At 42.5% G+C, this 60,948-nt stretch overlaps 1 protein-coding gene across 1 annotated transcript; it reads right to left on the minus strand.

Annotated features, from left to right (window-relative positions):
* Window positions 1-35,136: 35,136 nt before the first annotated feature.
* On the minus strand, window positions 35,137-60,141 carry LOC104250524 (solute carrier family 22 member 15-like). Its single transcript, XM_059821270.1, has 12 exons — window positions 60,052-60,141; window positions 58,028-58,174; window positions 54,113-54,245; window positions 53,284-53,448; window positions 51,509-51,638; window positions 49,595-49,816; window positions 47,808-47,948; window positions 45,949-46,034; window positions 41,675-41,783; window positions 37,157-37,229; window positions 36,486-36,649; window positions 35,137-35,534 (listed from the first exon to the last, which is right to left on the minus strand). The coding sequence occupies exons 1-12, from the start codon at window positions 60,139-60,141 to the stop codon at window positions 35,522-35,524; spliced, it is 1,473 nt and encodes a 490-aa protein (XP_059677253.1). The 3' UTR covers window positions 35,137-35,521.
* Window positions 60,142-60,948: the final 807 nt, after the last annotated feature.

The raw sequence follows: 60,948 nt of genomic DNA on the forward strand, positions 1-60,948 counted from the left end.
TTTTTGGCTAAACAAGGATAACAAATGAGTTTCTGTTTTACAGTTTTCACATCTAGTAGAAATGAAAAAGGGAGTAAAAGATTAAGGAATACAGAGTGTGGGTACGTTTATTCTCAGAAAATTGCATAGATAAACCTGTCCTTTTTTCTTCCAACAGACATTCTCTAAATCCCCTTTAAGTTCAACTTTCTGCTGTACTTCTCAGATAAGCATTCAGTAATTCTTGGTTTTAGCTCATGCAATAAATATACATCAGAAAATTGTTACCCTCTAAACGCTAACTAACATTTTCTCTCTTCTCTTCAATGACTTCAGGCTAGAGCAGGTAGTCTTCACACGGGTCACTGTTTGGGGACTTCACAAGGATGAAATCTTTACTATGGACTTTTGTTACTTTACAGTCTTTACTATTGACTTTCGTGTTCCTGTGGCGATATAAAGGCTGTCACTTTGGGGCCAGCCTACAGAAAACTTGAGCTTATTTACAGCAGCCTGAGCTGAGCGTGCCAGCTGACTCGTGCCTTTATTTCTGTGTTTGTGGGAAGGCTCCTTTTCTCAACCAAAAGCACCACCAGCATCACACCAGCCAACACAGCCTGAGGGCAGGCGCAGACCCCAGCAGGGCTGGCATTAGTGTTGGCTCAGCTCCCTAAAGCTAGTGCCAAGTAGACAGCTGGAAGCTGTGAAGTTAAGTCAGAAATTTTGATGGAAATTACCAAAAAGATAACTAAAAGCTGTTGAGGCTTTTCTTACATCAGGGACTCAAGAAGTCCCACTTACAGAAAACTTAGAAGTGAGATGAGCAATTCAGGGAGCCAGAGAATTTGATAATATGGTAGCTGAGTTATTGTGATTGTAACAGCAACTCCATCCCAGGCTGTGACCACTTCACAGGTCATCTCAACTGTTCAGGATGTGTCTGGTCTGGAGAATCTTGTTTAGAAATAGCTGTTAACTCTTTTGGGGAAGATTTCTACAGTAAGCCAGCAAAGTTTGTGACACAACGGTATTAACAAATCTCACTCACACAAAAATCCAGTTAAACAAAGAACTAAATGCACCCTCATTTCCCAAAGTACAGCGTGCATGAAGTCCTCCCCTAATGGATGAGCACTAATGTGGGTGCCTGAATCATTCCAATCACTTTGCAGCACAAAGTATCATTGTATACAGGACTTGGTCACAATTTTCAGTTCAGTACTTGGAAAAAGCAATGACCTGCTTTGAAAGGAAGTCAATCCATTAATTAATAATGGGAGACAAACTAAAATCTGGTAATGTTAAAACAGTATGAGAACAAAGGTGTGACTGAGGTCCTATTCACCTAGACACAGGCAGCTCCCACGCAAGCACAGAATTACACACGCAACAGGCTGGGATGACAGCCATGCAAATGCACCCTTGTCCCATTGCCCAGAGCACTGCACCTCTGCGGGTGCCCCAACGCTGAGCCTCCAGGGGTGCCCACAAGGTATTTCAGACATAGCAAACCCCATATACTTCTCCTGCAGCAATTCAGCATTTCTTTTTCAACCCCAAAACAACTTCACGTTACTCTTGAAGCTATCTAGCTCTCCAGAAGCTCTTAAAAAACAGACGTACCACAAACACAAAAAACCCTCCAGATTTCCTCAGTCACCCACAGCTTCTCCAGTTTGTGACCCAGCCTTACTCATCGTCTAACTTCAGCACATTTTTACAGCTATAATCCATTTAACTACAAAATACGGGTCCAAGCCACTTCCAGTTTTCTCCTCTCGGAGGAAAACCTTCTGATTTAACTCACTGCACGGCTTATCCTTCTAACATAGCCATACTGCTTATCAGAAGGAGCAGAAAAGACAAGGATGAAGAAAAACATAGTCAGAAACAACTCTTTTTTAAAAACAAATGCCTGCATTTCTTCCAGAAATTTCAAATGTTACCATTTTCTTATTGCTAGGCATCCTGCTCACCTCCTCCTCCATGCAAGTGTGACCACCAGCAAGGGTACACGTCTCAGAGGTATTGCACATAGCACTGCTTTTTAGCTGTCGTTTCTGATTAAAAGCTGCATGCGTATCCCACTGGAGCGAGGCTGGATTTCTCTCCAGGACTGTCATCAGTCCACATAAGGCCTCTACATAAAACAAGAAGAAAAAAAACATGAAATGCTGCAGCTCTTGTGTTCATCTGGCTCAGCAATGAACACCTAATTATAAAATGTTTATTGTCACTTAAGGTGAGCTCTTGTGTCCCAAGCCAACGAGTTGGCATCCTGCAAAGCCAGGCATATATTTGCAATTGTTGCCATCCAATAGTTTGCATTATTATGAACAAGATTTAACGGTTACTTTCTGTATCTATTACCTGTTTAAATTACTCTTCCAGCATGTGAATATTAAACACTGGAAGAGTCAGATGAATGCCTGTACAAAACTACAGTAAGAAAAGAAAGATTCAAACGAACGTCATTCTAACAAAATGTTTAATGGCAACAAGTAGCACCGTGACTCCAGCGATGGTTCACTCCTCTCTGCCATAGTTGGGGATGGAAGGGACCTTTAAAGGTCATCTAGTCCAACCCCCCTGAATGAGCAGGGACATCTTCACTAGATGAGGTTGCTCAGAGCCCTGTCCAACCTGACCTTGAATGTTTCCAGGGATGGGGCATCTACCACCTCTCTGGGCAACCTGTGCCAGTGTTTCACCACCCTCATTGTAAAAAATTTCTTCCTTGTATCTAGTCTGAATCTACCGCCTTTTAGTTTAAAACCATTGCCCCTTGTCCTATTGCAACAGGCCCTGCTAAAAAGTCTGTCCCCAGCATGACAGTAAATAAAACATTTCCATCCTTAATATTGTCCTGTTTGACTCTTGATTTACAAGATCTAAATTTTACATGTGAAAGCATTTTTGAGACAATCATACAAATTGGTTCCTTTGATCTAAATGGCAACAGCAAAAAAAAAATTGCATCACCAAGCTGTTTTTGGTAACTTTTTTTCCTATAAAGGGTTTCCTGCAAACCAGGTGGTCTTCCATGTTTATTTTCAAATCTTTCTTCCATCTTTCAAACTTAAGGGAAAAAGATTCAAAATTTTTAAGCATGATTCCAAGTGCCATGAAGAATTATTTCTCTGGGGAGGAAGGAAGACTTTCCCATTTTATTTTTTTTTAATCATCTGGTGCCCAGAACATGGACATCTTTCTATAGACTATTTCTAAAGCTGAATGCTTGGTAAAGTCCTGTCATCAGGATGCTGCAGCAGTGTTCAGATCATTCTGGCACTGGAGAGTCCAACATCACCAAAAACTTCCTGAGAAATTTTGAAGGAAAAAAATCTCCATTTTGAGTTTAAAACACAACAGTCTTGAGAGCAATTAACACTGTCTAATCACTCCTTTTATACCAGGCAATTTAAACTCCCTGTCATAACTGCAAACCAGTCTGTAATTATCCCTCATTTTTCTTATTATCTTCTTTTGCTATAGCTTCTGGGAGGGAAACATCCAGCTGTAGCTCTATCATTTCCTCCTTAGCATGACACCACATTTCTCTGTTGCAGCCAGCTCTAGGAAATCATTTGGCAGCACAGTTCATGTCCAGCCTGTAGAGGACAATTCCAAGTCTCCCTGCCAAGCAACACTATAAGGACATCATGCTGCCATGGTCCATCCCCACCATGCAAGGAAGAAAAACAAGCCAAAAACGTTTTACTATTTGGGATCCCCCTGAAGACAGGAAAGGGGGTCAAGACTGTGCAAAGTTAATTGTGCAAGGGTGCGTGTATAAGGGGTTCCCATACACGAGGGATGACAGCCCCTTGGTACAAGCCCTGGGCACAAACGTCTTTCATAGCACTGGGGTGGGAGGGAACAGTCATCAGTCAAACACATCTCTCTGTGGATCCTTCAGACTGTACCCCTGATTCCTCCTATGTACCTGAACTGCTCATCTGCATTTCTACAGCAGCTATTTACACCCTTCCTTGGCCTTCCCCCAGCCGAGCTCCCCAGCTCTGCAGGGGTGGCTGGCAAAAAGTGCCACAGGACCTCCTGCCATTTTCCAAAGCAGTAATCCCCATAAAATGTAATGGATCCCTGAGGTGTGGTGTGGGGGCAGGAGGAAGCAAACAAAAAACAAAACCAAAAAACCAAGAACTTTCCAGCATGAACAACTGAAGAAAGATCCTTTGAATCACCAGATCTCCTCTGCCTCCCTTAGTCAGTTCTCCTAAACTACCCTAAAAAAAACCCAACCAAACCAAGGCAAAACAAAAGTAAAAAGAAACTAACAAACACCCAGTGAACAAAGATCCTCACATTCAGCCTCTGGTAAGGGCAGGGAATGAATTATGGGATGGCAGATCCTTCACAGACGAAGGCTGCCTGCTCTCTGCTCTCATTTTACTGTGCAGCATCCGCCTGCTGCTCCTGGCCCAGCTGCGCCGCTACCTGTCCTCGGAGAAGGGCGGCAGTCTCTCGTAGAGCTTGGAGGGACAGTCTGACACATAATGACAGTAATTCCCTTTCTCAGATACTAACTGAAGTTGGTATTGCAATTTTCCTCTCAGACCTCTGGATACTTGCAGCACAAGCATTACTGTAAAAATCTCACAGCATTGTAGTCTGACCATTACAGGCTCTTATTTCACATAATCTGTTCCCAGTGCGGCCCACTGACAGTCTTCCTGATGCAGCAAAGACATCTGTGGCAGCAGATCCTCCCCCAGGTTAACAGAGAAGCCAGGGAGTGGATCAGTCTGGTCTGGTGAGAGCCACTACTAAATTTTGTTAAATGCTTCTCCTCCCCGTCCCTCCGCTCCTGCTTTCAGGGGTGCTGTGGTCCCAGGAAACCATCAGGCAACATGGCTCACAAACCCTGGCCCCCACCCTCCCCAGGACATGCTGGCTGTGGCGCTGTCCTAGACTTGTGGGAACACCCCAAATAAATACATGTGTGTGCACATGCCATCCTCAGGCACTGGGGCTGCCGAGGTCCCCAAACACCATGCGGCTCCCTCTTGGACACCATGTAAAAGGCAGAGACGGACTCTTCTCCAAGGTAGTCCTGTAGCTCTGACTTCGCTTACCCACCCCTTTAGCTGCAGGTTAGGTTTTTCTCCTGCAAGTTTTTATTCCTGTGGTGGGTTGACCCAGGCCAGACGCCAGGTGCCCACCAAAGCTGCTCTATCACTCCCCTTCCTCAGCTGGACAGGGGAGAGAAAAATACGACAAAAGGCTCATGGGTCAAGATAAGGACAGGGAGATCACTCACCAATTACCATCACGGGCAAAACAGACTCAACGTGGGGAAAAAAAGGAATTTAATTTATTACCAATCAAATCAGACTAGGACAATGAGAATTAAAACCAAATCTTAAAAACACCTTCCCCCCCACCCCTCCCTTCTTCCCAGGCTCAACTTCACTCCTGATTTTCTCTACCTCCTCCCCACCAGCCATGCAGGTGGATGAGGAATGGGGGTTGCGGTCAGTTCATCACACGCTGTTTCTGCTGCTCCTTCCTCCTCACACTCTTCCCCTGCTCCAGCGTGGGGTCCCTCCTACAAGAGACAGTGCTTCACAAGCTGCTCCAACGTTAGTCCTTCCCACAGGCTGCAGTTCTTCACGAACTGCTCCAGCATGGGTCCTTTCGACAGGGTGCACTCCTTCAGGAACAGACCGCTCCAGTGTGGAACCCCTGCGGGGCCACAAGTCCTGCCAGAAAACCTGCTCCAGCGTGGGCTCCTCTCTCCACAGGACCACGGGTCCTACCAGGAGCCTGCTCCAGCACGGGCTTCCCACAAGGTCACAGCCTCCTTGGGGCATCCACCTGCTCCAGCGTGGGGTCCTCCACGGGCTGCAGGTGGATATCTGCTCCACCGTGGACCTCCACGGGCTGCAGGGGCACAGCCTGCCTCACCATGGTCCTCACCATGGGCTGCGGAGGAATCTCTGCTCCAACGCCTGCAGCACCTCCTCCCCCTCCTTCTTCACTGACCTTGGTGTCTGCAGAGTTGTTTCGCTCACATATTCTCACTCCCCGCTCCAGCTGCAATTGCTGTTGTGCAGGTTTTTCCCCCTGCTTCTTAACTATGTTAACCCAGAGGCGCTACCACCGTTGCTGATGGGTTCGGCCTTGGCCAGTGGCAGATCCATCTTGGAGCCAGCTGGCATTGGCTCTATTGGACACAGGGGAAGCTTCCGGCAGCTTCTCAAGAAGCCACCCCTGTAGCCCCCCCTCGCCCCCCCCGGCTACCAAAACCTTGCCATGCAAAGCCAAAATAGTTCCCTACATTTTGCTTTGCTATGCAGGACCTGCTGCAGTGATGCAGCTTCTCCGTGGCTCCGTGTGTCACCTCGTTCTCAGAATTAAGGTCATAGATACTAAACAATAGCACTTGTGATCTGAAAATCCATTATTTTTCTGGGATTTCACTCAGCTTTAGTTTCCTAAGCAGTTAACAGCAGTACCAGTAAAACATGACACCAGGCAAATAAACCAAAACAACAGCAGGGTCCTTCTCAGTAAGCCACAACGAAAGCAAAGGCTGCAGGCACGTTCTGCTCCCAAACCCATTTGCACAGCTCCTCCTTCAACGTGTTGGCATCCTTTGGCAGGGGAGAAGGCATTACACATAAACCACCAAATTTAATTAGCGAATTTTACAGGAGTTGCTAAAATTTCAGAATTCCTGCCCAAACCCCAAAATAACTACTTTGCAACCAATCCTGTCTTGAAAGGAGAACACAAAGTTGCTCAGTCAACAATGAGGGTCAGAAAAGAGTGTTTTAAGCAGATTCCAGCGAGCCCTGCATGAAGGAAACAGCCCAGAAAATGTCTTAAACATTTATGTAAATACCATCAACCACAGAGAAGGGGTGCATAGGTATATACAGAGAGATTTTCACCTTCAGCTTTTCAAAAAGAAACAAAACAAACACCAAAACCAAACAAAACCCACCCCAAACAATTAGCTGAGGGGTGAGCTTTCAACTCCTCTGATTTGACACCACCTAAAAATAATGTACAACCATCATACCCTAATGATCATCATGAAGAAAAATTTTATTTAAGGCCTCCCCAGTAATAAGTTCCAATCAGATAGTTCAGAAACTCAGGTTAAAAATAGATAGAACTCCACTTTTTGTTCTGAAACAAATGCAATCATTTAAACTACTGTTAATAGTATGTCATTGCCAGGTAGTCGGCCTCACAAGATATCTGACACCTAATCTATTACCATCAGCTTATATTCAACTAAAAATGAGATGCAACAGCATTTAAAGCTGTACAGAGCTCTTCCAGCTGGATAAAAAAGCGTGAATGAAAAGCAAATATGCATTTTCTTAGCTTATCTCTCAGTCTGATGCATACCCTCAAGGTCTGCATAGGTTGCAGAGGGTGATTTCTAAATTCCTACAGTCTTCTCAGAGTTTAAAAGTTTAAGTTAACAAGGAAACATAGATTTGAGCTACCAACAGTGCAAGATACCACTGTAATAATAGCATCAACAGTCATGCGATTTTAATCAATGATGTTCCTATTCACTGAAGCACATTTCTGATCTTCAGCCAAATCATGCAAGAGAAAATGGCGTTCACACTCCCTGGTACTGCTCCTTCTCAGTAATCCATTACTGCATTGAAGCAGGTCGAAAACCCTTTCTCAAAGGCATTTCTTCTGTCAGATCTTCAGAGGAGGGGCAGAAGGAGCAAAAAGCAGTACATCTCCAGCCCACAGTCCCACCAAGGATCTTTTACTCATAACTTGGGACACTCACTGACCTCAGGACACCAGCAAAACAGGACAGCAGTGAAACACCCTCCCAAGAAAGAAATCCTCTTGCCTACCCCGAAAAATGAAGCCAGACCTGCCTAAAGCTGAAAACAAGGCTGTGGAAACATTATTCCCTGGCAAACCCCAGAGATCCACTCTCTGCAAAGGGAAAGCTCCCATCTACCCACCCGCACAGGCACACACCTGGGACTGAGAGCAGGAATCACAATTTTGCATCTCAGACAGGGACACAAGAATCCCCTTCCCTGCCTGCTACTGATATTCAGCACGATGCCAAGACGATGAAGAGTCAGGCAATGTCTGAGAGTCTGAATCATCTCTGATAATCAGAAAGTAGCTTTACTTGCAGCCTAGGACCAGCTCCTTCAGCACCTAGGCATTTTGCTGGCAGTGAAAATCTTCATAGTCCTGAGCCTTTACCTCCAATTCAAATACTTCATTTACAAACAGCAAATACATTTAAGTGCTGTTAGTACTGGGCAGGTAAACATCCAGTATCTTTGGAAGAGAGACAATCCACAATCTGAAAGAAATACAGCATGGCTTCTTCTGACTTTTTGTATATTTTATACCTAATACATTATTATCAGCCTACAATATGTGTACAATTTTGGTTCAGTAATTAGGTTTCTTCTCACAGTTGCATCTGGGAAGACAATCTCTTCTGGAAGTTGTCTTTTCTTGTCAGTGAAGAATTAAAGGGGTATTTTTAGCAGGATATTTTTTTCTCCTCTGTCATCTTGGGTTTTGTTTTGGTTTTTTATACCTAAGCTTTTGTTTCCAGCTTTTGTACCCACCTGTATTTGCACTGTGCTTAGTCAACACCGAAGTCCAGGCATCACATATTTATAGTCTTGGCAAGTTTTATGGGTTTTGACAAACATGTAGTTGAATTTCTCACTAATCTTCCAGCAGGACCATAACCCTCAGCACTTCTAAAAGAACTTTTACCCCTAAATTCCTGTGTGCCATGTACATATCGACTGAACAGCAGTCCACAAAGTACTGTTAAATCTTTCAGTTTTCAGGAAATACATACAAATTTTATACCACATTAGAGAAAAGAAAATGAGCTCAGTAGTAGAGACAAAACAGAGAATAATTGGCCAGATGACAGGAGTGATTTAGGGTTACAGCAGATCACTAACTGCACCCAAGTCAAAATCTCAATGCAAACAAAGATAAATCTCTTTTTTGACTTAGTAGCAAGGGTGTCTTCAAAACAGATTTCTCAAACCAAATCCCTAAACCTCAAAAATGTTTGGAGGAAATGTTTGTTTTTCCCCCCCTCTGAATGTTGCTTCTTGCAATTGTGTCTCATTTCTGGCTTCCCCCTTTACCACAGGATCACAAGCCTAAAAGATGCCAATACTCTGACACACTCAGATTTCCCCAGGAGCTGTGGCATGAGCACCAAATGCCACGATGCCAGTAAAGTCATGAGAGTCGGCAGAACTGATAAGCAGTGGAGATCCCTTAAAATTACCTTTTCCTGGCACCCTGAACTCCCTTTCCACACAGACAATGAACCAGGGTTACTGCAGAAGCTTTCACATTTCTCTCAAAAATAGGAGCAGTGTTGTACGGGGGAGTGGTGGAAGAACGATGCTCCCTGGAGGTGTTTCCAGGTCTCAGAAATTCACTGTGGTGCTGCAGTGCTGTACCTGCTTTAAATCCAGGTTTCTTAGGCCACATGCGTAAAAGACAATCTCAGCCTTATTTAGAACTAGATACATCTCTGGAACCTCTGATCCATAAAGAGCCTGAAAACACTGGAAATATGCACTTGCCAGTTCTCAAAGTACATTGGAAAAACTGCATATTACTGTGTGTTTTTTTTCTTGTTTGTTTGGAGTGTTTTTTTAAAGCATTGCTCTACGTTTGCAAAGGTTTAAGGCCAAAGTACTGTACAGAGCACCTCAATTTCATTCTGAAGCAGTAGACCGGTATAAAGAACAGGAGGGAAAACCAAGACCCTGCACTTTGCTGGGCGTGCTGGCAGAGAACCGTGTTCCCAACAGAAAATCAACCCCTATGTCCTACCTTTAAAGCCACTTACACTATGATCAGTCCAGGGAATTAAAATCTCAGTTAAGATATGTTCTTACAGCATGCTTTTGCTTCCAAGATGTCCTAGCTAAGCTCATCCTATGCACCACTCCATACTTATGTAAGCTGTTGGCTGTTACCTGTCATGCCCCATGGATATGTCCTGACTTGTAAGGGACTTGCGCACACATCTGCAGCAAGACGACTGTCCCAGACCCAGCCACACTCATTTAACTTGACAGCTACATCTTCAGCCCTAGGTAAGAGCTCAGCAAGGCTGATGTTTCAGGCAAGAACAGTTCTTTGGCATGTCTTTCCTCTGGAGAAAAGCACTTTTGCTTGGGCTTCTGCTTCCTTGTTTTCCAAAGGCTTATGTCCTCTGCTTAAACCTCTTGTTTTTACGATCATGTTGTTCACTGCCCAAATCTCAATCCTGATGCTCAGGATTGCTGGGACAAGCCCAGCTGCTGGTGGGTGGTCCTGGAGATGACAAACCCCACAGGGGCACACCTGCTCATCCAGGACACACAGCACAGGTTTGCATGGGCTCACACCACCCACACCACCCGTACAAACAGTTTGTTCCACTCTGTTGCATTCTTCTCAAACTGCTGTAAGTTTAAACAGCTGTAAGACGCTTTTAGCCATCAAATAATAGAGGCTGTGGGCTCCTCGCTAGCAGCCGCAGCAAGAGGTGTGCCTACTACTTCAAGTCAAATTTCTGTCTTCAGCAGGGGTTCCCCAACTTGCTCTGTGCTGCTGCATCCTTTCCAAATGGCTATAAATTTAGGTTATTGTAAGACACTTAAAGCTTTCAAGTAGCAAAGCTGAGCTCTGCTCCCATCTGACATTCACTCTAACAGCCATACATGTAAGGCAGCTTACTGCAGGTCTTCCCAAACTCACTTTGCTCAGGTACTGTAACGAAACCAGGAAGCACCAGAGCAACTCTTATTGTTAACTTCCTCATGATACAAAAATGCACAGTGGTGTTTCTAATCATCAGAAGTTGCAAAGGCAACAGTTGCCTGACTTACTGCTCTTTGAAATGGAAGAGATGACTGCAGAGCAGTGTCTGCCCTTATCTGTGCTTTAAATAAAGTTGTTATGTGAGCAACCAAATACAGCAGCTGAGTTTATGAGCACTCAGCCCTGTGGTGTAGAGATGGCACATCTGTTCATCTGTTACAGATTCAATTCACTGATACTAAATCTGGGCTATGAAGTGGACTTAAAATGGCCTAAAACACGCACTTGAGTTCAAATTTAATCTGGATGGACAGAGGAGTTTGTGGTTGGTGCAGATACCTCACATGTTACTCAAAGCCTTCCTGTGATACCAGCGCTTGAGCATGCACATCACACACAACATGGGGGAGAGTAGCCATGCTCAGCGTGGGATGCTTAGACCTAAGCATGGACACCAGACGATCACAGAAATCGAGGAAACACAACAGCCACTTCACCACAAGCCAGAGCGTAGAGTCCAACACAGACATGGCTGTGAGAAGAGCAGAGCAGGTGATCCTCCCTCCGTGCTATCAAACCTACATTAGTGCACAGTTTCACCAAGCCTGATGCTGACTTGCTGACAATTTGGGATGGCTAACCAGGCACCTTGCTTGACCTGCAAACAGCCTGCAAAATCCAAAATGTTTCCCCAAACAGCCTTCTTTTAGCATTTCCTAGCTTTTTTATCATGAGTTTGCAACATCAGAATGCGTTTAAATGTATCTGAATGCATCATATATAAAGTGCAGCAATCAGACCACTTTACTTTTATCCTCAGTGATCCACAGAAAGAGTAACAAGGATTGAGGTGCTTTTGAAAAAATGCATTGGCATTGTTCTATTATGCTACAAGAAATAAAAAAACAAAATACAACACTCCTAATCTTCCCCGCAAATCCTTGCCTGATTGCCTGTTGTCTGCATGATCCCAAAGGGAACATAAAAGCAGAACACTAAAGAGGAACAGAGAGAAAGAGATGCTGGTGGGATGAGAGAGGGTTTGCCAGGTCATCCTTGACTCGTTGTACCATTTGCTGATTTTTCAGTTAACAGCTCTTGCGACTGTCCTGTTCAAGTTTTTAACCTTTTTTTTTCCCCTTTGGCTTTTTCAAGCAACCATGGATGTTTCCTTGCCTGGGCCCAGCATCACACCATCAACAACAGGGCTATGCTGCACCCAGTGGCAGGCTGGGAGGATTTAGGTTTGAACAGCAAAACCCTGCAGGGACTTTCCTTTAAGCATTTGTCTTTCAAGGTCTCATTCTCCATGCTACAGCCATCAGCCAGCTGGGAAGCAGTGCCTGATACTCCCCCTCTGCTTTCTCAGCTGTTTTAACTAAGTGGATTACGAGGATGTACTGGTGGTTCCTTCCTAGCCCCTATTAAACCCCAACACAGGGGCATCACAAAGTCCCCGCAGCCCCACTGCCTCTGGTCTACCCACCAGGTCTGCTGTCTGGAAGCCCTTTTACAACAGGAAGCAAGCAGCACAGACAGACACAGACTGCAGACTGAGAAATGTGGCTGTTTTCTCCCCTTTGATTCATATTGGTCTTTATTTTGCTGCCGGAGACCTGGCAAACTCCATCTCCTGTGTAGCAGCTGCCATCTGCAGGTACCCGAGCTCCTCACTAGGGAACAGCCTCTCCCGGGCATGGAAATGGGCATGTGTCTGGCAGAAAGGCTTCTCCTCCCCTTCCACCTTGCTCACTATTTTTCTACCTCCCATCTGTTCATCCCTTCCCCCTTCCTGGCCTCTCTGCTTTCTCCATATTCTTGCACCGCTAACATCTATATTCTTCCTCACCTTCACATATGTCCATCTGCTGATGCAACGGAGTAGCAGTCTAAGCTTTCAGGTACCACCAAGCATAAGAAAGAAATGTAATCCCTCATCCTTCCTTTAGCTCTCACTCACTCTCAACAGCATCAAGGAAACTGGCCGCCAGTGCTGTCTTCTTTATACTTCATTGGGATGCTCCTACTTAGCACAAAACCAGCAGGAAAGATCAAAACCCCCTAAATTAACAGGCAATTCCCTCCTGTCCCCAGTGTTTAGAGCCCCCTTCAAGCCCCATCACTGGCAGCTGCTCCCTAGTGTTGACACCCCAGTCAGAGTCAGGAGCACTGACTTCAAACGGCACTTCACCGGCAGCCTCAAAAGCCTCCGAGACCGTTCCACACCTGAGACCAAACAGGAGGGGACGCCCAGAAATCCAGCTCTCACATCCTGCCTGCCCCCTAAACCGTTCCACATGTTAAAGTTGCATAGCTTTGTCCTCTCATTGCCTTTCTCAAGCAGAGCATTTTTTAAATTATCTACCTACCTTTGGAAGTAAAGTGCCTATTTAACAAGGCACACACACCACGCTACCTTTTATCATCTTGTCAGCAAGCTGAGAGCGGAAACTGCAAAACATGATTCTGTTAGAGGGAAGAGCTTGTTGTTGCAGCCCAAAATGTATTCAATTACTTTCTCTCCCTACCACACAACCCTACTAATGAAACATGCAGACCCCAAAGGGAAAAGCAGGTCCCTTAGCATATCATAAAAGCAAACAGGCAAATACTGGCCCTATTTCACTTCTAACCATCCTCCTTCACAACCGGACACATTTTCTGTGTGTTCGTTACACAACGAGCCTCCCCCTCCCCGAGCAAGCATTAAAGCGCGAGACAGTTCTACAAACCTGCAGTGACAAATATTCTCATTTTCTGCTTCCCCACCACACCATGCACCTCATGACAGCTCATCTCATAATAACTAACCCAGAAACATGGTAGATGGCAATTAAACTCCGTTATCTCAGTTTGCGGATGGGAATGCCTTCGCTCATCTTCTGGCTTTGAACTCCATTAGAGCAAAGACTTTTGAATTAAGAATTGGCAAAGAATAAAAATTAACATCTTTAAGTACTTGTTTTTGACAGATATACCCAAAATATAACCATGACTCGTGTTTTCAGTCCCTCTGTCAACTGCCTAAAAACTGTTGCTTTAGAGGAGGTAACAGAACTACTTGATATTTGTACCAATACCTATTGTGCAGGTTGGAATTGTCCAGGCTACCAAAAAATATTTTAACTCTAGAAAACAAAGTTGTGTGATCTTTGATTACCATGAATATTCAACAGAGGCAATGTAAAACCATGCTCAGCAGTAGCTCTGCTGCTTATACCTCACTCTTTGCATAATTCAAGACTTTCTTTTGATAGTGAATCAAGGCACTGTGTGGGCACTGAAACAAACGTGATATAGCTTGTGAGAGCTAGAAAATCATTACCTAATCTAACACAACAGCAGGCAATATTCCTCTTCATCCTCCATTATCTTAACTATGCAAGGTAAGAGTCATGCTGAACACAACAACCAGGCAAGCAGGGTATCAGAAGAAGTGTGCCCTCCCTACCATGTCCCCCGGAGCATCTCACAGATGAGCACTTCTGCTTACCCACATGAGGATCCAGCAGGGTTTAAAAAAGAAACAGGGAAAACGACAAAAACAGAAAAGATCCCAAAAATCGGCACAGGAAAGGAAGACCCACAGAGCTTCAACACCACCCTCACTGACAGAAACGCACCAGCCATATTAACTGTATGCCTTGCCACTGCACTGGATGCAAGCACCAAGGGGTGGGGGGACTCCCTGCTGGGAAAGAGGGAAAAGAGGAAAAAAAAAATATATATATGTTCCCTTAAAACTTCTTTGCAGTGCGCAGCTTTTAACTTTCCTCCGAATCTGAACACACTCAAATGGTCAAATAGCCTCATCCCTACCAGGAGGCACACACTGCCTGCGTGCTGCGACTCCTTCCTCCTGGGACTCAGAAGCAACTTGGTGAGACACAGGGATGCTGAAAGAGATGGATAAAATCAGTAGAAGTGCGAAGGTTGCTATGAAAGTTTGAATTAAAACTGAAAAGGTACCATATTAAAGAGTCAAGAGAAAAAACGTTTTAAAGCATGTCAAGTTTTGCAAATGGGTGCAGTTTTCTTCCATCATCGTAACACTTGTGCACCCATATCTGAATCCTCCAGAAGGCTTCGTGGCTCCATGGACACCGCTCAAAAACCGCAGGGAAGCCCCGCCAGGAAGGGAGCTAACTCCCACCCTCCTGGAGAAGCACTCACCAAGAGGAAATCTCGTACTTGGATTCCCGCACAAGCTTATCAAGTCCAGCACAATCAAATGTCCTCCTTATTGCAAAAACCCTACCAAATTTAGGCTTGTCAGAGTGCAGTACCTCTCACTTCACAGTCCTCACCATGCAAGTCAACGCAGCCACAGCTGGCAGGAGAGCTCTAGAGACAAGTGTCTTCATACATCCACATCAGGTGAGCCAAGCAGAGCCTGAATTAATACTGAGAAAACTTTAAATAACAGCACTGTACAAAGCTATACTATAGCCAGACCCAGCTGTACCGAGTTCTCACCCAGAAACTTAATCTCTCCCTTTGCGAGCAGGAGACAGGTGCACCTCAGCCCCCAGGTGCAGCTCTCCAACGATGCTGGAGGCCACCAGCCAGCCCCTGACCCCCTGCACCTGCACCCACCATGTCCTCTCTGCTAATGCAGCACCCAGGCACAGCAGCTCACTCACTGCCTGTCCCCAGTGTAGCTGTTATGACAGGTTTATTCCAGCTTAATATTAAAGCCTAGAAGACTATTTGCATAATTAAACATTGATCTGCTCTCCCTCTCTGCATGTGCCTCTCATTCATGTGAAATACATTAATTCAGCATTTGCCTCAGGACAGAGGTCCTGCAGACATGATGTGGTGCCTGTCCCCTATGGAAAATTCTGTCCATCTTTAGAAAAACATGCAAAACTCTTAAAACGTAAAGCCAAGGTGACAGGCCAAGGGCCACTTTCCTTTCTACCAGGGAACAAATGAAAAGAAACAAAGGGACACAGGGATTAGCCTCCAGGCTGGCACGGAAAAGGGGATATAATTGCTAGGCTTTGCTACTGCAATGCTCATAATCTTCAGCTGTGGGTGTGTGGACAAATCAGCATACCCACAATAAGCAACAAAATAAAAATACGAAGCAAGAGATATATTACAGAGCCAGTTTTCAAAACGTATTGCAAGTAACACAGTGGGCATCAATGAACCCACATTTTTGTCAAACAATATTTCAGAAAATGTAATGCTCAAGCTATCCAAAGTCATTTTTTATTATTAAGTATTTTTGAGAAACCAGAGGACCCTGCTTGACAAAAAGGAAAAGATACCCTAAGCCCTATAACACAGATATTGGCCTATGACCGGTCAGCTTGCTGTCCTGCAGCTCGCTGTCCTTCATTGACTGAGCCTCAATGGGAACATCAGGGGGTGAACAGTTGTTTTGTCCCCTGGAAAAGCAAAACAGGCAGTGGTCTGGGAAGATAACCAATAGCACCACGGAAATGCAACTGGTCACAGATGAAGAGTCTGCAAAATCCCAGGGTTAGCCTATATAGCTTTGCATAGCCAGGGATGTGACAGAAGTCAACTGAAGGAAAATCGGCCTGAGTTTTTTCTTTGGCAGAGAAATGACACCAGTGAAATTAGTGACAGAGCAGTTCCAGGTGCTCCTGGTAAAAGGGAAGAAGCAATTACAGCCCACCACAGGTGGTGTGGGGAAAATATTCTAAAAGTAATATTAAGATTAAAATCTATATGATAGTTCTGTTGCTCTGGCAAAATTTTTGCTTTTGTCAGTGTGTTATTAAAGCAATTCAAATGGGGACACACATGCGCAGGATCTGTGCTGAGAGGACTCTGCATTTGATGGAGGGAAATTAATAAAATATATCTCTCTCTCATACATATGGATGCTCAGGGGAGACAAAGCCAAGCAAATCTCCATAACCAAATCAGTTGACAAGGAAGAACTCAGGGGACCACTCGTGGCAATGCTGGCATCTGGGCAAATTTATCCATTCTGAAAGAGAGTCATACCAAAGCTGCCAAAGTTTGCAAATATCCATCCTCAGAGGGGCACTGCTACCTCACTGCAACAGCACCTGGCCTCAGCCCTACTGAACAGCAGCAGCGGTTTCTCCAGCTGCCCGAATTGCCCAAGTTTCACACTCATCCATGGGCAAAGCATATTGCCTTTGGAGCACAAAGTGCCCCAAACTGGGACCGAAGGGGCCGCCAGCTGCTTTCCTTAAGCTTTGCAATAGCATGTGATGGGAAGAGGATTTCTGCTCATGCCAGGAAGGAGCTGGGGCAGCTGCCAGGCAGGACAAGAACGCAGGCTCTCCGTGGGCAACTTCAACAGGCAACGCCAGCAATCCCACTTTGGGGAAATTTCTTCAGTTTATGAGATGTAATTTGGAAATAAGCAATTTCTCTATGTAAATTGCATAAAAGCATCGCACAGAATGCACGAAAATACCTGAGTGCTCAAATTAATTGCTTGCACGGGAGGCAGCCAGTAGATAAATAGCCAACATTAATATTTTGAGTTCCAATTTCTATCTTGTTTTACCATAAATTATTTTCCATGTAAATAACAAACTTGTATTTAAGCTAATCAGGGTTTAACAGTTGAGACACAATTGAAAAATATCAGGAGAATCCTACTTTTGCTGCTAGCACTGATTATTCTGTATTTTCAAAAATTGTAATTGGAGGATTGCAACCCTTTTCCCCCCTAGCTATCAAAGAAGAAAATTGCATTGGGGTTTTTTTTCTTTTAAAGTCACTTTATCTGAAACGTTTACTGGGACCTATCAGAATATCTTTTGTCTGCATCAAGTCTTTTACTTTTCTTATACAAATATGTACTGAGATCGTGGCAAGCAGTTGAGGGTTTTGTTCTGCCTAACATTTGTAAAACTCGTTCTGCCTTTTGTTTTGGTCCTTCCTTAAAGGTCAGCAAGCATCACACCTAATCTGACTTGTAATTAACTCTAGTAAACATGGCTGAATAGATAAATGCCAACACATTTAAACATGTAACATGAAATGCACTGCTTTCTGTTCCTAATGTACTAGATAACAAGAAAAGCAGAACTATAGCACTTTTCTAGTGCTCATTTGTAAGCCAAGATGAAACGGAGTTTGTGTGACTTTCAACTGGCTGGAAAGGCCCTTTTTCCTCCACAAAGTGCTCTGATTACTCCTCCCTGCTCTTCTTCAGGAGCTGCAGAAAGACATAATAAAACAGCTATTCTGTATGAGCAAGGAATTAACCTAAGGTGCAACAGGTCAGCTCATAATGTAATATTCTTCACGTATCAGCTTCAAGGGCCCACTTGAATTTTGGCAGCCATCCATTATATTGATCAGATTACCTGGTGACAGTAAAATCCAAAAGGATGCATATTTCAGAGTCTTCCATGAAGAAAGCCAGGCAGGCCAGTGAAGTAACCAGCATCACATCCAGACAGTGTCACATGCCACTAGAGAGCACAGCCTTGCCCAAGGACAGGGTCATTCCCTCCCAGAGGGGAACAGCAATAAATCCATAAATTTACTTCAATGAGTTAAGATAAATAAACCAAGGAGGAACAGAAGAGCATGTGTGCAGAGAACACGATGAGACCACAGAGAGTTTTCCCCAGCACCAGCACGGGGCTGGGCAGGAAGTGAGAGCCATCACCCAAAACGAAGGGAAAGCCAGTTTGGAGGCTGATGGCACAAAAAGCCCCTACTGGCTTCTGCTTATGAGAAAAGCAGCCCCCAGCAAGCGTCTCGGCCACTTCCCTCCTCATCCTGCTCAGACACGGCCCTCCTGTTGAGTAAGCTGCCGCAGCATCTCTGCTAGTCTGGGTTCAAAAAAATCACATGTTGGCTTCTCCACATTCAGCCCATTCACAGCCTGGTTTTCCCACATCACCCCCAAAATCCCTGTCAGGGCCTGCTGTCCCTGGGGTGCCTACCCCTCTAACTTCGTACAGGGCTGGACCACTACAACCCAGGCCGACAGCAGCTGCAATGCTGCATTTCTCATCCAAGCTTCTGCATGCTCTTTTCTCAGCAGGAGGGCAGTGGAATACCATTTCCATAGTCTAAAAAAAAAAAAAAATCAGGCAAAAAGGAGACAAACTTAACTTCTTCTGTAATGCTTCTTCGCTATCTGTGTCTGTAATAAAAATATAATTTTTCAGTAGCATTTGCATTTCTCCAGTGTGAATGGAGCATAAAAGCAATCCAAAGCCCTAACAAAAGGAACCACAGGTTTCTGTGTAAAAACAAATAGCTCTCATCCCACTGAACCCCACAGCTACTGCAAATCACTTGATACAATATTTAATACAAATACCAGTTTCCAGTCCCTGACTGAGTCAGAATAAAGAGCCTATTTTAAAAAAATAACCACCATATATATCGCCCCACACATCAATATTAAGTGAAATGAAATAACAAAAGAAAATCATAATTTCCCAACCACAACTCTTGTCAGAGCCCAGCCTAAGAAAATTGTCAGCCAGTATTTGACTAATACTCACATTAATTTTATTGAGCCCACTGAAGACTGCTGCGAGACTGTTAATATGCCGCACCACTGCCACATGCCAGGCTAGAAATAGCTAAATCAGATCAAGACTGGTACATTGTAAGAAATGAAAATCTCCTGTCAATCTAGGAAAGAACACAGTACTTTTCCCCATGAATATATCACATACACAAAGCAGGCACAGTAGGACCAGAGGCGCATTAACTTCAACTTTAAATATCTGCTTTCTGTGCTTTCATTTGCGTTGGCATAATACCACCATTCTCCCTGCTGCAGCCATCGTTTGCTCAGTACAGATGCAGAAACAGTACAAACCCTGATGGGCTGTAAGGGGTGGCCAAACTACAGTAGAGGCTACCAGAGTTTGCCACCAGCCCTCAAAGTCTGCCAACAGACCTATTTATGCTACGGAGCCACCATAAGTTACCTTCATAAATTCCTAGATCGCTTTCAAAAAGAAGATTGCAGCTACTGAGGGAGCCTCTGGAAAGCTCCATCCCACCCTGCTTGGGCTGCACGGGTCCTGCTCATGGCTGCTGAGCCCAGAGGCAGCAGAGGAGCAAACCATGATCCACTGCATGCCTCACCCACCTCTCATCGTCTGCAGCACCAGCTGCAGTGGCATTTCACATGGCAATGGCACCTCTCCAATTTCTCTTTTTCCAGCTGAGTTGCACAGTTTGGGATACTTCATAAATACAGACACACTTTGCATTTAATTTACTATATGCAAGAAGTTTTGCCAAAAGGCTGTGTGTTACCAGCGTGTCTCCATACATGACATTGACTGTGATTCTCCACCAAGAGCTTGGTCACGAGGGAAACACACATTAACCTGGGCACCAAAACTGGAATTGTGCAATTTCCTATTCCATTTCCAAACCTGATGTATATCAGTCCCCCATTAAGCATCACTAAAACACATTTACACAGTCTCTATTCAGCTATGTGTGCACTACATCTAACTCATATTTTGTGGTAAGCATGCACATGCCAAATGTGATATTTACACATTATTTAAGTTTTTACATATCCCTAAGAGCTGAACAAATTAATACTTTGATTAATTTAGCCATTTGCTCAGATGTGATTATTTTCTAAAATTAATGCCTTATTTAAATTTATTCAATAAAATACCTTCTGGGGTGTTTCTTCTCTGGGTTGATTATAAGCTCTGAAGATCAAACATTCATAATTTGAGCTGTGTGGCTTTGATTATAATTGTTAAGGTAAATCACAGGGTGCTCCAGCTCTCTCTGGATTGGAGAGGCGCGCTCCTGCACGCATTTGGCACTCAGGCCAGGCAACACAACCTTGACATTTGCTTTCATCAGACATTCAGCCAAATAAATTCAGACAAATGTTTGTAATAAGGGAATAGGAAGGGTCCATGAGCGCAGCTTGAGCTAATTCTCTTTAAACCATGATTGAATATGTGCACAGAACACCTCCCTCCCTCCTGAACCCCCTCCCCAGGATCCTCCCCAACAGCAGCATACTGACAGTAAAACCCTATATGCGCAGTCTGAGATTTCCCATTACTCGGAAACAGTTATTAAAATGCATCGTGTTCTTTGTTTAATTTATAATATGCTCTCTTTTCTACATGGCCTAAATAATTGCTTTTTAATAGGTAATACAGTTCTACATCATACTGTATGTTAGTATTTCCCATCGGGAGACTGGGACGTGCTCTCTACCAGTGCTGGCTCCTGTACGGGAGATTCACCAACGCTCCTGCTCTGACCAGGAGCAAGTGCGCAGATATACGGCTTGTACTCAGCTCTTAGCACCAAGGAAGAAGGCACAAGGGAGAAAACATCATTGGAGTGCTTCGTGCCAGGGAAGGCTTTTAAAACACGGATGAGTCCTTCACAGTCCAAACTATCTGTCGTCTTTCTAGCGTACATCTGAAAAACTACCAACAAAAGCAATTAGCTCTAGAGAAGTATTTAATTCCCAGCAATACATTTAAGTACTTTGCTATTGCTTTTTAATTGGAAAACATGCTACCAAGAACGTTTACTGCAGATTTTGAACTGACCCTGCCAGTATCAGAATGGGTCCCTCTGGGATTTTCACTTACTATGGTACAACTTTATTGGTAACAACAATTAGTACTTTTTCGAAACCGATTCTTCTGTACACAGCCTCATCTCAGAGCTCAGAAATAGCAGCCTTAGGTGTTTTGGAAAGTTTTACCAGCTTAATCAACATCCAGTGCAGCATAACTTAAAAAACACACACACACCCTACCGGCTGATCCCAGCATACATACAGCACATGGGCATGCATCTGTTGATACGATGAGCTGTCTGAACCACACAAGTACACTTTTACTTCAGCACGTTGTCTCTCTCAAGTTCCCCACGGCATGCAATAAACATAAGTACATTCTTTATTCTGACTGAACCAGACAAATATGTGAATAGTAAATAAATAAGAAAGCACTAGATGACAGGTATCTCCTAAGCAAAAATACACAGAGAATGAGGGACAATGGTCTGTTGATTATTTCTTTGCTAAACCTTGAATTAAGGTTTTCTCAGTGACTAGAAACCAAACTGAGATTGATAAAATCTCCTGTATTTAAAATTAACATCTCTTGTTCATTCAGATCTGCTAAAGATTTTTCTGTGTAACACACAGGACTTCAAAGTCCTACAGTTAACATACAGCAAATCACCCATTTCTTAAGTTCAGATGGATATAATTTTGATTGTGGTAAGTGTAAGTAATATACCTCTTGAGTTACTTACCCAGTAAATAAAAGCAGAATTTAATGAGCATTTACAGAGAAGTGCCAATTCTGCAAAGCAACCACCAGAAACCCACCCTGGGGGAAAGCAGTGCAGGCCATCCCAAATGGAGCAGGAAGTGTCATTACAGTTATTGAAAACATTACACTTAAAAGGAACTGACAAGTCCTTCAAAACACAGACCGCTGGCTTTTAGAGAAGACTTCTTGCAGAGATTCAAATTTTTGCCATATGCCAAGCTACTGTGGAGAAAGGAAGTTTAATACATTTTTTCTGTAAAACTTAGCCCCTACTGCCACCTGCAGTTCCCATAAAATGCTCTCTCTGATTAAGTGTTTCCATTTCCAGGCAGAAGCTGCTGTACACCCCTGAGTACAAAACTGGGGTGCCATCTCAAACCGTGCAACAGTAAGGATCATCCTTTCCACAATTACTATTTAACTGCTTTGTGCTTGTTGTACAAGAGCAGGCCATATGCTGCTCTCACGCGCACACACCCCCCCAAAACCTACGAAAATGCCCAGAGACCTGCAGGTTAAAGCTCTGGCCTTGCAGTGTTTGTTGTCCCTTGTTTAAGTGAATTGTGCATATTCAAATATGCAAACAGTGATGGCAAACAGCATCTGTGTGCTTCTTTCTTTCTTTCTTTCTCTGGCCTTACCAGTCTGGCATGAATTTTGGCAAGGCCATCATCTCTTCTGCTGCACCCCCAGGAGCTGCACCGTGTTCTTTGCAGCTCTCCCTGCCAGAGCCACCACAATGCTAGCCCAAAACCACCTGTTGCAAATAAATAAATAAAATTTAAAAGAACCAAAAATACTTTTTAAAAACCAATAATATATATGTAAGTGATCCAGTCATCTCTTCAGGTGAGACAATTTAAGTGTGTATATGGGCTCCTGTATGGTACAAGGTACAATTTGCATTTTGATTCTTCACTCACCTGGAGAACAGTGCCTCAGCAGGCAGCTCCCCGTGACCACATGCATGCTGGAGAGCACAAGAGCTCTCAGCAGAGGTCAGTACCAGAACCTCTTCTAAACCCCACCACAGTTACATTTTAGAGGTCAGTTAAGTATTCCTCTGTGGCAGGTTGACCATGTCTGGCTGCCAGATGCCCACCCAGCTGGTCTCTCACTCCCACCCCTCAGCAAGGCAGGGGAGAAAACACAGTGAAAAAGCTCATGGGTTAAGATACAAAGATAGATACAGATAGGGAGATCCCTTACTGATTACGGTCACAGATGAAACAGATTCAACTTGGGGAAAATTAATTTGACTTCTTACCAATTCAACTAGGTTTGGACAGTAAGAAACAAAGAAAAATTACTCTCCCTTACCCCCTTTTTCCCACCTCACCCTCCCTCCTTTGCTCCCAACTCCTCTGCCTCTCCCCACTCCTGGCGGTGTTTTCCCCCCCTCTCACCTCCGTCCCCCCAAGGTGCCACCTGTGGGGCTGAAGGGCTCAGCGGGGCCCAGCCATGGGACCACTGCGGCCATGCCCAGCCCAGGGCAGCCCCAGCCTCTCCTCACAGAGACCCCCTCAGCCCTGCTGCCACCCCTGAGCGCAGCTACCCCACGCATTCCCAAAGGCAAAAATAGGAAGTAAAGCACACGCGTACAGTCTTCAGATGCTCTCTTGGGCGTGTGATCACACATCTCGTTATTTTAGGAGTAATTATGAAGCAGCGTTGCTTGCGTGCACAGGCAGCACGATCCCCTTTGAGACATCGAGGGCAAAACAACCCTCTGGTTTGGTGCAGAAGAGGACAAGGCCAAATTGCCACGCACCCGCTCCTGCTCACCTTCATCACCTGCTACACTCAGCTGCCTTTTTTTTTTTTCCACCTCCCCTCCCTCTGCATAGCGAAATCTGGCAATAATCACAACTGAAAAAAAAACAGTCTCAAGGTTTTGTTCATTAACCGCATACCTGAAGCGGAGAGCAAGGCTTCACAAATCTGCTCGTGCATAAACACCCGTTTTATGGCAATTTATTTTATGTTCTCAAGTCATTTTCTTTCATCTTACTTTGCCCTTTCCTGAGTCATTAAGTGGCTTCACTGCAGTTTCTTCAGGGTTTTCATGCATTTTATTGTACCTTTTTTTTTTTTTAATCTTTCCCCCCACTGTTTTCGCAGGCTTAGGGCAAGCGTAACCTTGTGCTTCCTCCACCACTAAGCTGGTCCCAGAAACCTGAAGGCAAAGATCTCGCGCCCAGAAGACAGCAGCGAGCACCAGCATCCGCACCTCACCACCAAAGCTTGCCGAAACGCAGAGGCAGCTTCCCCGGGAGGGGGAAAGGAAAGGGCAGGGGATTGCACACTGTAAATCAGCAAGATTAAAAACACTAATCCAGCAGTCACACACAAAGGCATCCGCAAGTTATCGTCACTGTACATCACCAGTCAGGCAAAGCCACAAGCCAGGAACAGAGAAAAAAACAGAGTGAGACAAGAACAGGGATTTCCTTTTGAAAGCAGTAAAACGAAGCTCAAAGATCAAGCCTGTGTCAACAGGAGTCCCTTCAAAAGCCACATTTTGAGACCTTCCTTTTTTTTCCCCCCATCCCATCACACAGTCGTTTCACAGTTTCATTGCGTATAATGCAATTATGGTATTGTGGAAAGCAGAGACCAAAACCGCCAGGGAGATTTATTAATTATAAGCCCAAACAACTGCAGCTCGCCTGTGAAGGCAGCAGCCATGTCCTCTCCGGCGCAGAGGTAAGGCAGCACTGCTGGCACAGCCGGGCTGCTGCCCCGATGGGACCAGCAGCTGAGGGGCATCGCAGAGGCCAGACAGGAAGGTCCCCTCTACCCAGAGCAGACAACTTATTCCGTACTGGATAAACAGTCTCCCTGGATGGATTTTAAGAAATCATGCAGAAGAATGTGTCTGTCTGGAGGAATGTGTTTGTCTGCAGGGTTTTTAGCACAGAAAAACCCTCCAAATGAAAACCATCTAAACCTGCTACCATACACACAGCAATATACGTATATTAACATAAATAGAGAACTTTAATATTGCTTACATCTACAGCTAATAAACTACCTAAATGAAAACAACCACCCTTACGTCTCAGTGTGGTAATATAAAGGGTCATGGCTCACACTCGGGCTGAGGGCCCACCAGAGATGGAGCTCTCATCCATATTACTGCCAGAGAAGAAGAAATCACCAGGCTCTTTTTTCAAAGCCAGCCAAGTTTCCCCACTGTTGTCCCAAAGCCAGAGGCCACCCTTCTCCCTGCCTAGTCCTGCTTTGATGTGGTCAGAGGTGGGCTGCAATACCAGGGGTGGTCTGAAGGTCAGGAGCACTTTTACATCCTTTTTTTTTTTTCCAAGAACAAAGTTTCAGTGATAGATTACTTAAATCATAGGGATTAATTTTGTTTTCCCTTGCAGTTCCATTGAAAGTCTGTGCATTTTAATGCTCTTCAAAGCCTCCAAATTATAGATCCATATTAATAAGCACAAAGAGAAAAACCACCTTTCTGCCTTTTTGCTGTTCTTTCCCCAAGCTCATTCAAATTACCTTAAGTTCTTATGTAACAAATGCAAGATGAAGAGACTATCACCACGCAGCATTAGCCTCCTGAAGCATAAATACATTAGCTAATGGGCTGTTCGCAAGCTGCAACGGTCAATTAAATATACAGAAAACATCATCTGAGTGACAGTACAGCGTCCCATCTTAGTCCCATCAAGGCATACGCAAACAAGCTCATCACAGTTTCCTTCCAGCCCTGCCATTCTCTTAAAGGCAGAAAAGCCAGGTGAACTTTTCTCCAGCCCCTCTGAACCGAAAAGCTAACATTTTTTAGGGCACAAGTGGATTGATTAACTTTCAAAAGCACTTAAATAAAGACCAGACACTTAGTCAATATTATTTTGCTCTTTTAGCCTTCTTGTCAGAGAGAAGTATAAAACTGCCTAAAAGGCACAGTATAAAATTTTATTTTCATCCTCTTTTAGTTCATTGTGATTTATTGCTCATGAAAAGACAAAGGAAGAAAGATTAAACTTTTTAATGCCATTTCCAGACCTTCATGGCTAGTACATCAATAAGCATGTGGCTACCAGGAACCCTGATGGGCAACGTATTGGTTCAGGAGCACATCAGCAGGCGCCAGAGAAGCCCCTACGCTTTGCGCACAGCACGCTCCTGTAGGCACCATCGCAGATACTGCAGGCGTCACAGGCAGCCACCCACACACGCGAACAAACATTCTTCCTGCGCCCAGGCTGACAAAGCCTGCTGGCACCAACTGGAGCTCATCTCAGGGTTGCTCACCAGCCTGAGGACAGACACACATTCAGAAACAGGCTGCAGGGAAATCTGGAATATGTGGCTGTCCCCAGGGCTGGTTTTTTTTGTTTACGTTTTTTTGCTAACAATAACAAAGGTGCCAAGGGAGCATTAACCATCCTCCCATTTTCCCTGTCTCCTCCCATAGCAGCACCAATTCAGGGCTGGCACAGAGCCCACCCTGACACTTTGATCTCCCAGCCATTGCCACATGCATCATTAGTTTCTCTGAGCAACTAACTGTCCATGGAATAACTTATTTAAATAGAAATTATTTCTCTAGCAACCAGTAGGGAAACAGACATGAGCCCTGCAAGGCCAGGGGGCAAAAGCAAAGCCTGCTCCACCCAAGGGCCAGCTCTGGATTATCCACAACATGCAAGGAAAGGTCTTTTCTCCCCAAACAAGAGGCCTCACCAGGCTAGACACTCACCCTGCACAGCTACACTGCTCCTCAATGCTGTTTGACAGCCCAAGCGGTCGTCTTGAGCAGGACAGGAAAATTCAATGCAAAATCCAATTTCAACACAGGACAGGAAAATTAAGGCAAGCTCACATCACACAGTGCTCTCCTGGTTTATGAAAACCCAGGACGGTTATAAATCCATTGCAGTTTTAGTATCTCGAGTATATCCTACTGGCACTAGATGTCTGCACAAAGATAAATTTTAATTAGAGGAGGAACTGTTCTCCCTTTCTGGTATATATTTGTGCACACAAAAAGACACAACAAGAGAGAACACCTGTGTCAGGATAAAATAGACTTTAAAAAAAGTACCATTTAAAGTTATTTAGAAGTATTTATTGGTGTTAATTTGATTTCGTTACTAATGATTAGGCTAATGCTCACTGGTGACAAGGGAGGAAAGGGCATGATTTCTTACCTGAGTTGCCTGATATTACTGTGGATTTCCAATTGTTGCCTGAGAGTATTGTAGATTTCCAATTGCACAGCTGTGAAATTGTATGCAAAGGGAGGAAGGACTGAATATACTCCACCATATTCATATGGGTACCAATGACACGTGCAAAACACATCCTCTGGTAAGCAAGTGTTGTATTCCCATGAACACTCAGACACACAAGAATGAACTCAAAAAAGTTTACCAAAAAATATGTGATCTGCACATCTCATACAGCGATGAGCAAATCCATCAGGACCGAACTGACGATCGTGGTGTGTACATTATCACTGCAAATACAGATGTTTAAGCAGGAAAGATCTCATTTCTCCAATGTGCAAAGCACCTGGTCACGCCAAATTAGAAAGCAGCCTTGATATAGCTATCTCTGTACTACTCATCTACAGTCAGCATTTGCTTGAATGTTTTCTATTCCAGAGCACAGAAAATAAGACCATTTTATCCATTAAATATATAATGTTACGGGGAGTCCTGCAAAATTTAAGTCACCCCTCGTTGCGCCAGGCCCTAGGCAAAGGAGCGCATTGGCGCCTGGGGATGAGGCGCCCGTTCGCAGCCCGGGCCTGCTGACACCGGCCTCGGCGGGGCCCTCCCAGCCCCAGGGGCACGGCGGCCTCCCGCCCGCGGGCACCCGGAGAGGCGGCCACTTCGCAACGCTTCCCCTGTTATGCCATCACAACCCCTCCCGCATGAACGCCCGTTTCCCTTGGTGCCTTTCTCGACGGTTTAAATTGAGCCTTAACACGAATCAGAGATTAAAACAGCCCTATTACAGGTACAGCGCAGCGCACAGCTTTCCTAATGAAGATATTATCTCTAATTAAACGACAGGTGTCCATCAGGACAGGGATTAAATCGTACAGGACTGCCACAGAGACTTCATACGCGACAAAGCTGCCAGGCACTCATCAGAAGGGCAGTAACCCGCAGCGAAAGCAAAACCCGACAGCAAAGACTTCATCCATCCCAGATTTTCTTACGTTATGAGGAAGACAAGTGTTTATACCGCCCCGGGACCACCAACAAGAGGACACTTCAGCAACAGAAAGCGGTGGGAGGCCATGACGGCTGACAGAAGATGCCATTAACGCGCCCTTACCTTCGCCCGGCGCCTCCCGCGAGGCCGCCCCCACCACTGCCCCGGGCGCCATCTTGTGGGCAGGCGGCCCCGCGGGTCACGTGCCGCTCCTCCTGCCGCGGGGCCCGGCCGCAGGCGCCAACCGCGGGCGGGAAGGGGCCGCCGGGGGGGTGCGGCCCTCGGGAAGGCCTGGGCCGAGGCCCCTGCTCAAGCGAGCAAGCGAGGCGGAGGGAGCTTCAGAACCCCTTCTGCGTTACGCACCGCAGTTACGTAATTAAGCGATTCCAGTTTATTTTAGAGCACTGGCTCCAACCACGACATCGGTGTGCGCATTGATAAAGGCTCGGTGACAAGCGGCCAAGGCTTCTCCCCGCCAGCCTGGCTGAGCCTGGCTGAGCCGTGGGTCAGCGCTGCGCGCATCACACCCGCTGCTCCCCGGCAGGCATGCCCACCTCCCATCCCCAGCGCATCCACCACAGGAGCAGGACCGCCAGGAGCGCCCCGGAACCCTCCCGGGAGGCTCTCCATGCACCTGTAGGCACCCCGCTCCCTCACCAGGCATCGCCTCTGAAGCAGCTGCGAAGGACAACCCAGCAACCCGGAGCACCCGCTCCTACTGCGTCAAAAAGTTCCGCTTTAGTAGCAGAAGAATCTAAACAGCGAAGAACTACCCGCTTTTACCAATTCACGCAAGACTTAGGCCATTCAGTTCCAAATTCTAAGCAGGTTTCACTCTCCCACCCAGCCCTTTTTATGTTTCTTAACTGATCTGTTAATTCAATTATTTTGCTACAACTTTTCCGCAGTAGATTTCTCGCTTAAAGCACACAGCAAGCTGTCAATACCTATCTATTAACATCCAAGCATAAGACAGTCTCTTTCAATAAGCAATTTTTAAAAATGGCATGTATCTTATATGATGCATACCATAACCCCACTACAAATGTAATTACATATAATTAGTTGCATGTTTGTAAACCCAACAGTTTAATCATGTTTAATTAACCACATTGTCATTGGAACATTCAATAGTTAAATCGGAACATTTAATACTTAAATGTCATTCTAAACCGATGAACACCTGGAACACACAATTAGTTCCACCACCAATAAATTAACTAAAAATCTGTCATTAGTAATTATTTTCCTTCCTTTCTGGTAGACCACTAGGATCAAAGATAATAAATACCCAATTCAGATCCATAGCAATTTCTTAAGACCATGACTGCAGGAGCCTCCTGCTGCCAATTTTACTTTTCTGTGATACCTTCTTCAGAGATGACTAACTGCTGCATAAGTCACTGTTTTTCCTTGCTTTTTTACTTCCAGACTAATTTTTACCTGTGTTGAATGTGATTTGCTTGGGGGTTTTTTGCTGGGTTTTTGTTGGTTTTTTTTTTTTTGGTGGGGGGGTGGCTTTTCTGGTTTGTTTTTTTTTTTTTAAACAGTGCATTTAATTTTTTTTTTTCCCCTAACAATTATGAGGTCAAATGTAAAAAGTTACCTGCAGGTGAGGAGCAGGGAGAAGTGATCACTCCTTCAAGCAGCCAACTATTTCTGAGACAGAGAAGCTGCTCGTTACACAATTTTTTTGAGCTGGCCCTGCACACACCTGTACCCTGAAGGCCCCGAGGCAGCGCAGTACAGGGCACATGCACATCACTCCAGCAAGGATATTTCCATTTCTACACTCAGAGGATGCTACAACAGCTGGGACAAACTCTGCAAACCGCAGCAGAAGTAACTTTCTCCGGAGCTAAATACCAAGACGTTGCTCAGTAAAAGCGTGATCCCCGGGAAAGCTCAGGAATTTGGCAGAGCAGAGCAAACCAGCAATGACAAAAGATGCCTGGTCAGGCCGGCCTGGCAGGTAGCTGACCCCAGCCCACCACAACCCCCATGCTGGGGAACGGGACCATCCCAAGGGTAGCAGGAGGTGGAGCTGGTTTCCAGCTCTAACCCCCATCATCCAGGTCACTAGACCCACGGGGGAAATCAGTCAGGAAAATCAGTCAGGAAATCTCAGCATAGACAACACCCCTCAAATCCCATCAAAGCAGCTTAGGAACTCGGCACGGAAGAGCCCCCTCTAGATAAAGGGAAGGTTTGGAGTAACTGCATTTTGTGTACACAGATTCTACGTTCCTTAGGTGTGCCAGCAATATGCTGCAGTCTCTTTCTTTTCCTTCACATTGGTACAGAGAGATGGAAATTCAATCAGGCCCTGCATTACTGTGGATGGGATAGTAGGGAAAAAAGCACAGAGGAAGGTAGAAACTGATGTGAGTGAGGCTGTGACAACCAAGAAGTGAGGTGTTGCAGATGCAGAATCTCTCTGAAAAAGAGTTAAAAAAAACCCCAAACATGTAATCACCAGTTTTTCCTGGAGCCTTTCATGACAAGGAAACGTAAGTACAGCCAACTGAATGTTGGCGGTACTCTTACCTGGCAGACAAAAGCCCAGTCTAGAAATTTTCAGCCCAAGCGACTGAAGTTGTTGAAAAAGTTACTTAGAGTCAGCCGGTCTATTCAGCCTTACTGTCATTAGCATGACTAGGTTGCCATTACATGGGAAGATATCACTTATAAAGTGTTTCACACCTTTCTAGGGGAAAAGATGAGAAAAGCCGTCAGCCTGAACAGCTTCACATCTCTTTGGACCACTGTAGGAACCCATACTGTCAAACCGGTCCAGTCAGAGCCATACTGTGTGTTCATAAGCTATCAAAATTGCCGCGACGTTTGTTTTGTAGTTTATTCGTCCCAACACCAGCTTGTTTCCCAAGCCAGGAGACTACCCAGAGGAGCAGAAGTTCATCTAGTATAGAAAGTATTTAATATCAAGTTAAAAGGATCCTGGCATAATACAGGATCATGCCGCAAGCGTGCAGGAGTTGGAAACAGTTTGATTCCCAAACCTCATCTACTTTTCAGCCCCTTTCCCTCACACACATCTCCAGTTCCTGTGGTCCACCACCCTCCGCAGGTGGGCACAAACAGTACTCCCACTGCACGTTACAGCACACACTTTTCTTGACAGATTTGGAAGTCCCGGTAAAAAGAAATTCTGCTACAAGTGAAGATCGTCCCAGATGTACATGTAGTTTGCCTGTAGCTGTACATCTGTCCACTATTTTCACAAATTTAACTCTAATGGAAGGATTACGTCTATCAAAAATCATCTCTAGGAAATTTTACATCTCCTGTAGCAAGTGATACAAAGAAAGATGACCTTTCCAATGAACTACTGATAACTCACCGCATGGAAAAAATTACATCTCTTCCATGCTGTAATACACGATACAGTTATTTGCCTCAAGCAAACTAAAAATTGAATGGCAGAACCAGCTGGTTACAGATGGTAGTGTGAAAAGTTCACCTCTTCCTTTCTCTGCTGCTTAGCTGCAAGAGTATTAGTCAACAAAGCAAAGGATTATTTGTACTTCACTCTGCTCAGATTAAAAAGGATAAATTCTAAAAATGAATCTATAGCCTTCACTTCAAGCAACAACATACAGTGCTCCTAACAAAGGAGGAAACAGCTTTGATGAAACATCAAATGGGGTAATGAAAAAGATCACCGAGATGAGCTTGACATGAATATTGGGCAAAGTTTACTTTCCAGAAGAAGGAACTTAAGCCCTGCCTTTATACCTGACCTGATTTTTAACATGGTGCATGGGTGTGCGGGTGTGTCATCATCGCCTGATGACAAAATACAGCAGAGGATAATGTAGATTCAGACAAACCCTCATTGCTTCTCCATGCCAAGTCGGTCACCAGGAAGGCTGTGGAACGACAAAATGTGAAACAAAGTACAAAAGACAGCATGAACTGGAGGAGCAATGGAAAAATATTTTTTAATATTTACAACTGACATTCTTCCTCTGACAAGGGGAAAACTGGGACTTAAGCAAACCTAACCAAGAATTAAAGGATAAATATTGCCTAATGAGAGGGAAATGGCATTAAAACATAGGCGGCATAAATGAATGTTCAAGCTTTGCCTCTGCTCAGCATTCTTAGCACCCAAGACAGAAAAAAAAAAACCAGCACTCCTTCAGGAAAAATACAGTAAGATTAAAGGTGAAACACAGAAAGGAGTGAAAAAACTGAAATCAGTTCAGACTTGTTTTCTGGACAACCTGTCAGTATCACAAATGTATTTAAGGGCAGTGCAAAGAGGCCAACTCTTACTTCTTTTCTGGTTTTGTGGGGGTTTTGGTTTTTTGGTTTGGTTTTTTTTTAAGCTTTGAGATTTGCAGCTGAAACGTGGTAAAATCCAGAAAGCAGCAGAATTTTTCAAATGCTGAAGTAAAAAGACTTCAAATCAGTTTAAAAACAGATAAAGAAATGAAGGCAATTTCACAAGTAAGTGCTAAAGCACTGAAGACATTGTTCCGACACAGAAACAGATGAACAGTGCAGATGCAACATTATAGTCAAATTTCTACACACAAATAAAGCACAGGGGGAAGAGCTAAAAGTGATACTTAAGGATGGGAGTTGTGACCTAATGTGTATAATTAAACCACTTAAATTAACTCATTTCCCTTTGCTCTTTTTACAGAGAAATGGAAAGCAATAGCTAAGTCCCACACTGAGTAAAGAATTTATTAGGGCATTCCTCCCCAAAACTGCTTTGTCTTCATTAAAAATAATGGGAAAAAGAGTTGCTCTAAGTGAAGAATTTCTAATTCTACAAATCCAAAAGCTTTAAGGGAAGACATCTACTCCAAAAAAGCAGTTATTTGACCAAAAATGCTGCCTTTTCTGATTTGCCATGACACCTACAGTAATGAATGACACAGCTGGTTTCTTAACTTTGGGACCTTATAAGATACAATGCCCTGATCACATTAGTCCAACTGAAAATACTTCTAATAAAGCTGCAAATAATTTCCTTATTTCTAAACATGTAATTGGAAAAACACTTCTTTTATCCAAATAGCATCTTTATCCAGCAATAGCAAAATGCAGCAAGGATGTATAAAGTAAACTTAAAAAGGCAAACAAGGTGCTAAATTGAATTGAAAAATTAAGAAGCAAAAAAGGAAGTCAATGTTTCCATCCATATTCTCTTTTGGATCTTGGAGACAAACTACCAAACCAGCTTCCACACTGGCCTACGCTCATAAAAAGAGCTGCAGGTACCATGAGTCATGCCAGGGCGGCTGAAAAGATCACTAACTTCTTTTTCGGGACACACAGCTTTCTGGTCATCAATCCACCAAATTCACAGAAGTCACCCCAGGTAAAGAATTAATTAACTCCAGGTCAAATAATGCAGAAATAAGCACGTTCAAGATGTAAATGATCTTTGTTTCCTCTTTTTTATATAATGTGGAATAAAAGGCAGAGGAAAAATGCACTGACACAGCCCAGTAAGTGTGGCAGGAGGGAGAAATAGACTCCCACCACATAATGGTACCTTTATGATCCTCCTGTTCAGAGTCTTGTCTCTGCTTTGGGAATACAACTTTATATCATTCTATTTCTTATTAAGTTTTATTTCTTGTAATAAAAAAATTGAAGTCAACAGTAACAAAACTTAGTCTTTACCATATCCCTGCTGACCCAATTATCCTTGGAAGAGGTATAATCAGTCACTATGGTTGTAAGCGTTCACGCAATGGAAGGCATGAATACTATTCAGAATAAAAAAAATAAATCACAAACTCAATTCTAATCCTCATGAAAGTGAAACATCACAAAAAATGATTAATAAATAAATGATCAGAAGGTAAAAGTTTACAGCATATTCCATAGGCTGTTTGTCATTAAGCTTCAGCCCCAGAGGTTAAGTAAACGCACATGCAACCCACCCATATGTCAACGTTGTCTAAATGTTGTTCCGACTGCCAGTTGATTTCCACCTCTTGGGGACCTGATCAGGCTATTTGTAAAGCACGCATGGACACAGCACGGATTTCAGTGAGGCATCCAGGCAGAGCAACCTGCATGTGCTTATGTGTGCATAAGTACACACACACTTGCACGGGTGCGTGTTCATTTGCAGAACTACTATTTAACTATGGAACTTGCTCAAAATAGAGAGGCCTTTCGGTAACTTTTTCCTATCAGATGCATTAGATAAAGGGTCAAAATCAAAATGATAGAAGTATTCTTCAAAAAGCCTGAGTAAACATCCTGGAAGCAGCACTCAAAATACAGATATTAAATAATTTTAATAACAAAATTGCATTGGCCATCAAAAAACTGTAACATTTGTGATGCACCTACTCCAGCGTAAATATATTAACTGTTAACCAAACGCACACACAGGCCCCTCACAGGAAGAATTTCCAATTCATATGTGAAATGTATTGGATTACATATTACTACATATATTACACAATGTATGATTCATGTTCAATAATTTCTAGTTCCACATGTACAGCTAGAACTTAATAACCTTTGTCTAAAAGGTTACTCATCCTCTCCTTTAAATGCACCTCTTAAAGGCCTGACATAATTTTTCCAATACAGTATTATTTTTAACTTTATGCATCTTTTAATGGACAACTGTATTAAAAAATTAGTTACTCCCACAATAAAATCCATTTATTCTCCTTTCAGCTTTCCTGTTCAGGTTTCTTACGCTAGACATACTAAGGCCAACAACCCATAAAAATCTTTGGTCTCTTCACACTGTGAGGTATACCGTAATTTAGAGGCAAAAAACCCTGTAGAGAAAATTAGCATATACAGGATGCTGTTACTTTTCACAATTACAGCTTGCCTGAATATATAAGGCCATCTAAATTTTAAATTATACACATCACTTCAATTACAACATTATAGCTGAAATCTGAAGGTAGCAATTACTTTCTGTGAAATAAATTAATACTTCATTTTAAGAAGCCGTAGAGAAGTCCAAACATCCAAAGTAGGCTTTTGTTAAGTCATTAAATTAATGCACAGATTTGTCACCAATTTTCTCACAAGCTTTGATCAACTTCCTCCATCTTCTCAATTTGCCTCCACATAAAACTGTTCAACATGCTACAAACAGCATTATACATGAGTCCTCCAACATTTCCTGTCAGATACACAGAGCAAGACTCTGCCCTTCAACTGTTACAGCACCTTCTCAACAGAGGCTTCATTTTCGACGACAGACAGACCTCCTAAAACTTTGGTGTCTTCTTCTAACTGTTTTGCCTGTCAGACAGAAGAAAAATTATTATTGAAAAACAGTTTACATGTCTTATTTTTCTTGTCCTATTTTAGAGGTTAATATTAAATGTGAAAAACAGAATTCATTGATTTTTTTAAGAGACAGAAGTGAAATGATATTCAAAAAACTAAAAAAATTTTTTTTTCATTTCAACTGAATGTAATATTACTATGTATTAAGCATAAAACAAAAGCATAATGGTGTGAGTAGAATGATTAAACTGATTAAGTACAGTAACTACCAGATAATTAACAAGCTAACTTATCAAGAAAAACATAGGAAAAACATATATTCTTTCATACCTACACTAAGCCTGCTTCGTTCTAAGCTAACAATTCCTTTCTTACAGGAATTTCCTCCCCCCTTTTAAAACTAGTTCTTCTGGGAAGCCATTCCCAAACTTAGGGGATATACTTCACATTTTCTATTCTATTACCTGTCAAAACAACCAAACTTTCATTTCCCACCTCAAAAGTTTTATTTAGTGCATTATCAACAACAGGAAAACACTTTAAATGGCTCTAACCCAGGAGACTAATGAAGGATAAAACACTTCCTCACATATATATTAATTTTATATTATGTTCCACTACAAAACATGACAAAATAGCACAATCCAATATATGAAAAATATGTCTAGCTGGTTTACTATAAAAGCATAGGAATGTTGCTGAATGTATTGTCCCCGATTATTCGACTGCCTTTCTAAAATTTGTTTTGCTTTTAGGAAACAAAACAGTATTCATTTACATATAATGTAATACATACAGGTGAAAGCTGAAATTTAAATCTCCACTGAATGCGAGAGAAAGATGGCTTTAAAAACTTCATGCACACGTTCATTCATGCCCAATCAAAGCAATACGCACAAAATCACGGCCCGCATAAGATAGAGGGGAAAATAATGCAAAGCTACAGTAAAAAACAAAAATTACTCTGCCTCTTCGTTTTTAAGCACTTGGTATTTGGGACTCTGGAGATCTTCAATGCTCTCAGCAATTGGCTTATTTAGTGTTTCTGGCAGAAGAAGAGTCAGGAATCCTGCTGACAGTCCACTGATTCCAAACACCACGAACGGTACAGAAGGACTAAGAGATTTCTAAAATTAAAAATCCATAGTAAAAATCCAGCATTGTTTCCTGCTCTTAAAATACATGATCCAAATGAACTGCAGTCAAAACCAAAAGACTACTATTATTCACTCCAGCAATTCGTGCAATTATCCATATACTGGTAGAATAAAGAAACCCAATAAATTAAGCTGTTTCTGTGAAATTACATACGAAAACTTTTTTTACGTGCCTAAAAGAACTCAGTATCTGAGTGCGCCTTAGCAGTACCAAATGTATTATACAACAATCATTTCACTAACAGATGAAATATTAATACAACACAGAACATTAGATTATTTCCAAAAAGGATAAAATACTAGGTATTTTTAAACATCTTGTTCGTTACTTCTTGAAATTGAGTGAACGTTACTTAATTTTTCATAAAAACAATTTTTTTTCAAGGAATATAGGCGTATGTTGTAGCAACATCAGCACAGTGCTTTTGAGAGAATTTAATAAATCTGAGTTACATAAAAAGTAGAAAATAATCTTACCATAGATGGCACAAATGGAGCCAAAATGCCCCCAAATCTGCAAGACATGGAACAGACACCCAAGCCAGCATTTCTGTTTCAAACAAAGGATGAAAGATTTGTAGTTTCAGAATACACAACTGAATCATGCATGAACATGTCGTGGCACTGTCAGAAGCAAATTTTAAGTTATCAATAGTCTTTATTTAAAAAAAAAAAAGAAAAAAGTTTTTAAAGACCTCCAGCAGTTACTCCAAAGATTTTCTACAACTAGCTGCTAGGAAGATAAATCACACCCTTTCAAACCCTAGCAAAACCACGTTGTTCTGCAATCCTTCACACAAGTCTGAACAAAGAGAGAGGTTTTCCAGCCTGCCATATAGGGCAATTTAATTGGACATCCCTGTGCTGGATGGGGAACAATTTCAAAATCTGGCAGGAGCTTCAGACAGAAGATCCTGAATACTATCTCCAGCTCAGGCCATCAGCAGCAGCTTCTCTTCTGCCACCTCAGGTTGTGCAGATGAAAAGTCAGTGCTTACCTCCAAACAGAAAATAACTATTTGCCAGTGTGAAGCTTGAAAACATCTGGCCAGATGAGTCACTAGAGGGGCTGCTGAATTCTGCACTCCCTCCAATTTTCAGACAAGTTTAAAACAATCTCATCTAGACTGTGATAATCAAAGCATGGGTTGGAACAGCAGGATCCTCTTCAAAGAAAGTTACAAAAATCCTCAAAGTCTTTCATTTCCTGATCAAATGCAAAAATCCTCCATCTCTGTATCACTCCTAAATACGGTATTCAACAGCCCCTTCAGAGACTGACCCTGGCACCAGGCATCAGTGAGACAGCAAGAACCCGCTCATGGTGGCTGTTCTCCGTATGTCTCTTGGTTGCTTTCTCTCATTCATCATCCTCTTCAGTCACACCACTGAGCCGAGCTGCTCCTGCTCACCCTGTTTCCTCTTCCTCCTCCACAGAGAGGAGGACAGTGACAGGATTAAAGACGACAAGCAGAGGGGTGACATGGGTTACTAGCACACCAAAACCACCCACCTGCGTGTCCCTTCCTAACGGCCATTTGCACAGGTTAAGGGAAACAGATGATGGAAGGAGCTGATGAGAAGCCAGTGACTTTGATGTAAAAACAAAAACACAAAGCAACCTTTTCTCTCATCAGGTCCTCTTGGGAAAAGGAAAATAGCAACCCACACTTCCTCACATTGAGGCAACATCAACCCAAACCCCGCAAGACAAGACCAAGCACCTCCCCTGTCAACAAAATCCCTGGACAGATGAGACACACCAGTCTGTGCGCAAACCATTCACTTAGAAGCATTCTTCCCACAGACCCTAAGCCTGCCCATATCCAGAGGTTTGCTGGCTTCTTTTTCTCCGCTGAGTGGGAGTAGGGCAAAAGGTGATCCTAAATGCAAACTGGGTCATTTCAATTCCAATGCAAAATGAAAGCAGTTGTTGAAAGACTTTGGGATATCTTTAATTCAGAGTTTGGGTTATGCAGAACAACGTTATGGTATCCAAGAGGAAAAATGCATTACCGCCCAAGAACTATTAGTAAGTATTCATGAGGTGCTGCAGTGCCGATAGCTGACCACCCACTGCCCGTCTTACCTTACTGCCACAGTTTTACCACGCTCACCAGAAGACCTACTAAACCTGACTGACTGCACATGCTCCTACCATCCCACGGAGAGCAGCGCTGAGCTAATACCAGCCAAAATAGCTCTACAACCAGGATAATCACACCAGCCCGGGGCTTTGCCCATGCCAATTAGCCCTACTGCAGCTGCCTGGCAAATTTCGTATTCCGCGTGGCACTCCTCTAGCTGCGCTGCGTGCCCAGCCCCGGTGACTGGGGTATGGCCCTGCACAAAGGCAAAAGCTTCTCTGCTGCCGGCACTGCCAGCTCTCAAGTTTCACTAATGCTCACCAAGGATTGTTGTTCAACAGAAAGAATTATGGGGAGCTCCTTGCAAAGAAAGCCAGAGATCAAAAGGGCAAGTATTTTAAAATAGTGCCACCGCTGACATAAATGAAAATATAATAGTTTCCCCAATGTGAAAATAAGCAAATAAGCTTTCCGATGCTATCCTAGACAGTCCAATAGCCCCACTCTAATTCCAGCCATCCCATACAATGATGCCATCGTTTTCCAAACATTTTTTCATTATAAAACCTATGAGTTTGTTTTTACATCTGTATTACTATAGCTATGATTACATTTTATTTCCAAAGACAACCTTGCTTTTTGTCCAAAATGAAACAGTAGTGATATTTTCTATTTTTAACTTTTTGTTCCCCAGCAGGTATTTTAAGGATACATCAAAAAGACAAAAAGTACAAAGTGCGTGTACACACTCTCCAGCTTATAGCACCTCCCCATTTCTAACATGAGGTGTATTTGTCATTCTTCCATGTACCAATTAACTTCAAAAAATATGCCTACCAGTCCTCATGCTTAAAGTACGAAGTAGGTTTAAATAAAGAGCAGTAATACTGAAGACATTTAATTTTTCGGCAAAACATCCCGTTGGAAAAAAAAAAGAAAAAGAAAGAAGTTAATTCCACCTCCTCTCCACTGCCTTGGAATGGTACATGTCTCATCCCACCGCATGCCGAAGCTCCGCTGTCAGAGTAATGCCAGGATCACTACGAAGGTTTGCAAAGACCACGAGATGGTGCTGATGCTTTGCTTTAAATCAAACACTCGCCTATCACTGCTTTTCTTGCATAAACTGTAATATTTGCAATTGAAGTGCCAGAGAGATACCAAACAAATTAAATGTATTGATTGTCACGTGAGGAATTTTCAAATGGTTTAACATAATAGTTGGCCATATTATTAATCACAAGTTGTCTAATAAAGTTCCTAATTTTCTAAACTGTCTTTACTCTTACGTTTTCTCCACTGGTGGACTGTATCTTCGACACATAGTTACTTCTGTGCCAGAATATTAGTGCAGATTCTCAAATGAAGTAGCACTTCACTTGATATATATATATATATATATTTTTTTTTTTTTTAAAATCTTCCTAATCATAAACAGTTTCAAACACACTGAGACACTACTGTAATTCCTGCTAGGTATGAGCTGTCATGTACTTGGCACCAAGCATCAGTGGGACTCCAGAAGACAGGGTAACATGAAACATGAGAACACAGTGAAACAGGGAAAAACTGAGAATTAAAACACTTTCAGATTTAATTCCCTTGATTCTCAACTCCATAAAAGCAGAGGGGACGGGAAAACAAAAAACAAAAAACACTCACTAGACAAAGAGACCTTAAAGAACACAGAAGTTTGGACAGGGAGAATGTAAACAAACCCCCCCATCCAATTTCAGTCAGCATGCTTGGGACCTGTGTATTAAACCTAAACCTTTGCCAAGAAGGTCAGTATCTAGAAACAGTCAATCCACCTCCATCCTCACAAGTTTTATTGTAAAAACCGCATTCACAGTCTAGCTTTTATGCTTCTGTAACATATGGCAAATTGTGCACCTCAAAAAAAAAGAAAAAGCCAATCCACGGAGTCCCCCACATGTTTTTTTTTTCCCCCCAAAGCCCTCAGTGTCCTGGAATCAGGTGATTGATGTCACCATCCTAAATAGCTCTACGGCACTACAGGACACATCTACCAGCCAGGATGTCTTCCTACGTCGTGTCAGCTTTCAACTTTCCTGCTCCCTCAAAGGAGGGCTCAATTTTTGCAGTAGTTTTGTAGTTGCTATTCTTAAGCAACTAGTGCAATGTGGCTCAAATTCTAAACATGTACTTTTGGGCAGCATTCAGAAAACCACATGGAACCAAGATGGGGGGTGAGCAAAGAGGACTGTGTGGTATTCTGTTTTCCTATCTCAGGTTTATCTTGGGACAACAGGAGAGAGAGTAATCTCACAAAGTCTTGGTGAGAACTATGAAAAATAAACTAAGGTTTTAGCCCACTTGTTCATGAATTAAATGGTGTAAAGCAAATTACTATCATACAGAAACTATTAAAATTAGTTGCATTATAAATATTTAATTAAATAACAAAGATCTAGAAAAGCACTTGTCTTTCAGGAGGCAAACACACATAATCATACAGGAGATATAAGTATACAGAAGGACTGTAAATAGTCCTTACTGCATAGTCTGTATTTATAATTACCTTGGCATACACTTCATCACATCATTATGTTTGGTTTTGCAGCCTGTAATTTCACTCCCAACATCAATAGTAGAAATGAGAAATATGGCACCTAGCACTGCAGTGTAAGAAGCTGGTTTTCATATTTTTATTCTGGATTCAGACGTAGTGGAAGTTGCCACAAAGAGCCCAGGAAAGTGCACGGGTGCAAAACATGTGACTAAGAGGAGAAGCCCTTTCAAGCCCTGGCAAGCTGCCTTAATTACAGAAAGGACTCATTGATATTTCAGGTAAAGCCAATTACAGATAAATATTAGAGCACAGCAGCAATCAGTATCACTGTGTGTGAAAAGTATTTTCATTTACCCAGAAGCTCTGTTAAGTTACCTCAGTACTGTTGGGTATAGTTCAGACGTATAAATATACACGATGTTGAAAGCAGCGCTGACCATCATCTTCCCACACAAAGCTAACAAGGTGGGACTGAGGAGCAGACCTTTCAGGAAAGAGAAAATAAGCTGTAAGCATAAGTAGTCTGGTTTCTTACAGTTTTTACACAATGTTGAAAACATCCAGTCCTCTTTAAGAGGCTGTAATGCAAAAACGACATTTCATCTGTATGTTTTCCAATTACAAGCACAAAAGCAATTATCTCAGTTCTTCCCAACCATTCTAAGATTTAGCATAAGAATAGATACATGAAATCATTTAGGACAAAGAAAATCTGCCCCATTTTGGGGGGGAAAGTGTAAAACTATCACAGCTCTAGAAGGAAGGGATAACGCCTCCAGCTCTGCAGTCAGAACACCTTACCAGGTAACTACATCTTTGTTGCCTGACAAACAGACAATACAGCCTCCCTGACTAAATTTATTAGATTAAAACCATAAAACTTGATTCACCTCAACAGCTTATTTACTCCCCAAGGACATCCTGTTGGGACTTAAAATGCAGCAGCTCTGTAATCAGAAAGAACAAATGCTAATGCAGCCCAGTTTACTAATAGACAGACTTTAGTTGGTTAAACTGAGGTGTGGCTCTCAAAGTCCAAAAGAAACCTGACTTTCATTATCCTGATTTCGGATACGGTTATGTTTGCACCATCCATTTTAATAAAAGGTAATTTAATATATTTTTTAAGCATGAAAGAAGAACGAATGCTCTGATGAGCTCTATTTCAGGTTCTCTTCCTCAGCACTGACTTCAGCGTGTTTCAGTCTGGATGAAATGATGTTGATTAAGTAATGGGAAAGTCTGATTGCTTCTGAATTGCTTTTCTTTTAATTTTGCTCTCAAATATTTTCACTTCTATTCATCTGATCAAGTCAGAGTCTATTTCCGCTGAAGCGGAAATCCAGAAACTTGATTTAATTTCTTTTAAGCATGATGCATTTTTGCAGATATTTCTGTAATTCATGCAAAACAGATGCAACATTTTCCTCCAAGTTCTCCTTTTGCTCAGTAAGAACTGGAACATCACATACAGTTGCCAGATGCAAAGGTGTGAACCTGGTCCTCAGAGTCCTGCTGGGTGCCGTCAGGAAGCTGGGACATCCCTTTTCTTCCATCAACCAAACATGAAGCGACTAAGAAGAAATTTGTAATTCTCCAATGTGTTTCAAAATTTGCTGGGTTTCTCCCAGGGAGACTTAAATTGAACATTGTCTACCCATATACTAGAAATTTAGCATTAGTGCACTTGGGTAGTTTTGGTTTTACTATCAAAACAGAAGAAAGAGTCAGTTCAGACAGAGAAATTAGCACTCAGAAGCTTGGGAGTGAATTTAAAGAGCACTGTCTTCTCCAGGTTCCCTCCGTCAGAGGGGCTGAAGGCTGGCCACGTGGGGAATTACCATGGGATTAGAAGGATGCTGGAAATTCACTGCTCATCAGCTTCCTTATGTAAGCAACTCCAGACATAGTCATTATATTTTCCTCGGAGTTTTGGAACATACTTTTAGCAATTCTTGCAGAACAGTCCATTATTTTCTGTACATATATGAAATGTAACACCATTAAGCAGGAATGCACTTTCTCCTATGAGGATTCTGGTGACCATTTATAGGTCATTTGCTAGGTCCAGCCAAGCATGTCCATGCAGCATCTTTAACACTTCTGTTGTATTCTAACACCCTTTCAGCAGAACATCCAGTAGCAGCGGTCTGCACACAATTCTGCCTGAAACAGTACAGTCAGGGCAACTGTTTCAAATTTTGCTAAAAGGCAAAGTTTTAAGTTCTTACTAAATTCATGCATTTGAGTTTTATTGATAAGGAATAATCTTCCATTAATTGATCCTTCGAATTTAGGCAAGTAAAACAGGGGAAAATGGTAACAAACAGTGCTGATGTTTAAGAGCTTCTAGAACAGGAGTGACAAGTTTTGATGCCATCACTGCCATTAAGAGTCTCATTTGCAGTGCTGTTATGCAGATTCACCTTCTGGCTGTCATCTTCATAAGCAAAAGTTCACTTAAACAGTACTTTTGAAACTAAAGGAGTCTTTAAATTTACTTCAGAAAAAATATCCACTAAGAAAGGTTAGTTCTCAAAAAAAGGAAATACCCAACATTAAATCGTCTCAGCTTTTGTTAAAGAACTGCAAATTTTCTTTCCTTCTTCAGTGGAAAACATATCAATGAAAGTCAAGAAGTTATTATGTGTTCAGCACAAGCAGATAAATCTAAATGAAAGTTAAAATCTGATTACCCCTAGACTAAAAGTCTCCTTTGCTGGCTATAGTATAAAGCAGATACAAAATGCAGAAGACTCCTTTGTGCTTTATAGCAGCATTTGAAAGAAAAGAATATTACAGCTCCATTCCCCCTCCGCTGCCACCCTCCCTCACCATCTTCCAATCTGATACTCACACAAATTAACTGATGAGTTCTAAGTGATAACGAAAGAGGGAGCTGAGGGATATATCAGTTTTTACTTAACCATTGAGAGATTTTTAGTCTCAAATTCGGTACACATCTTTAATAATTGAAATGTTCTTGGCTTATTCTGCAGGGGAGATGATTTGGATCAGATTCTCATTCACAAGTTTGCAGAGTTGTTTAGAAATTGAGTGAAGGTTACAGACATGAGAGGCAAGTGCCCAATATCTCATTAAAATCTTAAATCCGTTGTAATAAAAATCAAGGCTCTTCTCAACCACTCCGAAGAATGCAGACTTAGACAAACGTAGGAAGCGTTCTCGTTAGTAACAGGACGGTCAGAGATGCGACAACCCTCATTTCATCCAGCCAAGTGACTCATGTTCATCATGCTTGAAGCCAAATTTCTTTCTACTTAACTGACACAGATTGCTCTGGGCCAAGAACCAGCTTTACTCTCACCACAGTGGAAGTAAGATGTTTTAACGGGATTAAAGTCAACTCAACTGGAAAAAGCAGAAGATATCCTGAAATTTAGCAACTCTTCAGGAATTATTACCCTATCCTGATTAGTCGTTACTTCTTTTCTTTCATTTTGCTTTAAAATATAAAAAAAGAAGCAGAAAGAGCAAACTTGTTGGAACAAAGGAAGACACAGTCTCAATAAAAGGAGCAAAAACGTCTGAGGACTTGAATTAACACAAGCGTGGCAAATAGGATTATGGGATATTTTCTCTCTCAGTTTTTCTTCCCGAGACTTTTCTGAGATCAATTTGAAATGGATGCCAGGCAGCATTTGTAACTGTTAAGGATAAACACAACCTATAGAAGGCTACCTTGTAATCACATTGCTGGTGCTCCTGGGTCAAAACACTCTTAAAAGCTAAAACATTTCTACTGAAGTGATATTAAGAAAAATACAAGCAGAGAGAAGCCACTTCTATTTGTTACTGTCTTACAGACATAAGTTTTTAGTAGCTAAAATAAATATTAGTACAGAAAGACTGCACTTGAAATGGAAAGAAAAGTGAAAATACAAAACCAAACATATGTGAACAACACTAACAACATTAGAAAAAACATCTTTTGAGATGAGAAATATACTTGAGGATACTTCACTGTTACCATGAACTGTCCTCACGCCTGCATAGCGCAGCAATACACAGCATGAGATTGAGAAAGGCAGCAAGCTTCTTGCCATCCCTATGGCTTCCATATAGCAATTCTGACTTCCATTTCTAATTTTCAAGTACAAAATATGTACTTTAGTGGTTTGGGGTTTTTAATGATGAATGAAGCTTCTAATTCAGGAAAATCTCAGTCCCTATTTCTATAAATATTACATGCCACCAAAACAAATGTAAAATTAAGCTTGGCATCTCACACTGTTAAGATCCAGCCAAACTAACATTACACTGCACTGCAGCCTGGCTATTAAATCCAGTATTTTAAGGTAAACTGCTTAAGTGATAAATTAATGGAGCGTCAGTATTTGAGACAGAACGTGATAGCGTGGTCTGACCTTCAAAGTGCCAAGGGCTTGCAGTCAGAAAACCTTAGTCAATCAACGGGGTCAAATTACACCAGCAAGATGTTAAAAGCAGTATAGACAAGACCGTGGCCCCCATGACCAGCCCCGGAAGGAAGAGACGGAGAAAGAGAGATGTATAAATGGATAGGGCTTTAGGCCCTGATATACTCGGTCACAAAATACTCATTAAGTTGTTTTGTCAGCTTTTACCCAAATTAACAAACATCTACTATAGCAGTGGTACATACTTACCAGCATTTGTTGGTAAAAACATGGTAAATATACAGGCAAATCCTGCAGATATCAGAAAAGATGACATAGTTTTACGTCTTCCAGACCTAGAAGGAAAAGAGCAACAAGATAAAGATGGAAACAAAGTCCTTTGGTATTTTTTGAATTTGTCTGCAAAATACCAACTGAAGTACACAGCAGCATTAATAACAGTTATAAATCTATTGTTATCTTGGTAAGTGCTTCAAATCTTGCATTATTTTCCTAGTTCTGTGTACTGAAGTCCTCCCACAAAAGCTTTCCTATTTCTAGCCAAGTTTTGATTTTCAAGCTATTGACTTTGCACCCTTGAGAAGAACCCATCTACTTCAGCAACAAGAACTCCGATGTTTTTCTTCTCTGTACTGAGCAAAGCAATGGGCTCTGTCACCAAAAGAGTATTACAGTGCATATACACAAAGATCAAATTAATATTGGTCGAGAAAAGGTAATTCTAATGCTTCTTAATCTGTATTTCTCTTTTGCAACTTTGCATAAATATATGCAGTTATAACACACAGTAAAACTATTTTGTATGCTTTTCGGTCTAATAGTATACACACAGAAATAAGCAGGTTTTTTCCTACTGCTTAGTGTTTTAAAATAGAAGAGAAGATGACAGGATAGAAAATCACCAGCCCATGTCCACATCTGCCACACTTAAATATTTCATAACTACCTGCAAAGGACCACAAATAAAGATGTTCTTAGTAACGCAGTTTATCGGCATGTAGGAATACTATATACGCTTATTATTTCATGAACTCACAGCTATTTCTAACTACTACCCCATGTGAGTAGAGCTACAGTTTATCTGTAACATACATATAATACTTGTTTTTAAAAACCTTCTACGTCTTTTTGCAACAAAAAAGCTATACTTTAAGGATACTGCTCACTAAAACTGAATGAAAACAGAGCAGCTGGCTTGTCACATTCTGTTTGCACTAAGCACCTAAAACTACAGGTATCTTTACTTCAGGAAACAAAAAGTTGTCAAATGGATTGTAAATTTCAAATTACAACAAAAAAACCCACCACAACACATAGAAGAGGACTTGGGCAGTTTGTGGTTTAAATACATGTCCCTTTGGGCTTAGGGGTGAAGGTTGGTTGGTCATTTTGCTTTATAGCTTGATCGAGCTGACAGCTTCTTGATTACTGCCCCAAAAAACCCACCAGGTGACATCCTCACCTGACTGAAGAAAATGGGATTTTTGCCACTGACCTCAGTGAGACCAAAATATCATTACAAAGATACTCAAACTGAAGGTTACACGAAACCCTGAGCCAGACTGTTTGACCTTTGGAAATAAGTACCCACATAAACGAGAGCTGCCAAAGACACTGAAAAACATGAAAACACCAGACAGTGATCATTCATGCCTTAGTGAAAACTGAACAGCTCTCACTTCAAAGTTTTCTTTGAAAAGTTTAAGAATGAACACTGCTGAAAACTGCTTTCAATTGCAGTTGGTACACAGTACAAAAATAAGTCATTCTGCATAAATATGTAAGAGATACATATAAGCTATAGATACTTAAATAACTAGGCTACTCACATTTTTTCCCCATAAAGACCAAACTTTTTTTAATAACATTAATAATTGAAAAGCTCATCTCTTGAATAATTCAAAAGATGAACAAAACTAAAAAAGATAAGAGATAGAAAATCAGAGTCCCATTTCTGTATCAACTGCAGAAACCCCTGCAGCAGAGTAAATCCCCAAAGAATCAACTGCTTTAGAAGAACAGTGAAGTATCATACTGAGAAAAATGTTAATATTTTTCTAGACTAGCTACAAATATATGCAGAAAACTAGGAAATAAGTTTTTCTTACCAGGATTTCTCAATAAAAAACATGCAGAGAGGAAATGCTGGAACTTCCACAAGACCAGAAAGAGCCACATTTAAATACAGATTTCCTCTTAATTCACCAGCATTTAAAGTTAGTCCATAGTACACAAAGCTGCAGACGTACCTGAAAATAACCATAAAAGTTACATTACTAACATAACTAGTCTTTAGGGCTAAGAAAGTATTTAAAAGGTAAATTATGCCAAGTTACGGATTAGCTATATTGAGTTACATGCTAGGAAGCGACCTCTTATTTCCCCCCCAAAGGGAAACAAGGCAAAGAGAATAGTTCCTATTTTATTAAACAAAGTATCTTCTTGAAAGAAAACAAATGTTTTTATATATATGCACAGCATAACACTCAGAATTTTCTACTACCTTAGGGTTTTTTCTAGGTTATTTAGCAAATCTAACAAGCCTAACTGGAAGCAGATGATACTAAACTGTTGCAAAGCAGTCCTACGAAAGAAAAAGATATGTACATCCACTGCTCAATACAGAGGGTCTTCCCCAAACCTGGGAAAGGCTTCCCCAACAAACCTATTATCACTTCCCTTGGAAGTAACTAAGCCCCCACACCCCCGCCCCACAAAAAACAACACTGGGTTGGAAAGGCCGCCAGATACCACACAGACATTTTGCCTATTCCTTAGTCACTCCCACACTGCCCAAGCAGAGTCTGGGCCAAGTGACGTAGAAAAGGAAAGGAGAGTTTTGCCTGATACGAGAAGTATGTCCTCTGCCAGTCACAGCTGAGGGTGGTGTCTAAAGGCTCCTGAGCAACAGCACAAGGAGCTGGGTGACAACCGCTGCGACACCACTCCAACAGCTCTGTGCGCTGCATCTTAACACGGTTTGAGACAGAGAAAAAACAGTGCTGCAACCTCTTCTTCCAGAAGGTAAGAATGCCTTTGTGTAATTTCTCATCACCATAATCACTTATAGTTACCAACCAGCAACCTAAAAGGTCCTACTTAGCAAAGATGTTCCTGCCGCTTCTCCCCCGTCCTGCACATCTCTGCTTACCCCATGCATCAAACTACTGATTTTTCTCACCTACATCCTGACAATTGTCTCAAATGACAATGAACTTGAAAAAGGAAAATTTGTTCTTGGCATTTTGGGAAAGAGCTGTTCCTCCTACAGATTTTAGCCAATTTGCAACAGCCGCTGCTTTAATGACCAACCCAACACCCTCCCCACCCCAGGGGTTCCCTCTGCACTGCTGTTTATTGCTAATATATTATGTTACATCCTCCTGCGCTTCAGAATGATTTTTTTTGTCCAAATTGTACCACTTTTCAAGACAGTGCCTAATATAGTCCTGTGCAATCTATATTTTATCTTGCCCATGGTTTTCCTCCACTGAACCTGTGTAATGTCCTTTTGGGGTATTCACACTTATTCTTACTCCAGGATCTGTATCATAGTCTAATCCACGTAGCCCTTTTCTTCCTAAGACTGGTTCAAATACACGTCCTCTCAGCAATTTCTGCTTCAGCTTCTCATTTCAGTCAATGTAAGTGTTATGTTCTCACCAGATTATTTCTTACTAGCTTTTGAAGCAGTTTCTAAGTTACACACTGAAAATAAAATGCAACAGCAATAATAATGAAACATCAACTTTACAACACATCATTTTGGATAATAATCCAAGTTGTCTGCCATCATTAACTGACAAATTTAAGATTTAGTTAAAAGGATGAAAATCTTAATCATTTCCTCATGTCTGACTCATTCACAGCCTCTCAGCATCTTGTTATTACATACCAGATGTACATCAGTATGATGGTTCGCCACCGAAGGACTGGGTGTTTTACTAAGTTTAGGATACCAGGTGCCGATTCATCGTTTCTCAAAGTTCCTGCGCTTGGTTTTAATTTCAGATTTAATCTCTCTTTTCCATTACCAAGGGCAATATATTGCAACACATCTTCAGCTTCTGCTGTTTTCCCTCGGGAGTACAGCCATCGTGGTGATTCTGGGAGCATACTAATAGGAAAGAACAGAAAAATCAACAATGACAAGTTGATTCCTATGAACAAAGCACTAAAGTCAATCTTTCCATTTTGCAAATCAATGCTTAAAAAAGTGCCAATACAAAATTCAGAGGAAAACATTCTATTTGCACTGTTCTGCATATTAAATTCCACATACTCCGCTAATAATACAGTCAACCTTACAGAAGGATTGTTGGAGATGCTTGACAAAGCACTCCATCATGTGAGAGGAGCTGAAATCTAAATCTTGACTTCTGCTGAAGCGACGACTTAGGAAACACTACACTAGCATTATCCAGGAAGCATCTCAAATCCCAATTATCTGAACAGCCTGGACAAAACTTTGTTTTCACAAAGTTTACTTCAAGCTTCTCCATTATGGGAAGGGCTCTGAGTTGGAGCAGAGAGAAGAGGAAAGAAACCTTACTGGGGAATTACTTGTTGTGCTCCAGTACCAGATCATTGCTGCCCACATAAGTTTTAAATCTCTTATTCCCAAGTATAATCAGAATATCCTTGCTTACCACAACTTCAGCTCATTATTCCTGTTTTTTTCAGGTTGTAGAGTGTGCTGCTGCTTTTATACAAGTCATAAAATAAAAAGTGGAATAATTTTAACCGAACCTTTATTTTCTCTCATACTCTTAACAGAGATGTACGTCCTGCAGCCTTCCATTACATCACATCAGAGGATCCCAGTATTTTTAGTATTTGGGCAAAGTAATTCTATTTCCATTAGAAACAGAACACCAGAGAAAAATATACTATGCAGAACTTCTTTCCTCAGCCCAGAGGCTTTGTTTTCCCTGACTACAAGAATAGGGGTTTTTTTGGTGCGTTCTTTAACAGAACTTATTTCAAGAGCAGACCTATCTAAAAAATAATGGAAATTTTATAAAATTGAAATAAAAAACAGACGAGTTTTTTCTATCTATGCTGCATGCTAGGTGTTCCCTGTATTACTGTGCAGACAACCTACTACACTAATTCTTTCATTTCTTTTACAGCTCTAACTAGTGATCAGAAGTATACATGGTATAAAACACAGGCCAGACAAAGCTAGCACTTTCACTGCCTTAAGTACTGATGCATTTCATAATCATTTTTATGATAATGTCCATGTAGGAATTCTAAATAGGAGCACCCAAGCACAATAGTGCCAGGAACACACACAAAGGACCTCAAAAGCAAGCAGATACAGAGCGTATCACGTTAAAAAGGCAATTCCAAGTGCTCTCACGTATTTCCCTTTGCATGCATGTGTCTCACGAAAAGAAACTCTAAAATCACTCTAGGATCACTTCCAAAACTTCTCAAGCGCTGCAGCCCTTCCTTGGCAGAAGGCAGTGTTCTCGCAGCCTCTGGCAGACCTTCCCTTCCCCAAGCAGATTTGTAATGGAGTTTTATTGGACAGCTGGCACACAGCTGGTCTTTGCAATGCTGGCCACCACAGCTCTAACAGCACGCGGAAACACAAGCTTGTCTTCTGGGTAACCCTGACCTCCTGCTTCATTTACAACTGTTTCTTCCTTCAAAATACGATTTTTCTTTTGCTTGGTTCACAAAACCACACAGAAAAACGTCAGCCTTGTTTATACCACTCTCTTGAATGACGACAAGAAAAAGTAACTGTTAAATTGCTGCATATTTTTTCTTATTATTTTAATGCACATGAGCCACTTACAAAGAAAGAAGGAGGAAGATGACTCCTGGAGTATTCGATACCAAAGCAAGGTAGCGCCATTCTCTTACACAGTAACCCAGTAAAGCATAAACAGCAATGCCAACTGCAAACGTCAAATTAGTTAACGAACCTGAAATAAAAGACCAAAATGGTGACTACAGAAACCATTGGCAAAAGAAAAAAAATTCTTAAGCCAAAGGCTGAAATTCCTAGCCCCCCATGACATACCTAAATAAAATAGCAATTTTATGAGGTATCTTTACAGCACTTGTGAAGCAGCTGGCTTAGGTGTATTATGCTATCCCCATGAAGTATAGCTTTGTATAATCAATGTGGGGGGGGACTTTTTTCCCCCCTTTCAAAAATAAAGGGTGGTCCATAGGAGAGACCAAGGAACGAACAGGAACCTACAGACTACAGAGAAAACCTGGGGACAGGAAGGGGAAGTGTTGAGAGCGAGTGATTTATTTAGGTCTATTAAGGTTATCTTGAATAGAGGTGGCAGGCTGGAACAGAAATTCGAAGTTGTAAAAGTACAAGGACTGAGTTCAGTACAAAAACAGCTGCAAGCCAGAGGTTTATTACAGCAGACTTCTGATGAACACACATAAATAAAAATGTTAAAAATATGGGGTCAGCTTGAACTCCAAAAGCCCAACGACAAACCCTCTGCAGACTAACACAGGACATCTTGTACTAACTCAGAAAGCCTCAGCTATCGCCCACAAAGCCCAGCTCACAGCCAACACCTAGGAGAGCTTCTTTAACACTGCTGAGCTGTGTCCAGCAGCTCCCTCTCCTTCAGCCCCTGATCAATTGTTCAGCACCTCCTTCTCAACAGCTGAGCAGAACTAGAATAAAGCACCTAGAGCGACAAGCAGCAGGAAACGGACTGTCTCTTCGGTCCCTCAGGAGGCTGGTCCTGCAGGAAGAAAGGCTGGGAAGAGCAGAGACAGACAACAGGGCAAGGGGGAAGGAGGGGTGGGTGGGAGAGAGAGGGCGTGAGTCACAAAAGTGAACCCAAGAGAAGAAGAAAATTCAGTACTTAAAAATTAAGTTGAAAGCTGTAACTAAACCACAACTGTCTCATAAACCCCCAGGAGTCCAGAAAAGTAAGAAAAACAGTAGAATGAGGTAACTGAAGGAGAAAGAGAGGGAGAGGGAGGAATATGCTCACAGCAAGTCAGCATTTGGACCAAGTTTTTCCCCATGTTGCACTAGCCAAAAAGGCGTTACAGTCTGAGCTACTCCAGCTTTACAACAGATTCACATGCAAGCGTTAAATTTATTTTAAGTCTTGGTAGTTACATATGAAAAAGGACATTCAAAAATACTGGATGGTGAGCACATTCAGCAGTGGAAAAAACACTATCCAGGCACTAAGTCATTTTGTGGCGCATGGAGACTTCAAAGAACATTTTCAAGAATACCTTCCCAAGTTACCATACAGCCTCATTCAGAAGTTGGCAGGATCTGCCAAAACATATATATATGTATTTTAACTATAACGCAGTGTACAAATTGGGAAATTTTAGGAATCAATGTACCAATTTTAAAACCTCAGTTTTGCTATTTATCAAACAAACTCAATCTCATCTTCCTTATTCAGGCAGCTTTCCCACAGAAATTAGAACCTGGATGAATCACATACACTTTTTTGACTTATGCCACAAACTGACTTTACTTGGTACAAACCTAAGAATTTAAAAGGTAAGGTATTGATAGTCAGAACAATACGTGGCACAGTAATAATGATTAATATTCCCAAATCCCACCTGTAAATGACCAAAATGATTTTCCTACATATTCTTGGGTTAGGACAAAAGACACAAGGGCCATTCCACCATTCACAATTCCAACAAAAAAACGCGAAACTGCAAATATGTCATAATTTGGAGCTAATGCTGTGACATACCCAAAAACGACATCAAAAAATAGACCTGTAGAGAGAGAATAAATTGTAATTAGTACTTATGCTATGCAGCTTGAACTCAGAAGAAAGGCAGGGAGCACAGTTAGTTACTGATGGTAATGAGTAGTCTATACTAGTCTTGTCTCTAATCTCTCACATTTGGCTTTCTCAAGTCACACCATAAGAAAATTACAATCATCTTCAAGTCACACACTTGAGGTCTGCAATGCCAAAACATGATGTTTCCTTGAAACAATGTCATCATTAAACAGAAAGACCCTTTGGCTGCAAACGCAGCTGGAAAACAGAACACCAGGACTTGAGTTACCCACTGAAGATGTTCAGGTAAACCATTCTCGCCCACCCTCCTCCCTCCCCAAAAAAGCGAATTATTTTTATTGAAGACAATATGGTAAGGCAATGTGTGGGACGCTACAGTGGTAGTCATAGCAAAAGCAGGTTCTTTTTCATCTCCCATTGATATTCCATTGACCACTATGCTGCCCACCACACTCACACTAACAAATTGCTGCTCTACTCTGAGTGAAACGCTTATACAGATCATTGACTCCTTAACATTGACGCAGCAGGGTGGCCCAAGGGCAGCCTCCGGGTAGGGTGGCTCAAGGACAGAAAAGAAAGATTTCATTATCCATATAGAATGCTTAAGAAAAACTTTTTAGCAATCTTACCTGAGATATACACTGGTTTCCTGCCCAGTTTATCTGACAAAGGGCCAAATGTAATATTTCCAATAAGCAATCCAGCAAAAAACAGGGATGATGCAAGACTCACTTTGTAGGCTTCTTGTTCAATTAGGTACCACTGTCAAAAAAATAATCTACTTATTGTTAGAAGTATTAGCAGCAAGTTGCTAGCTTCCTCAAAAACAACAAAAATCTATCAAAATTCTTCTCTTGCCATTTCCCAGTTCTTGCTTTATATCCAACTAAAATTTTGTTCAAAGTTTGATAGGTAAGCCAACAGTAGTCATATTTTTTCCTAACAGACTCTCACATTGCTACTTTCCCCCAAGAAATTTCATTCTAATATATTATAAGCTTTCAGCTTGATAAGTATAATTAGTTGCACTCCAATTCCCAAGCTTTGACAAAGCAACTTATCTTAAGTTATTAAAACAAGGAAAGTCTGCATCGTTAACAGCTTAGCCATTTCAACATTGAACAAGCTTAGCTATTTCAATGAAGAGGTAATAAAAATTATTCGTTAACAAGAATAAAGCACGTTCACTATTGCAGTATGTAGAGAGTTAACGCTGTGCGGCTGCGTTTCCTGAACCATGAGTAATCCCTGGTGCCCTTCCTCCTCATACAAATGTTGAATTGTTGAAGAGAAGCAGGAAGGGAATATGGAAAGATGTCCTTTTTCTATAAAAACTCTAAGACCTACTTATTGACTACTCACTGATAGTTCAGTATCCTATTGCACTCATGCATTTATAATCAAACAGAAGTTAGAAACAAATTATGGGTTTCTTTATAAAACGTACTTTCTACCTCATCCAAAAGCTAAACTGAGGTAGCATAACCCAAAATTGTCAGAAGAAAATTAACATAAGTGAAAATGAACTGACAGCGGGTTGAAATCAAATGAAACACTACTTCCTGAGGGTGCAAGGTACACAGACAGCTTGTGCAGCCCCCCCGCTACAAACAGAGAATCAACACTCATAGAAACCCACTGCTGGGATTACAAACATTGCTGACATCATGAACTTGAGAAAGAAGAGCAATCAGAAAATCCAAGTGATTTTCCAGGAGAAGAATTGAACTAATTCAATGCAAAGCTTTAGCCAAAGAAATCATTACTTGAGTATTTCAAATAATTCCCAGTGTATTTACTGGAAAATTTACTTTCCAAAAAGCAGATGAGTGTCACGCTGACTTATTCAATGACATGTGCAGTATGTCCTTTGGGGAAAGGAAGAAAGATCCTAATCTCATTTGCCTTTTTTTTTTTTTAAGAAGGTTTAAAAAAACCAAAGCTTAAGGGAAGAGGGCCATGACCAAAATCCAATACAGCATAGTAGGACCTCAGCCCTGAAGCGTCTGCCTTGAATTAATACAGATCCACAAAGAATATTAGGTATTTACTGAAATTTTTAATTATAGCAATCTCAAGAAATACATGCTTTTCCTCAATCTGAACTCATCTAGTGGCAAAGTACAAGGACATGGCTCCATCCACCCAGTAACCCACCAGTTACCTGTGCTCTACCCATCCAGCAGCCTGCAAGATGCAGGTTGCAGGAGCGGGACAAGATTTAACACATTCACAGAACGCCTTCTTTAGTCCAATGTACCCAGTGTTCTGGCACTTCAGAGTTTTGTGGGACTTTCAGATACTCTGGAAAGACAGAACTCCTGTGCAGCAGCGTTTGCAGATGGTTTCTACTATAACCCGCTGGGTAGTAGATTCTACCCTATTACACTGGATAAAGAAGCAGCCCTGAAACTTATGGTTTCTTTGCTTTCCGAGGAGACTTCAACAATGAAATATTCCTGGGCACCAATCCTCAGGAAACTTCAAGTATAAAAATACCACAGCATGTGCTCTGCCAGGCACAAAGCACTGCTGGCATAAGTCCTTCTTCTCCATGCTAGCACTCCACAGCATACAAATTTCAAACTCCCAGCTCTCATCTGCAGAGTGTTTCAGGCTGACACAAGAGACAAAACAACTTTATGCTTCTGGATATGGTTGTTAAAATCAACTTCTCAAAGGTAAAGGACCATTTCTACACCAAATGTAAGACATTCCTGAACTCACCTTCCTAAGCATCACCACTTGTTAAATAAAGCAGGGGACTGAGTCCATGCCAAACCATGAAGCAATTCTGACAACTGTATTTTCCATGAACCAAGCCTGAACTATTATTAACGAAGCCTTAGTTACGCCAAAATTAATTACAATGATTAGTTCTTGAAGCAGAACTAAAGAGCTGCTCTGAAGTTTTGTTGAGCTCTGGAGCAGAACAGTGCCCCTGCCAAACCAGAACTGACAATATTTACAGTTTAAGCTCCATCACCAAAACAAAGGAAATAAAGTTTACAAAAGCAGCTTCCTCTCTCAGGACAGAACAAAAGATCACTTTTGCAAACTGTTACTTGTGCTGCTTAGCGCGTCACTGGAAGATGCTCATATTTTAACAAGTCTGATGTAGTAACCTGTGAAGAATACAACTTTTAAAGGAATACGTCTATCTACTTTATTTGCAAAAAAGGAACTTGTTAAATATTTGTCAAAATTAACTGTAGCTCGCCAACAAAAACATTGCCAATTTTGTCATCACCCAAACAGACATTCTCTCAGCAATTTAAATCCTCATGGCAATTTGATTTAGTTATTAGACCACTAGCGTACAGCAAAACATTGGCCAGCATCTAAAGATGCCCTGTAAAGACTATTAACAATATCATTATAAAAAACCTTACAATAAAGTTACTGAAATGAATGGGAACATAAATTTGTTTTGATAAGTCTTGAAAATTACTATGTATTTTGGAAACAGGAACACAGACTTCTATTAGTTAAAATTTGCTGATTTCTGATTATAAATTCAGCGCTACCCCATATCACGCATCTTTCTGAGAGTCTGAAACTGAAGGGTGATCTTGGAAAAGCAGCTAATCAGAAAAATCTGTTTCTGACAGAGGATATGAACCAATATTGCATCATTCCTTCTTATGTCTAGTCACTACATTTTTCCAAGAGAAACATTACACGGTCACATATGGGATAAGGGGAAGGAAGCAAAAATTTGGCACCGGCTACACCAAGTGCTAACCTGCCTTATACGAGTTTACTGACAACCGCTCCAAGAATGCAATCAGCAGGACTCTGACAGTTCACGCTACAAGCCAAGCCACCCACACAGTCTTTTTTCTGGCACTGGCAGCGATGCTTAGGTCACTCACGCTTGCCTGAGTGATTATAGCCCAGGGACTAACAAAAAGCAAACACAGCCTTTTGCATGGAATTCACAAGGCATGAGGATGAAGGGTCAAGCTTCTGTCCCATTCAGCAAACTTCAATCCGTTCCATCTCCCGCTCTCACCACACATTAAAATAGCCAGACATATGGTGCGTGAGTATCATTTTCATACTAGTTGTAATCTTTAAGATGTATCTTCCGTGACAAATGAATGCAACTCATGGTAAAGCTTACATGCACACCAGATCGTGCAGACACGACAAATTGAACCTCTTCTTGGTAGAAAACAGCCAGTAGAAGAGCATCCTAAATTCCAGAGTTATAAACTGTAGTTGAATGATCGTTCTTCATTAGTAATGACTTTCTAAAACATCTGAAGGTAAAGATAACTCAAAACAAAATAAGTAAAGTTTAACCTAAACTAATAAATATTAGATTTACACTAGGAAAGCTAAACCAATTATTTAATTATATACTTTCAGATTTTAAAATAATAAAATAAAAAGCCAGATGGGTGGGTTCCAATAATTTTTAATAGCATAAGCAAAACATTACAGTAAGCCCTGCTCAGCTTTTACAAGCGCCACGTCCAGCACTAGTGGCATAAATAGCAAGACGAGAAGAAATGGTTAGACGCGACGGAAGTACTTGCCTCAGTTACTATAGATGTGAAATTGTCTGCAAAACGGATATGCTTGGCAAGCTCAGTTCTGCTCGCTGGAATTCCTTCTTGGTCTATATGATACTCAGGCACAGCTCCCACAAGCACAATAAGCATCGACTGACAAGCCACGTATACCTTAAAATAAGACACAATCATTTACCTTAAACAATCCCAAGGAGAGCTGATGGAATACTGTAAGCTTTTCATTAAACTAACAGTTTCCCTTTACCCAGCATCACAAACAAAACGCAATCAGTCTACTGAGTTTAAATCCCCAGACATCATCATCGAGGCAGTTGGGAGCAGCGGCTACTGCTCCAGAGATACTGGTGCACTTTCAGTGAAAGCTTCATCTTGCCACCCTCCTTCTTGCTGCAAAGTTGTTCAGTTTGTTCTTGCTGTTTTGTAGCCAGGCACGGGAAAGGAAGATACTAAGAACTTCATCATAGCTTCATAGCCGAGATCTAACCCTTAGATGACTTCTTATTAAAAAAAAAAAAAAATATTACTTACTATACTCAAAGAATACAACCTGTAGTGACAAGTCAAAAAAAAAAAACCAAAACCATGAAATCTAAGATTGTATTTTTAAAAGCCTCTGCTAGTTCTTTCCATTGCAGAGACTGAAACCTTAACCTGATCATTAGGAAAACAAATGTGCAGGAATAAAAGAGATTTTCATAAAGAAACCTTTTTGAAAAATATTTATTCAAAACATCTTGAAGCCCATATTGATGAGCGTATTCTGGGTTTTGTATGTGATTTATTTTATTTTTTCCAACTTAAAATAACATTCTCCTTAAGCATATCCAAGTATTAGTGATTTTCAGCACGTTATCATTGATGGAGAAGTTTTGAGTCTAGAATGGCTCCCTTCATTGGGTCACAAGTCTTTGGGTGGTGGATTTGGTTAGACCTTGTTTTAACGTGCCATTTTATCCTGCGCTTACCTTCTAACTTGTTTCTGCGAGAACGTTCAAACAAAAACCTGCAATCAGCACAATCTCCCTCCCTCACAACAGCGTTTTAAATCAAAATGCGGAACCGCGCTAACAGGAGGAAGCCTGTTACGAAGAAATTAAGCAAGTGAAACAGATAAGTGTTTGCATGCGGGGGTGTGGACACTATTTAAAGACAGCACCCTGCATACCACTTTTCACCAGAGATTAAAAAAAACCCACCCCAGAAGAGAACCCAGCTGCTGTGGTTAGGCTCCATTTCCTTCCACTCTGTCGCTTAAAAGGCACTCTTCAGAAAGTGGAAGATGTGCATACAAATAAGGAAAACAGATCATAAACTTTGAAATGTTAAGCACGTTAAGATGGCACCGAGGCGAAAAAGAAGTTTGAAAAGCAACTTGCAAAAGGAACAAAACCCACTAAAACGTTTTTGAAACGCCCACGAAACCGAGCGGGGGTCTGAGAGGAGGTTTGCCACGGAAATGCCATGGGGTGGTTACTTTGCCATCCTCCTTAAGAGTTACTGCCTCGAGCGCCAAGAGAGGAGCACACGGACAAGGCACAGGAGCCAGGACCGCCGAGGGAGAGGATGCTCAGAGGCGGAGGAGCTGGGGGCAGGACCCCTGGTCGTCCCCCCGGCCTGGAGCCCGGCTCTCGCTGTGGCACCGTCTCCTGGAAGGCCGCCCGAGCCACCTGCCGCCCCCGGCGGGGCGAGGGGTGGGGAGGGAGGGCAGCGCCTCGCACCCCCGTCCCGCCGCCGGGCAGGTCAGGAGGCGGGTGCCGAAGGGGCACGGGCATCCCGGCGGGCACGGGCATCCCGGCGGGCACGGGAAAGGCGGCCGTGCCAGCGAGAGTGCGCGCCCGGGGGCAGCCCCCGGCTCCTCCTCCGCCCTCAGCCCGTCCCGCCGCGCTGCTCGCCCCTCCCCGGGATGCTGCCCGGGCTGCCGCGGGCCGGCGGAGCAAAAAAAAAAAAAAAAAGAGAGGAAGCCAAAACAACCCCAAACAAAGACACGACAGAAAACACGGAAGAGCGAGACCGCCGCCCGGCCTCACCTGCAGCAGCACCAGGAAGGCGGTGAGGCGCCGCTGCCCGCCGCCGAACTCCCCCGCCGCCCCGAAGGCCTCCTCCAGCCCCACCGCCATAGCCCGCCCGCCGCGCTGAGCCGAGCCGAGCCGAGCCGAGCCGAGCTGGCGCCCCCGCCCCGCCCCGCCCCGCCCGCCGGCCCCGCCGCTCCCCCCCGCCCCGCTCCCACCTGCGGCCCCGCCGCGGGGGGCAGCAGCGCCCGCGGGGGCTCAGCCCCGGCCGGGGGCAAACTGCTCGCCGAAGGGCCAGCGGGGCAGTGACCCCCCCCCCGGCCCTCAGCCGAGGACTGAGACCTGGTTAAAAGAGAGCCGTTTCCAGAGCAGCCGTGCTGTGGGCAGAAGGAGCAAGGCGGCTGCTGCACGGGGCGAATTATTCATTAATCTCGCTTAAAAAAAAAAAAAGTGGTCCATAAGAATCACTGTGGGAGCTGAGCAGAGTGGAGAGCATCAGCAGGAGGTGGGGGGGAAGAGTCCCACCACGGCTCCAGGAAAAGGCCACTACGATACAAGGTTGCTCCAGGTAGGATACAAGGGGATATGGCCCAATATCCTCTCCAGCAAAAAGGCACTCCAAGCAGAGCTGCAGGAGATGCCCCAGAGAAGAGCACAACAGCTCAGCAGTTGCTCCAGAGCTGTTTAAAACGGGAGCAGCTCTCCCTCTTCCATGGTCTCGATTTTAAGAGAAGCAGGATTTTTTTCCACCAGGATTTAATCTAGCCTAGATAATTGCAGGCTACTACCAAAGGTTAATTTTGCTCTGTAGCCGTCTCCCCACACTGCTGTCTCTGGCCAGATGTGGTCATGGGGCACCTACAGAACAAGGCAGTTCTGCTTGATGATTCGATAAAAAAAATGAAACTACCAGAA

Source organism: Gavia stellata, chromosome 9 (assembly GCF_030936135.1).
Source record: "Gavia stellata isolate bGavSte3 chromosome 9, bGavSte3.hap2, whole genome shotgun sequence".
In the NCBI taxonomy this organism is placed as follows: Eukaryota; Metazoa; Chordata; class Aves; order Gaviiformes; family Gaviidae; genus Gavia; species Gavia stellata.

What these genes read in the sequence shown, in the direction of transcription:
- LOC104250524 (XM_059821270.1), bottom strand. Translation starts at nt 60,141, where the DNA reads ATGGCGGTGGGGCTGGAGGAGGCCTTCGGGGCGGCGGGGGAGTTCGGC. An exon ending in CCTTCCTGGTGCTGCTGCAG is followed by an intron (nt 58,175 to 60,051) that starts GTGAGGCCGGGC and finishes TCTTATTTTAAG; the next exon opens with GTATACGTGGCTTGTCAGTC. An exon ending in ATCATACTGATGTACATCTG is followed by an intron (nt 47,949 to 49,594) that starts GTATGTAATAAC and finishes GGTTATTTTCAG; the next exon opens with GTACGTCTGCAGCTTTGTGT.